The 72,089-nt window shown below is 36.9% G+C and overlaps 1 protein-coding gene and 1 long non-coding RNA gene across 3 annotated transcripts; both read right to left on the bottom strand.

The window, feature by feature from the left end:
• Positions 1-3,573: 3,573 nt before the first annotated feature.
• LOC148783192 (uncharacterized) lies at positions 3,574-8,530 on the bottom strand. Its single transcript, XR_016049408.1, has 2 exons — positions 6,558-8,530; positions 3,574-3,797 (listed from the first exon to the last, which is right to left on the bottom strand). It is a non-coding gene; the product is annotated as an uncharacterized LOC148783192 (long non-coding RNA).
• A 5,129-nt stretch (positions 8,531-13,659) lies between these two features.
• Positions 13,660-61,344, bottom strand: LOC18421658 (rab GTPase-activating protein 22). Of its 2 annotated transcripts, XM_006826397.4 has the most exons (11): positions 61,019-61,344; positions 58,410-58,505; positions 46,135-46,238; positions 35,834-36,168; positions 26,220-26,342; positions 25,935-26,023; positions 16,052-16,157; positions 14,774-14,871; positions 14,348-14,605; positions 14,164-14,247; positions 13,660-14,085 (listed from the first exon to the last, which is right to left on the bottom strand). In XM_006826397.4, the coding sequence occupies exons 1-11, from the start codon at positions 61,106-61,108 to the stop codon at positions 14,071-14,073; spliced, it is 1,398 nt and encodes a 465-aa protein (XP_006826460.2). In that variant the 5' UTR covers positions 61,109-61,344; the 3' UTR covers positions 13,660-14,070. The 2 variants fall into 2 exon arrangements, with proteins under 2 accessions (XP_006826460.2, XP_088714441.1); XM_088858315.1 differs by lacking the exon at positions 46,135-46,238.
• Between the last annotated feature and the right edge of the window lie 10,745 nt (positions 61,345-72,089).

Genomic DNA, 72,089 nt, shown 5'->3' with positions numbered 1-72,089 from the left:
TATATATATATATGGTGTGTTATCTATGTGCGTGGATGCTTTGATAGGCCTATGTTGCTAGCAAGTTGATATAGAGATGGTCTTGACAGATGCTGAATTCAAACTACATACACAGATATTTATTCCTCAATCTTTTTGTGGCCTCATAATCTATTGTGTATTATTTAGATTTTAGAATCCCTGTGATAAGCTCAATCGTTTGAGAATCTCATAATTGTTTGGTGGATACATTGAATTGTGGTCCTTGACCTGTCTGTCTTTAGGTTGCTAAATAGTTTTTTACTTGGGTGTAAGAAAACAAAAAAAAAAAGAAGGATTTTTGATGAAAATAGACCTTGGTGGTATCCATTTACCATATCATGTTTCACAAAATGTTCATTGTGGGGCATATAATTTGGTAAACAGGGATTATATATGTTGTCTTTAGAAAATATGCAAAACATTTCTTTATTATAATTGGCACATGGCCTTTGACTTATTTCATGTCGAATGGTCTTGATGTCACACAGTCCTCGTCTAAATGTCTACCCTTGCCCCTCTTGTATTGGAAAGAGCTTGGCGTAATGCTTTGAATTTCCCTCTAAATATCTTGTTATAAATATCTTGCATCAACTTGCCTGTAATGGGAGTTATAGGCTTCTCTGGTTTTCATGTCCTCTAGGATCTCCTTGGTTCATCTAAGTGTAGCCCTTGTGTAGAAATCCTTTCTCTTAATGTCAAACTTTTATTATTTGGAAATAAAATGCAATGGAGATAGGAAGGGCATGATCTGGACACATGCTATTCACAATATTACGGCTGACTGTTGTCTTTCTACTGGTGTTTTCACTTCTAAAAGAAAATCTGTGGTGTCAGTGGATGAAGGTGAGTAGGAGCAATTAAGCAGCAAACATCGAACATGAGACACTTATGTACTACGTGTGAGAGTGGTAATGCCACCACATAAGGAGATACCAACCTCTTATTATTTCCTCTCATTCTTTAGAGGGGGGAGTGCTAGGGGATTACTGTGAGGGACATGATTTGTGACCGACTGATTCCCTCGGTTTGGTCACATTAAGTACCATTAATATCAGGTAGTATATTTACTAAGAGATTGGAGGTTGGTGCCATCCGCAATAGCAGAGCTGATGAAGATGGGTCTAAGATGAGCCTCTCCTGCTAGTTATGTTAGTGAAGCTCTATTTTGATGGGAGCTTGAGGGCAACCTGAGGCTGAGCGGGAGTCCTTGCTTTTTGAGGGACTTTGAGGGAAGGACTCTTAATGTCTTACTCTCGAGCCATCTTTATATAAACCATTATTATTATTACTAATACTATAATTGCTATTACTTTATTATTTTGGTTGGTTGTTCTTCCAATGTGCAGTTAACAGCCCTTCAAGTAAGCCTTCAAATTTAGCATTGATGAGGTGGGGGGCGACATTATAATTGAAGCTGATAGATTTAATGTCATTTGGTGGGCTTCTGGGGCATGCCTCTGTCCTTATGGTTGGGGGTCATTTTTGGAGGAGGACATTAGTTCATCTTGAGCTCTTTCTTTTCATTACTTCCTCAAGTGCTGCAAATGTTGTTGCTAATGTATTGGTTAGTGAAGTAGATGTTATTTCTATCCAAGCGGATTTTGTGGTCATTGACAAGCCGTATTAATGGATTTCTTTTCCAATCAATTTTTAGTCATTAATTACTAACCAAGGAAAAATTTACAACTCTCAGCACTCTCCTTCCCTGCACAAAATATACTGTGTAATATGAGGAATATTTATGTTGAAGTTGAGCATTAGTGATAGTATTTCAAGCCGAGCAACTGTTGTTTTCCTTTTCTTCTTTTTTTTTTTTTTTGGTTTTCACTTTCTGTATTACCAGGAGCATGTCTTTTATTGATTAGCTTTTTTCCCTTGAGAATCTTGAGTTGATGTTCTACTGTTTGTAAAATAGTGACTCCATTAGCTCTTTATGGGTGATTGCTGCGTATTTACACTCACTATCATTCTTTGGGGAAATGCTTGTGTTTGGACTAACAAAACTTCAATGAAATAGTGATCTTTCTAAGGGTTCATTTATGGCCACCTTGTGCCAAGTTCAGCATACATCTATGCCACATTGTTGCTATTGAGGCAATTAGAAACATTTAGGCAAGAAACACTTGGATCCCAATGATGAATGAACACTTATCATTAGATTAGTGTTCAAATGTAGTCTATTCTTGTAGTATTTTTCTCTGTTTTTTTTTTTTTTTTTTGAACGTTAACGTACGACTTATTATTAATTCATATGTAAAATACAAGATGTTCAAGCAATGACACAATATTACATAAAAGAAGTAACCAACAGAGAGGGAGTATGGACTTCTCCTTTAGCAAGAACATTGACATCTTCATTCGCCTCTCTATAACAATGTTGGAGCGTTGCCATGGAGGTTGACAAAATATCCTAAATTTGATGAAAAATAGTCCTTAATCTCCAAGGGATTTTGGCCTTTCTCTTACTCCAGGCAATGATATTTGCTGAGTCTCCTTCGATAATCCTTTCCCCTTCCAAAGTGCATAGCAATTTCAAACCTTCTAATAAACCCTGTGCTTCCGCCTCATTTGCTGTTGTGATACCACAAGGAAACGAGCAAGAAAAAATAATGTGACCTAAAGTATTTTTGATGAAGACACCATAGCCGGCTAGCCCTGGATTTGCCAAGTGAACTTCCAACAAAATTAAGTTTAAAGGAATTCACTAGTGGTGGTATCCAAACAACCTCTCCACGAGTGTTGATGGTAACACCCATTGTCGTCACTGCCGAAGGACTGCTAATGATAAGACTTTTAGCAATGAAGCCACTGTCCTTATGTGTAAGGAACCAATCAGATGCAACTACCAAAATATTCGATTTTAATGTAGACAGATATGCACTTATACTATCAACGACTCTTCTATTTATTTCCTTCCACGCATTCCAAAGAAGGCTAACCCAAATAGATCTCCAAATGATAGTTTCCATCTTTGAAATATTGGGTGTGATCCATTGGTCAAGAAGAACTTTGACATTTTGGGGCAAAAGTAATGACAGATTGAGGCATTGGCGAGCCCAATCTCAAAGATAAGTAACAAAAGGGCATGAGAGGAAAAGATGTTACAAAGTTTCATCACTAGCTTTACACATGATACATATGTTGGTGATAATAAACCCCCTCTTTCTTAAGTTGTCAACAGTTGCTAATTTATCTTGAAATAGGATCCATAAGAATAATTGCACTTTAAGAGGTACATGCAATTTCTTAATCTTGAATAAACCAGCATTTAATTCTCTCAACGATCAGAAAATAATAGGTTGTAGGTTGACTTAACCGAAAAGTCTCCCGAAGGGGTAAAATTCCAAATAAAGCTATCATTCATATTTGGAGTCAAATATGTGAGTCACGACCTCGCCCCCTGACCCCAATCGTACTCATCGGAGGGTGACAGAGTGCGGGACTGTGATGTGAGGTAGCGAATGCCACTCAGGTGGGAGTGAGCTCAACGCATTTGAAAAGAAGGAAATCAGAGCAAACCATAAAAGAAAGCAGAAACTCCCACTAAAACCATAACAAAAACTAGATAAATTAAAACCAAACTTAATATATACAAATATTGCAAATTGTCCAAGGCATCAAAGGCCCAACAACAAAATACAAAACTTCACAAACAACAATTATACGGCCATGGCCATCTAACACCTACAATCTAAAGGGAGCTATCTCGTCAAGCTTGGGTCTTCAACCGCCAGTAACGAACACCACCTGTATAACCTCGACCTGCGGCTAGTAATCTACAAGAATGGAAGCAAACATAATGAGCTATAAAGCCCAGTAAATAGATCAAACATCATGCTTCCCAGCATATGAATATCAATTTACAACAATGTACAAGGTTTTATACCGTTCTTATAAAACATGAGTCATGTGCCATAATCATATTCATCAATGTGCCATACATGGTTCATACGGAAGCGATAACAAATCAGATCAATCATATATGATATGATACGAGGGCCAATCAAATCATGCAACTATACAAATCTTGGCAATCAACATATTAAGGTGAATAACGACCATTACCACTAACTCACTCCCTACTTTGCCTACTCCCGAAGTAGAGTCCCTATTCATCAGGTCAAGTCAATCCCATTGCTTAGGATCCTTACCATCACTCAGGAGGAAAAACAATGACAAGTGGGTGACCCACTTCGTAATGCTTTCACACACGCACACACACAGTCCTCAACACGCTTTGGGGTTTTTGATGGGCGATAGCCTTGCAAGACACTACTCCCTTCGCCACCTTGGCTAGGAGCATTACACTATCAAGGTGCTAATCACTATGAATGAGGGAGCGACCACCCAAGCATCATATACTCCGACTCCCGTCCTCTCATTGGGGGAGCCGAAAAGGTCACAAGTAGGCAACGCAATATGCTCGATGCACGCCAATAAATCTCATATCACCTCATGGTCATGCAATACGCTCAAAGCATGTCAATCATTCATATATCATATTATAGTCATGCAATACGCTCAAAGCATGTTAATCATTCACATATCATAATATGGTCATGCAATACGCTCAAAGCAGGCCAATCATTCACATATCATAGTATGGTCATGCAATACATCAAACCATGCCAATCATTTACATATCATAGTATGGTCCTGCAATATGCTCAAAGCATGCCAATCATTCTCATATCATACGTCACATAGCCGACTACACAGGTCTTATCACATAGCATTTGTCACAAACACATCACATTACTTAAATCACATCACACTATCAATGGATGACCCATTGCATAGTGCTTCACACATTACTTATCATAACACACTTTCATCATATCATAACGGGTTTTTGTTTCATAATAAGGCACGTATTCATTTCATAACAGCGCCAAATTCCTTTCATAACAAAGCAGGTGTTCATCTTGTAACAGGGTATGTATTCGTACATGTACTTACACCATAACAGAGCATATCACAGTTTTATAATATCAGGTCCCACGACCAATGGGTATCCCATTGCATTGTGGTCCATATCACAGTCACATCATAACAATATTCTACTACCAATGGGTGTCCCGTTGTGTAGTGATCCATATCACAGCCATATCACACCTAATTGCAACTGTGTACATGCATACTCAAACATTCATTCACTCATGCTTTGCTATTTTTCAGGAATTCAGGAGCATTCACAGTATCATAAACATGCACATTCAATGCCTCATGATAGATAATTTCAAGCTCTTTATGAAGGGTTTAAGCTTTATTCGGAAACATATAAATCAGTGTACCACTTTTCATGAATCATACAACAGTTTGGGATTCACTACCATTTCCATCGGTGATATACATATTCGAAAGGAGGCATGGTATCTAATTCATAAGAAATTTCAACATCAACTAGAAATAGACATATATATCTTTCAATCAAAGGAAATCTGAAGTTATTTGAGCATCATTTGATCAATCAAGAGCTCAGTGCAAAATGGACTACAGTTTCGAAATTTATGCAGTTCCTTACAGTAACATGTCCCCATAAACAGAGGTGTAACTTCCAATCTATATGGAATTTTGATATGGTTACAAAACTAATTTCATAGTAAAAACACATATCTTTCAAATGGAGGTGGTTTGAAAGCATTGGATCTCATTTAATCAGTCAAAAGCTCAGCACAACAAAAGTAACTGTTCTGGAATTTATTGAAATCTGATAACAGTGACATGCTCTCACAAATCGAAGCATAGCTTCCAAATTAGCAGTAATTTCAACTGCGCTTAAACACCAAAATCATAGTAGACATACATATCTTTCAAATGGATGCAGTTTGAAAGCATTTGGACCTCGTTTGTCCAACTAAAAGCTCAGCTCAACAAAAGTAATAGTTCTAGAATTTATTGAAATCTGATAACAATGACATGCCCTCACAAATCGAAGCATAGCTTCCAAATTAAGAGGAATTTCAACTGAGCTTAAACACTAAAATCATAGTATACACACATATCTTTCATTTAAAAGTGGTTTGGAGTCATTTGAACACCAATTGATCAGTGAACCGTTCAGTACAAAATGAGAATCAGTTCTAGAAACTACTGCAATTTGTCACAGTGACATGTTTATACAAACATAGGCATAGCTTCCAATTTATGAAAAATTTCAACATGGTTTTATAACCAAATTTGAAGTAAACACATCCATCTTTCAAAAACATGCAAGGTTCTTGGAAATTCATAGCAAAGCTTTTAGCACACCTTATAAAATAATCAATAACTTCCAAATTAAAATGGATATTAACACAAAACCGTTTTCATCTTAATTTAAACATACAAGGGTATTGTTACACAGATTTTCATGACCAACAAAGTTATTTTCAGTACTAACTACATCATGCCGAGGAGTACTAAAATTCTGTGAAAATGCACAAACACACAATTTCACTAGCATGCAGCGATATTCCATCCAAATCACACTTATACTTTGCTTAATTTCATGCTTTAATCAAAACTATAGAAACATAAATGTTAGATGCACTTACACTGTACCCAAAAGACTCCAAGTTCCCCACCAAGCTCTCCTCAAGGACCAAGCTCCTCAAGCTTGAGGTTCTAAGTGTTGGAAAGGGGAAAAACGTGGGTGAGAGAGAGAGAGTGTAAAACTCTTGAGAGGGGTGGGGTGGGGGTACTTTTAAGCAAAAGGGGAGGTAACATGCAAGTGGCAATTGTCATTCATGCAAAAGCCAAGTGGCATGCAAGTGCCATGTGGTTCCATGTAAGTGTCAGCATAGGAATCTTCACACACGGCGGTCAGAAGTCGCACACGACTGAAACACTCGCGGCAACATCTCTATACGCACGACGACTGATACCTTCACATAGGATGACTGATCCCCTCATTCACGGTGGCTGATCCCTTCATACATGGCGGCTGATCCCTTCACACACGGCAACTGATCCCTTCACTTATGACGGTTGATCGCTTCACTCACGGTGGTTGATCGCTTCACTCACGACGGCTGATCCCTTCACTCAGGACGGTTGATCGCTTCACGCACGGCGGCTAATCCCTTCACACATGGCGGCTGATCCCTTCTCTCATGGCAGTTGATCGCTTCACGCACCGTGGCTTCACTCTCTCACTGCCACGCACGACGGCCTCACTCTCTCACTGCCGCGCATGGCTGCCTAACTTTCTGTCGGTGACCTGCCGAACCACTACAACATGCCTAAAAATCTTTGGTCCTTACAATGTGTCATTCAATAATTCTAACAATGTCTGATACTCCTCAATGAATATGTCTGTACCTCTTCTGTACCTGTAAGGAATGGACCAAACAATATTAGTATAAACACAGCCACTAGCCTCCTTGACAGATGCTAGCGGGTTTAAAGCTTTTGAGAAAATCTCAAGGAAAAAGTATCTCAACGATTCATCTCCAATCCATTTTTCAAACCAAAAGAAAGTGGATTCTCCATCCCCCACTATTTTTTGAAATTGTCGTAGATACACAGATCTCTCATAGTCAATACCTCTCTAAACATGGGACAAACTTGTCTTGTTTCTTGGACTTTTAATTAGGCCAAAGTTCAAATCCATTTCATATTTTTCTTTCAGAACAAGCACCCAAAAAGACTTAGGTTGTGTATGGTTCCTCCACCACCATTTTACTAAAAGCATCGAGTTCATATGTTTCAGTCTCCTAACACCCAATCCCCCTCTTTCATTGGTCCACAAACATTTTCCCAACTCGCCAGATGAAATCTCCTCCTTATGTCATCTCCCCACAAGAAGTTTCTCATAATTCTCTCGAGTTGTTTTTCAACTTGTTTTGGCATCTTAAATAAAGACAAAATATAGTGGGAAGTTAGACAAAGTGGATTTAATCAACTTATATCTTCCCCGCATAGAACGAGTTTTAGCTTTTCAAGTGTCCAGTTTCTTCTCAAATCTCTCCACCACCAGATCCCAAATTGATCTTGAAGGTCTCGTATCCACTAGGGGAATTCCTAAATAAGTACAAGGTAAGGACTCAACACCACAACTTAATAAATTTGTTATTCTTGATACTACCATTTGAGAACAGCGAATACCAATGAGCTTGGTTTTACTCAATTTAACTTTAAGTCCAGTTGAGAGTTTTACATTTTTCAAGAAAATCCATAGGCAAGTGATTTCAGTAACCGTGGGATCACAAAATATAATGGTATCATCAGCTTACTATAATTGTGATACTCTAAGACCATTATTACCAATATTAACACTTGATATGATCTTTTGCACTGTCAATCCATTAAGCATGACATTAAAGCTCTCAGCTACCAAAGTATATAAAACAGGTGAAAGAAGGTCCCCTTGTCTCAATCCTCTTGACGCTTTGAAAAAACCAGTTGCTTTGCCATTAACAAAGACTGAAAAATGTGTAAAAGGCAAGCAATCATCAATCCACAATCTTCATCTTCAACGAAAACTCATTTTTAGCCATGATACTTTATAGTACCCCCCAATCAACCTTATCATATGCCTTCTCAAAGTCTAGCTTACAAATAAGGCTGAGTTTGTCATCCTTGATTTTTGAATAGATACATTCTTATGCAACCAAAATATTAACCATAATTTGCCTATCCTTCAAGAATGTTAATTGTGGTCCTGTAATAACCATGTGAATCACCTGGCGTAGTCTATTAGCTAAAATCTTTGCAATGATTTTATAAAGACTGCCAATAAGACTAATAGGCCGAATATCCTTGATATCTGCAATAACATATTTCTTTGAGATTAAAGCAATAAAAATAGAACTCATGGCAATATTAATTTTACCCCTCCAATAAAATTCTTCCAATAATTGAATAATATCATCTTTCAAAATATCCCAAAAATATTGAAAAAACACCATTGGGTATCTATCCGGGCCAGGAGCCTTATCTCTGCCTAAGCCAAAGACTGCATCTCTGATTTCTTGCTCTTCAAATTTTCTCTCCAACCACTGCGCTTGGTTTAACGGCAACCTATTGAAAGGTAGATCTTGAATGGATAGTTGAATCTCACTATCGGCCTCGTAAGACTTCTTGAAATGATCAACCAGGGCCCTTTCAATCTCTGACATGTTGTCACAACCTACTCCTTCAGTACGAAGGCTTTGAATTGAGTTATCCTTTTTTTTTGCATTAGCAATAGCATGGAAAAATCTTGTGTTTTTATCACCCTCCTTAAGTCATTTCACCCGAGATCTTTGTCTCCAATTAATTTCTTCCAAATTAAGCAATTGTTTATATGTAGCCACCTATAAGCTTTTGTCTTTTAATTAATCATATGTTAGAGCACCTCCCATAAATTGAACATTATCTAACTCCTCTATATGAGACTTTACTGCCCTGATTTTAGATTGTAAATTTCTCCAAACATTCATCTTCCATGTAATAATCCTTTGTTCTAATAGTTGGAGCTTTTTTGAAATTTGGAAACCTTTCCAACCATCAATGGTAGTATTTTTCCAAAAATCTTCAATCAAGCCGAGTAAAGATCTCTCTGATAGCCATGCTAATTCAAATCTAAATTGGGATGGTCCAAACAATAAACCATCAGTGTTAGGGAGAAGAGGGACATGATCAAAAGAGATTTTAGGTAGAGCTTTCACACTTATTTTTTGGAAAACGAGTAACAGACTCAGAAGAAACAAGATCCTGTCTAACCTTGTCAAAATAGGATCTTGTAAATTATGATTGGACCAGCTATAGTTAAGCCCAATAGAAAGAAGATCAATCAATTCATTGTGTTGTATAAAACTTTCAAATAATCTCATACAGGAAGACATAGAAGGAGAAGATGAAGATTCAATTGGCCATCTAATAATATTAAAGTCACCAGACACCAACCAAGGCACATTCAAATTTAACTGAATATTTGTTAGTTCGTAGAAAAACAAGCAGATCTATCAACAGTTCTGTTAGGTCCATATACCACAGATAAGCACCAAGAAAAACTATCTAGCCACTTAAAAATAATGGAAATGTGTCTACTTGAAAGAAAGTTTTGTGAAGCATTCAAAACTAAAGGACCCAAATACCTCCAAAAGAACCAGAAGCATCTACTCCCAAAAACTCCAGGGATCTATTTCCCCAAACCAATATGCCATTACGAAGAGTCGGGGCCTCCAATTTAGTTTCCTGGGGAAACAAGATATCATGCATTTCTTTTCTGCAAAAGGAAAGAACATCTATCTTGCGTTGAGCACTATTGAGGCCCTTGACATTCCAACATAGCACTTTCATAGAGACTGGTAACCATCTCTATGTTTGGTAACCCTTGAAGGACCACCAAGCATAGGCAGCGAAGGTTCAGAATGTGCACGTGCACGAGGACAAGCACTTACCTTACCGTGGTCATAGTTAATATGACATACCAAATTGTCAAGTTCTCTTTGAAACCTTCCTTTCTTCTTGAACTTTTGATTTTTGTTCCCAACAGGCTTTTCCTCTAGTTCCTTTCTATGCTTCTCTTTCAGGGTATATGTAATGGCGTCAAGAGAGTCACCATAACACACATTAATTGCATCCAAAACTGTACTAACTTCCAAAGGTCGGATCACTAAGGACATGTCATCATTGACATTATCATAATCATCATATCCTTCAAAATTATCTACTATAGGAATTTCATCATCAACATCATCACTCGGTGGTCTCATAGCAATAGGAGGAACTATAAGAGGTTCTTCCAACTCATGTTCTTTGAGGCCTCGACTATTCCCCTTCTTATGCGTCTTTAACTGCTTGGAAGCAACGCTCCCAAATAGGCTCTTCTACTGCATCTTTTCTTTTTCAGATTTCCTCTCTATACTCGCATCAAAGAAAGAGCCAGCTTGAAACTCAGCAATGGTGTTCTTTTAGGTTACTTATGGGATGAGAGCTTCTTTTGGAAGCTGCAGAATTTTCTTATATTTAATGGAAGTTTGTGGGAAGGAATTAATTGGGCACTCATCCGAACATCTAAAGGGAAACTTTCCAAAAGCTTCAAACCGATTATGACAAGTAATGTCATTGTTTTCCAATACAGACGCTTTTTGGCAAGGAATTTCCATAGAAGATTTTTTTGGAATGTTTCCATCAAATTTAACAACTCATTTTTTAATGATATGTTTCCCTTTGAGAGATGATGTGGCAACGTAAGAATGGCCTGAATTTGTCCTCCCATGAAATTTCCGGCGATGATATTGGTTGTCAATTTTTGAAACTCCATTGTTGCAGCTTGAGACCGACAATAATGGCTTTTGGGAACCATCATCCTTATTAACATTTTTCTCACCAGTCATAAGAGACTTCAAGGAATCCTCCCTTCTGAATTCGAATCTCTTTAAATACAAGTTTAAAATCAAAGCCTCATAAATTTAGGATACCCTATTTAAGATGATTTATACTTTTAGTTTCAACCAGGAAAACAAGAGCATGATAGCTGGTTAAATTCCAATCAATCTTGATCAGCCACCCACATAGATTTGCTACCTCTTTAAAAACTTCAGAGGACCAGGCAATGATTGGAATACTAGAAACCGCAAACCATGACGATTTTGGTTTGATCAATGAGGCTTTTAAGGCAGGGGCCCATCTTTCTGCGACCAAATCAGCCCCCCGGAAGCGCCAAATTCTTTGATTAATTACTTTAGTAGCTTCCTCACAAGAACCCAGAAAACAAATAACTTTACCTCCTGGAATCGAGCAACACAAACTTGGGGTCTTAGTCCAAGTTTTATCAACCCATTCATGGAACATCTGTACTTCCAAAAATCTCTCCTTGAAAGTCACGATCATTGCTGATTGAATTCTCTTTTCTCGTTTTTTAATGATATCATCTCGAACCAATATAGTAGGGTTCCTATGGAGATGAGAACTCGAAGGAGAACATAAATCCCCAACATAGGAAACGTCGCCTTTCTGCATCTTCTTCTCAGAATGCGCCTTACACAACTCTTCATCATTCTACCACCCAATTACTGCCGTCACCACACCACCACTTCGTAGCTACTATTACTGTATTACTGACTTGTCCTGTGTGAAGACATCAAGCCACAAACTTTTCTTAATTGATTGACCCTCGTTCTCACTCGCTCCAAAGGAGCGAGTCGGGGTCAATTAGCTTTCTTCTTTTTGAGCTTTGATCACTGAGCCTGCCCTAATCAATCTGCAATTCACTGAGCCTGAATCACCACATCAAGAATGGAGAAGCATGAACTCATCCAACGCTACAACCTTTATTCCTATGCGAGAGCATCCCCATCCCTCTGCCCTCTGCCCTCTGCGAGTTACCAATTCCTCTGCCCTCTGCAAGCCCTCGAACCCTCCCAAATTCCAAATCTCTTTCTTTGTCTCTCCTTGAACAAGATGGAACTAAGATCTCACGCCTTTGTCAATCCTCCCAAATTCCAAAACTCTTTTCTCTGTAAATCGGGATAGAGAGGAGTCCCGCTTGTAGAGGCCTTTGAAGTGGCTTTGCAGCCTGTAATTTTACCCCTTGAGAGAAAAACCCATTGCCAATATGCAAGCCAACCAAACCCCTGGCCTCCTGTCTCAGTCTTAGCCACAGCCTCTACTCTGCAACTCTCGGAGGTCCAGTCCTAGCCTCTGCACTGCAACCCACTGCAAACCCTCGCTGCCCTTCAAAATCCACAGCTTTGAAACCCACTCCAAACCCTCGCTGCCCTTCAAAACCCACAGCTTTTCAACCCACTCCAAACCCTCGCTGCACTGCAAACCCTCTCGTTGCCCTTCAAAACCCACAGCTCTACAACCCACTCCAAACCCTCGCTGCCCTGCAAACCCTCTGCAGCCCACGCTGCAACCCAGTCCAAACCCTCAGCAAACCACTGCAAACCCTCTCTCTCACACACACTCTCTCAAAAACACAACAAACGAAATTACAGAGCACCATTTCATCAGAAATAGAGAGCGAGAGAGAGCACTTACATGGGCGATGCAAAGACCAGAATCGAAATGGATGACAAAGGCAAATACATATACATCTCTCCCGAGGAAATGAAAGCAGTTGCAGATTACATAAAGAGGCAACACAGGGTTAGCATTTCTCATCTGGCTTCCAAATCAAATCAGTTCATTGATCTGGAACCAAAAGTGGACCACATCGAAAATGTACTTGTTCATGCAAATGGAACAATCATTGAATGTTCTTGATGTAAAAGCATGTGCATGCTACAGAAAAAGGAATGCTGTTATGACATAAAAGTAGCAGCACCACTTTTTTTATTACCATAATTACAGCCATGACAAATGATGTAATAGAAAAATGGAATGATTTTTATTGATATGAAAGTAACACACCACTTTGTTATTTTGATTACAACAGAGCATGACAAACAGTACAATATACCACACTTAAGCTTTCCTGGTCACAATGAATAAGAAAGTCTCATGCATCCACACATTTGTCTCATCCATAGGGATAGAAGGGAAATCTCTTTACGAGTAGCCCAATTACTCCACTGATCTATGATTTCACAAAATGTGTTAACACAAAAAATAAGTTACACCTAGATTGGCTTATTGGATTGCAGGATTCTAAACTCATGCTCCCCTGAATCTCAATGCTGATGGCAAACATTTATCTTTTACAGTGGACCATGACAAATGATGTAATAGAAAAATGGAATGATTTTTATTGGTATGAAAGCAACACCACTTTGTGTATCTTGATTACATCAGAGCATGACAAACAATACAATATACTACACTTAAGCTTTCCTGGTTACAATGAATGCGAAAGTCTCATGCATCCACATATTTCTTATTCATAGGGGTAGATGAGAAATATCTTCACCAGTAGCCCAATTACTCCACTGACCACTGATTTCGCAAAACATGTCACATAAAATAACATACACCTAGGTTGGCTTATTGGATTGCAGGATTCTAAACTCATGCTCCCCTGAATCTCAACATTGATGGCGAACATTTATACTTTACAATGTATATAGAGAGCGATCTGCCTCTATCATACATGGGAGCAGCAATAGCCATCTTAGTGGTGGAACTGTGCTTCCATAGCTACGTCTTCTTAGCCTGAAATATTGAGAAATAGAAAACCTTGGTTTTCGATTATGAGAAAATGAAAGTGAAGGAAAATACCGAGATATGCACCTTTTTAAGATATTTCTTATGAATCTTCATTGCTCCACTGCATGCTTTCTTGGCATCCAGATTTCCAGTAATGTCATTCAAAATCTGCTTGTTGATCAAAGCAAAAGATTGGGGAAGTTGGTGACTGGATCCCCACAACCCTACTACTACTACATTCAAAATAAAACAAAGTGAGTTTTGGTACCTTGACCACATCATCTATCCCCCTTGCCTCATGCAACAGTTTCGAGCTTTTGGCCTTGAGCACACTGGCAACCAGGAAAACTGATATGGGGAGGTTTTCTTGGTTCTTTGGCCCATTCCTCATGTTCTCTCGCTCAAATTTCCCACACTGACTTATCGACTTCAGTCTTGCGTGAACCTCATTATTCTTTTCATTACCCAAGACCGGCTCTTCGTACAAAAAGAAAATTTCTGGGTCATATTCCAATGCCCACATCATCTGAAACAAGGATAAAAAAACTTCAAGTAAAGACAAAGCCTTTAGGGAGTCCTTAATGCAAATCATAAGATCAACCATGTTGAATAAAAGCCCTTGAATGGGACAAAATAATGATGATGAAGGAATTGTAATTACAGGTTGAAAGGTCCTATGTCTGCTTTTACGTACCTCCCAAAGGTACAGGGAATCTCCAAATGAGAACTCTCTACGGAACAACACCATCAGCATACGGAAGGCAAATAAATAGTCACCACCACCCAGTGTCTCTGCACTCAACTAGTGTTAGCTCTGTTTTTGCACAACAAACTACAAGAAATAGATACGCTGGACTTTGTGAAGCTCTATTGTTTTCCTAAATGAGTGTTATAGAAGTTAGACTGGTGACCCATTGGTTCCGATCTAGCTTGGTTGATTTAGTGATCCAGATTGGACTCAGCCGATTCAGTGATCCAAATTGGTGACTCAGCCGATTCACGATCCAGAATGGTAAGTCTTGGGATGCATGTTTGCATCCCAAAAACACATAATAAAAAGAAAAATAATAATAACTTGAAAAAAAATGAAAATCTAAAGAACATATTACAATGAAATATTATTTAGAACATGCATTAACTATTGCAGATTTATAGATTGAACATAACACTCCACAAAAGCCTAATGAAATCTAGCAAAAAAGAAATGACTTGTATGATTATTTTTTAAAAATCGAAAAGGGTTTTTTTCAGGAAAATAACATGCGATCAGCAATTGAAAATCTAGAAAAATATTGTTTTAAATCATGCAGCACTTTTGTAGATTGAAGTTCTATGTACAACACGAAACCTAATGAATTCTGGGATTAAAAAATGAAATATATGATTTTTGTTTTTCAAAATCTGAAGGCTTTTTCAAAGTCCGCTAAAACTTTTGATGCTAATCTCTTCGATCACAGGTTTTGATCGGATAAAGAAGTGCTATAGATCTGTTAGAGAGCTCCAAATTGGAGTTTTTGACACAATTCGTCATTTTGTTGAGACAATCCAGAATAATCAAAGAAATGATGGAGCAGGGGTTTTGAGCTCAAAATGGCAAGTGTCTCGATTTCTTGCCAAAAATCTATTCTGATTCTAAAATATTTTTTACGTATTGTAAATCGATGAGAGATGAACGATTTGTGATAAATTTGAGAGGATTTGATGAAGAACAAATAGAGAAATTGAATTTCTAATTTTTTATTTTGTAAAGCAAATAAAATAAAAGGTGAACCACCCATCTGTTCGAGTCTAGTATTTGACATTCTAATATTTCATAAGCTCAAAGAATGATATGTGTGTTTTAAACACCTGAACCTCTTATTTAAAGGTTTAATCACTTACGCTATCCATGGAAATTATTTGAGATTCTAATATTGTGAGGAGAAGGTATAACTATGATGCAAGCTCAAACATGAGGAGGTCAAAATGTTACCCAAGTGTTGATGAAGTTTTGGATCAATAACTTGGGTAATTGATGCTAGATTGTGAAGTTGAGTCTCGACTCCAACTGAGCTCTCTGTGCATCTGAAATTCCCTCGCTTTAAATTTTCAGATAAACAATGCAAAATTATAAGCAACTTCAGATTAACAAGACTGATAAATGATAATGCATACAAAGAATGAAGCATCCTATCAAATGGAAACATTCCAAATGGTAGCTTTCAGTGAATCCGTAAGTCTCATAAACATAGAAACATAAGAAATCAGATTTAATCCAATGCAAATTACATTAAAATCTTCCAACAACAAACCAAAATAGATCAACAGAAGAATGAAAAAAGATAGTTACACAACATTCATATCGACTTCAAATATTTTGTTCATATTCATCCAAAGTTCCACAGCTCGTGGAAGTATCCGGTGTTAAAGTTCTGAAGGATAATAATATTGAAGTGGAATAACCATGCTAACCAATTCAAGTATGAGTGGTGCTTCAAAAATTATATTTTACTTAATATAAAACAATAGGTGCTAATAAGTACCCTAGGCATCTAGCTACCATTTTTTATCGTGTTCTTCATATGTGAAGGCCGCTTCGAGTCGGCTTCCATCATACTTGTTGGGAGGCTAAAACGAAGGCGAAATTTTTAGTTAAGGAGGGTGCCTCCTCTTTGGGAAGCCCCTTTTACATTGACCTCTCCCACGCTATTTTTTGACAAATATGGATTGTCTCTCTTTTGCTGTCTTTTCTCTCGCCCTTCCCCCCGAACCCCCTTTTTTCTTTTTCCTTCTGCTGCTCATCTTTTTTGCAGGTGAACCGGGACTACTACACTTTAAGCACCCAATCTGTGGGTAGCCTCTCTATTCTCTCTTTCTTATTGCTAAGCACCCGATCTGGGGGTCGCACCCCCTCCCCCCTCTTTCTAATTATTTTTTGGTATAGCGTGCATTCTCTCCAGGTGTTTCCGCCGCCCCATTCTTGCCATTGTATACTTTTGTACAGTGCACCTGCACCTGTTTCGGTGTTCTGCCCTTGTAGGGGAAACTACTCTCTGTCCTCTCACCTTTCCTCTCCACACTCCTGCTCTTTTCCTCTCTCCTCCCTCCCTTCTACTACTACTCTTCCCTCAACTCTCTCTATCCTCGAGCCTTTCTATTTCTCCTCTTTCTTGGTATTCTTTTGTGTCATTTTTTGGTAAATTTTTTGTAATCAAGCATCCAGTTTGTGGGTGCCATCCCACTTCTTGTGAACATTTTTTTAGTACCTAAAATTCATTTCAGTAACATACTGCCAATATCATCAAATAAATAGGTGCTTGGGTTAAAGACAATAAAACTCATGACCAAGTGCAAGTCAAAAAAAGCATATAAAGTAGTCTACATATGGACAATGAAAAGCTATACATTCCAGCAGACATCAAAATTTGACTTCTAACAGAGAACTATGCTTCAATTACATTACTAAATTACTGGAAATAGATGTTATGCAAAAAAGAGAGCTCTTTTTGCATCAGTTCTCGCTCATAAAATGATTATTCTTTATCCTAGCATTTATTCCCCTTTCCACAACTCATAACCATAGATGCATATTCAAATTGAAAAATCAAAACCTTTTAGCACTAATTGATGAAGTAGATCCTTTCTACAACACGCACTTGTCGTGATTTGCAGTTTTAGGTACCGCTTGATCCAATCTCAAATGAAAAGTACTAAGGAAAAAGTCCTTATTGAGAAATAGAAACAGAACAAAAAACAATGCCAGTAACATGGCTAAACTTCCTTAAATTTTATATACTTGCGGTGAAAGATGATACCTAGAGGATCCAATGGGCTCCCCAGGAAATTCTCGGCAGTCTATGGCCCTAATTCCGACTCCACAAGGAGTTTGTTTTGGCAAGAACTCGACTCTATTGCAGCGCACCACCCAGTGGTGCCCTGGCAAAGACTTCAATGTCCATAGATGGTCCTACGAGACAAGTAACTCCTCCAGAGTCACTCTGGCAATGATGCAATTTGCCGATTTCAAAGCCTGCCAGGAACTCCTAGACATCCCTCTTCAGGGGGCATTGTTCACATGGTCGAACCACTCTAGCTCCTCCCCTGCCTTTTCGAAACTTGATCAGTTTCTTTGTAGCCCCGATTGGGACTCTACCTTCCCCAACACGCACTCTCGAGCTCTTCCCAAGACTACCACAGACCATAAACCTCTCTTGCTTGACGCTTTGCCTATCTCTGGGGGGCCTAGACCATTCGGTTTCAAATTGGAGTGGCTCGAAGAGCCTGGGCTCTCGTCTCTCCTTCTTGCCTGGTGGTCATCCTTCTCCCCCATGGCCTGGGGTTGTGCAGGTTATAGACTCCAGAAAAGCTCCTCCTAAAAACTTCAATTATAAATGGGAGCGCCTTCTTCTAGGCAATTTCCAAACCCAAAAACAGTCCCTCAATTATATTCATAACCTCGACTCATCGAAGAGTCCCGCCCTCTCACTGAAAATGAATCCCTTCTTCGATTCCAATCCAAGACCAACTACCACAACACGCTTCAGAAAGAAGAGTTCGTTTTGGGTTTAGAGGTCCAAGGTCAAATGGCTCAAAAGGGAGGACCTCAATACCGCCTTTTTCCATAGAATCGCCAATTGTAGGAGGGACAATACTATATCCCATAGTTACTCCCAAGGGGTCTCCATTAACCAACCTCCACTGATAGAGAGGACCAACATTGACTATTTTCAGAACCTCTTTCAGACACCTGCTAGACCCACCCCTCAGATGTCCGATCTCACCTTTCTTTCCATTATCCCTAAACAAGCTTCATGGCTCAAGCGTCCTTTTACTAAGGCCGAAATTCTCTCGGCTGTTAACAATCTCGGCCAAGACCGTGCCCCAAGCCCAGACGATTTCCCCATGGCCCTTTTCAAGTGCTTCTGGGACGGCATCTGCCCAGACTTCCTCTCTTTCTTTGCCGAGTTCCATGACTGAGGCATCATCCACAAAGGAATGAATGCCAACTTTTTAGCCCTGATACCAAAGGTGGATGGTGCCGAGGACCTCAAAGATTTTAAACCCATTAACTTAATCAACAGTTCCTACAAAATCCTAGCCAAGGTCCTCGCCGCCAAGCTCAAAACAGTCTTGACTTCGGTTATTTCCCCTTATGAAAGTGCCTTTGTCAAGGATTGCCAGATTCTTGATGAGCTTTAATAGCCCATGAAGGCATCCACTCCAGGACTAACTCCAAATCCCCAGGTCTAGTCATCAAGTTGGATTGGAAAAAGGTGTATGACCATGTCGACTGGCCAATCTTAGATGAGACCAAGCGCAGGATGGTATTCGGCTCTCAATGGAGAAAGTGGATCCAAGGGTGCATACACCATCCTCATTTTTTCATTCTCATTAATGGCTCCCCTAAGGGTTTTTCCCTTCTTCTAAGGGTCTCAAACAAGGAGACCTCTATCCCCCTCTCCCTTAGCGATCGCAGTTGAAGTGTTTAGCAGATCCATCTTCAGACTATACCAACATGGCTTAGTGGAAGGCTTCAAAATCAGTGGCAATGATCCCATTATCTCCCACCTTTAGAATGCTGACGACACATTTCTATTATATGATGCCTCGGCAAATCAACTGGATACCTTTCTCCTGTTCCTTAATTGTTTTCACTTCACTACAAGCTTTAATGTCACCATGGCAAAATCCAAATGATAGGGATTGCCTTAGACCCCCTTTCTACCCAAGACATTACCAACAGGTGGGGTTGTGGGATTGACTCTTTTCCTTCCACATATCTAGGCCTTCCCCTATGCCACATTAAACCCAAGAAAGCTCAATGGAGCCACATCATTGACAATTGGAAAGAAAATTGGCCACTTGGAAGGGTCGATTCCTCTCTCCGGTGGGAGAAACACCCTCATCAAGTCCACCCTCTCTAACATCCTCATCTACCAAATGTCACTCTTCCACATTCCCGCCTCAGTGGTCCAACGCCTTGAACTCCTCATGCGCAACTTCCTTTGGTCGAGGAACAAAGAAGCTAAGAAATTTCACCTCATTTTGTGAAAGTCAGCCAACCCAGAGCGTCCGGGGGCTTGGGGATCCGTAACCTTCACAAGCATAACCCTGTTGGGCAAATGGTGGTGGAGGCTTGCGATCTTTGGCACCACGTCTTAAGTCACTAGTATTGCCTTCTCTCCTCTCCCTGGTCTCTCCCTGATAGGCCATCCCATGCCTCTTCTGGTGTTTGGAAATCCCTGCATCATGGCCTCCACCTCTTTAAACTTTCATTTGCTTCCACCCCAGGGAAGGGACGAGGGTCATGTAATGACCCCAAAACACTTTTTGAAACTGAAAAATAATAATAATAATAATAATAATAATAATAATAATAATAATAATAATAATAATAATAATAATAATAATAATAATAATAATAATAATAATAATAATAATAATAATAATAATAACAATAATAATAATAATAATAATAATAATAATAATAATAAAACAATAAATAAAAATAATATAAAACACTTAAATAGTGATAGTTCATTGTAATATGAATGCACCATGGGACCACCCTAAATTTCCTTTTCACGTTTATTTTAATTAAATTAAGATAATTAAATACAAAGTGATGTATAATTATGAGGTGATAATGTGTCATTATAAAGTGATAATGTGTCACAAGGTGGCATGATAGGGTGGTGATGTGTCATGAGGTGGCACATATATATGAGGAAAAAGGACACATGTTTGACATGTGTCAAATGAAAATTGACCCTCTCACTTATAAATACCCCTCATTGACCCATAATTAATACATCATAAATGGGTCTTCTCTCTCCTCTCAAATGTAAGCTTGTCTTCTCTCTCGTAAACGATTTTTTTACAATTATTTTTCTCTCTTCCATGATTATTCTCATAATATGTTCATAATGATAGCCTCATTAGCCTTTCATTCTCTCTCTCTTTCTCTCTCATAATACTAGTAAAATGATTTCTTCATAATGATAGCCTCATTAGCTTTTCATTCTCTCTCTTTCTCTCCCATAATATTAGTAAAATGATATCTTCATGATGATAGCCTCATTAGGTTTTCATTCTCTCTCTCTTCTCTCTCATAATATTAGTAAAATGATATCTTCATAATGATAGCCTCATTTTTTTCTTATTCTCATAAGAATAATACTCTTATAAAATTTAATATTTTCTCTCTTCAATGAATTTCATACTCTCTCTCTCATAATATCAGTATGATAGTAAAATAATATGTTCATTATTAGTATGACAGTAAAATAACATTAGTATGATAGTATAATATGTTCATTATTTTCTCTCTCATAACATTTGTATGATAGTAAAATAATATGTTCATTATGAGTATGACAGTAAAATAATATTAGTATGATAGTAAAATATGTTCATTATTTTCTCTCTCTCATAATATTAGTATGATAGTAAAATAATATGTTCATTATTAGTATGATAGTACAATTATATTAGTATGATAATAAAATATGTTCCTCTCTCTCTCTCATAATATTAGTTTGATAGCAAAATAATACTCGTATGATAGTAAAATGTGTTCATTATTTTCTCTCTTTCTTTCTTCAACAAATTTCATACTCTCTCTCTCATAATATTAGTATGATAGTAAAATAATATGTTCATGATAGTATAATAATATTAGTATAATAGTAGAATATGTTCATTATTTTCTCTCTCTCTTCAACGAATTTCATTCTCTCTCTCATAAGCATAGAATATTTTCTCTTTCCCTTATAATATAAACATTTTTTTTATACTCTCTTTCTCTATATAACTCATTTGGTCTCTCTTCCCATACCTTTAACTGAACGTCAATAATCCCAGTCTTACTCTAGCAGCAATAACAACATATCCATCTTAGAGTAACGTATAGGTAAGTGACCATCTATCATTATGAATTTTACACATTATAAGTTATAGGAAAAATTACATATATATCCGTTATAGTTTCCGTTATTACGGTTCTACCGAATAGTTTCCATTATTACCACCGTGTCCGTCTTTTTCATATCAAAACAGAACTTTAAAAAAAGACGACTTTACCCTTTTTTGATGGTTGAACAACCGAATTCAAAGTATTTTCAGTGGTTCAACAACCGAAAATACACCAATTTCGGTTCTTGAAGAACCGAAAATTTAAAATTTTCGGTTGTTGAAGAACAAAAAATTTTAAATTTTCTGTTCTTCAAGAACCGAAAAATGTTTTCTCTCTCTTGTGGTGTATTTTCTCTACCTCTTTGAAGTCATAGTTATCCAATAAAATCAAAGGAGAACAACTAGTTTGAGCCCCGAAATTTAGGAGAAATCTTAAGGATTATGAGACTAGAAGATTAGGAGAAATCTCGTGGCGTATTCTCTCTCTACCTCTTTGAAGTCATGGTTATCCAATAAAATCAGGGGGAACAGCTAGTTTGAGCCCCTAAATTTAGGAGAAATCTCAAGGATTATGAACTTACCCAAAAAAAAAAAAGACGATGGGTGAAGGGGAGAGAGAGAGTTAAAAAAAAAAAAAACAATTTTTACCCATAGAGAGAGAGGTAGAGAGACGATACGCAGCCCACGAGAAAAAAAAATTTGGTTCTTGAAGAACCGAAATTTTTAAATTTTTGGTTATTCAAAAACCGAAAGTGGCCCCATTTTCGGTTGTTCAACAACCGAAAAAGGGTAGAGTTATCTTTTTTTAAAATATCTGTTTTGACATGAAAAAAAGAGACACAATTGTAATAACAGAAACTATTTGGTATAGCCGTAATAACAGAAACTATAGCAGATATGTATGTAATTTTCCCTAAGTTTTATGTGTAAGTGATCTCATTTTTCTGTAAAATAGTTATATGAAAATTGGTATTTTCGATTTTAATAAAATCGTGATATTCACGCCTATTGTTATGAATTTTAGATACTGTAAGTTTTATATGCAAGTGACATGATTTTCCTGAAAAAGGGTTATTTTAAAATTGGTAATTCGACATTTAATAGTAATATTTATGTCTATTATTGAGGATTGCAGATAGTTGAAAATTTATTATTCAACTCTGGATTTCCATAAGATTCTTCTACTGTTCATAAATTGTTTATTAATTAAGATTTCAATTTTTAAAAACTGACTCCCATAACTGTTACCTTTCTGAAACTGTACTTAAGAAATTGAGCCCAAAATGTTTAAAGAAATATCAGTGAAAGTGTTTTCATGTGAATTCATGCTATGATTTCAAGGATATTTTTAATATATTATATTATTGTTTGTTAATATTTTAGAGTTTTAGAGATATTTTAAGTACACAAGTTGACTCATCCAGTATGCCGGTGAAGTATAAGTGGACCTATTCGAGACGCCGGTAAGGATTAAGTGGACCTATCCGAAATGCTGGTAGGAATTAAGTGGACCTATTCGGTACGTTGGTAAGGATTGAGTGGACTCATCCGGTACGCCAGTGAGGTATAAGTGGACCTATCCGGTACGCAGGCATGGATTAAGTGGACCCATCTAAGACGCTGGTAGGGTATATAGGTGACCTACTTGTGACATTGGTAGGGTATTTGTGAAATCTTTTCAATTATGATAAACTGTGTATTTCTGCTTTTCCTCATTGTTCAAAATCTTTTGAATTATGTTAAAACTGTGTATTTCTGTTTAAGAATTTGAACAGTTCTCCATTTGTTTAAATATACACTCATTTAGAAAAACCATGATTCTTAATGATTATAATGGTTACTTACTGAGAAGCCAAACTCATCAAACTATTGTGGATTCTTTTCAGAATAATTGTAACCTTATTGTTCGTATGTACAGCAGGAGTAGCTTGGAAGAAGTTTATAGTCAGGTTAAATTCACCTTTGTAACTTTTGTTCAAGTTCACCTTAGTAACTTTTGTCCTATCAAAAGATGTATATATCTAGGACTTTCATGTTACTATAAGTTATGAGTAGACTTTGTAAAAATTTGAAAATTTTAAGAAAAGGAAAAATCAGTTTTCGTGCAATATATAGTAGAAATTCTGAATTTGTTCTATAGTTTAAGAATAGACAGTCACATCTTAGAAATATCATAGAACTTGGGGTGTGACAGGTCAAGTTTTGGACAGACCTCTAGTTAGGTCATCTTCCACTCTCGCAATGTTCCCCCAATCTCTTCGACTTAGCTAGGGACCCCAGTGCCTTCATCGCTGATCTACTCAAGCCAGTTGGGAACACCTGGAATCCTGAATTTCGCAAGGCTCTACACGGCGAAGAGATCCCTACCTTCCTCAAACTCTCCTCCCTTCTCCATTCCGCTTCTTTCTCTTCTCTTGATGAGGATAAAATAATATGGATCCCAGTTTCTTCTGGGATCTTTTTAGTATCCTCCTCCTTTCACTACCTTATCTCCCCCTTTACTATACAGCCCTCGCGATAGTCGATTATTGCTCAAGCTTGGATTAAATTTATTCCTCCTAGACTACAGGTCTTTAATTGGGTCGGGCCCAGGGAAAGAGTCCTTACCATGGACCAACTCCAATGAAAAGTCCTGCAAATCCCTAACAGATGCGCTATGTGCCTATTGGAGGAGGAAACAAACTCCCACTTATTCATCCACTGCACATTTGCAAGCCAGCTTGGGGGCACTTGCTTCAACTATTTGGCTGGTCGTGGGTCACCCCGGAATCAATTCCACACCTTTTCCAACAAATACTATTCCTACCATGGTCCAAATCACTTGCTATGCTTTGGACTACAGCAGTGATGGCCACACTCTAGTCGATGGAAGAACACTCACCGTCAAAAAGTGTTGGAATCTCTCAAGTCCATGGTGATCTTCTGGGCCACCAACCACAACCACTTCAAGCTTCTCTCAGCCTCTGACTTTCACCTCAATTGGACCACCATCCTCCCTCACAGGCCTAGGTCGTTCTTCCCATTGGAGACCCCCGGACGAGGGCCGTACCAAAATTAATTTCAACGGATGCTCCCTTGGTAACTTTGACCCGGCAGGCATCGGGGGCATCTTTAGAAACCGCATGGGTCTCTTCCTGCTTACCTTCACCTCACCCATCGGCATTGCGGATTCCACCTTGGTGGAAGCTCGCACCCTTCTAGAAGGCCTCAAACGCTTCAACCCTTCATGGAGTGTTGTTTTGGTTGTAGAGGGTGACTCAAGAAATGTAATCTCCTTGGCCTCTCGAGAGGCTGCCCCACCTTGGAGGCTTTTAACCATCTTTGATGAGATTTACGACATTTACAAGAATATACCGGTCTCATGGATGCATACCTGGAGGGAGGCCAACCAAGCGGCCAACACTCTGGCTAAGCAAGGCGCTTCAATGGCATTGACCTAATCTATGATGTTACGCATCTTACACTTTGTACTACAATCTCTCTTTTCTGTATTTAATGTATTCGTTTAGTGCCACATCCTCGGTGGCTGTTTTGTGGCTCAGAAGTGGGCAGTTTTTGTATACTGTGAACTCTTATACTTAATAAAATGTTTAACAGTTCAAAAAAAAAAAAACAGATTTATCATTCAACATGGATGCATACTGCATGATGAATCTGCAGTACAGCTTTACTGAAATTTCTCAATTCTTGAATCTGCAACCTTCATGTGCATTCCAAACTAATTCTACTCATGAAATGTAAAGAGAATCAAAGTCTCTTTCTTTTCTCTTCCATTGAAAGGAGAACCATGGGCATTATAAGTTATCCCAAATATACAAGAGCCAGAAATTCCCTTATTCATAGGGTTGTATTAAATGTAATAAACAAGATAACAAAGGAGTAATATACGATTCAAGTACCTAGGTATTACAACAAAGGCTCCAAACACTAACCATTACATAGAGCTAGATATAAGAACATACCAGTCTGCGCATCAAACGTTCAAAGCACCAGAATGCATCTGCTTCATCATCAAGAAGAATAATCATTGGAGAGCAAAGATCACTCATTCCTACATGCCAACATGATCATATGTATTAGCATTAAGACATTTAAAAACATTAGTATATAGATATGAAACACATTACAACCACCAGTTCAAAGACATCAGTCATCCCCTCCCAATGAGGGAAAGTGAAGAAAGTAATGGTCTTGATTAAAAATTCCAAAGGGACTTGAAACACAGAAACAGTATGTTGATCACTCACCTTGACAATAACCAACATCCTTATCTATCCAAGCATAAACTGCCAGAATATCCCAAAGCTTTGACAAATTTTCCTGTTTCTCGTAAAATACTAATGTCCTGTCTGTGCGAACCACATCCAGACCTACATAATCATGGAAGGAAAGGATGTCAAGAATATAGCTAGAAGATGAAATCACTGATCAAAACAGCTCTAAAAGAATCCAGTTGACCAATTTTTATGAGCATTTGCAAAGTGACTGCCATGAAGATAAAATATTCATCATTTTTTTTTGACACGCACAGATTTCTGTGAGCTCAAAAGCATATATAGTATTGCACTAAGAGACAATATAAGAAACCCAAGTGAACATGTTATCAATGCCACGAAATTTTATTATCCTACTGAAATTTTAATAGTGTGCTTCCATAAATGTTCCACATGAGACCTTCTTAGCCATACCATATTTATTTCTTTTCTTGATTGATAGCAGTGAGTGTAGTGCTTAATTGTATGCATATAGGTGTACTGAACATGCACAATTCGCATTATAATACCAAGAAGAATAGTTTCACATCCATTGCTACATCAGTTGTTTATTGCTGATGGAACAATTTTTTATCCTCATTACTTGGTTCCATGGTTGTCTTTTTACCAATAAAAGCTGCTACCTGAAGTAAATGATAAACTTAAAAATCAATGATGTACTACTTGATCTGGGTGTGATTTCTGTTAAGAACTCAAAACTCTGGTTAGAACTCTGTAATAGTTAACATTATCAATTTTAAGGGGCTCTTCTATGTTTACAGCCAGATAGCAAATGCTTAACATTCACCATGTACAAGTGGAACTGAGCCACAATGTTTACCAATAAATGTTCCACAAATTCTGAGGCTTTACAACGAGAATCAAATCTCATGCTAATAGGTTTGATCATTTAGATCAAATAGTTCACAAGATGTACAATGAAACAAGAATAGCTTTCATAAACCTTTCTCAGGACCTATATGGTCTGAAGTGTGAAGGATGGATTCAGCCACTATTTGAGGGACAAACACTTTCTTCATTGATCATCTGAAGCTTTCCACGCCTTACCCTGCTCGAACATAAGATATATTTTCACGAGACTAATATTTTATGATCACATTTCCTTGTTATGGAAAGACAAAACCATGGTTCAGAAGTCCGTAGTATGTGGGCCCCTGTGCAAAGTTATCATGCGCTGCATCAAGAAACTCCTCATTTCCAGGCTGCCCTGCATTAGTTTCGGAGGCGACAGCAACTGTAAAACAATTGAGACATAGGCCTCTCCATTTGTTCATCTCTGAAGAAATACACGGGCATAGTGGGCAAATCCATCTCAATTTTTACAAGTTTCTAATGCACGGGAACATGTGATGTTCACATGTTTTATGAATATATAGTTTTATTCTCCAGGAAAAGCACTGGTCATTTCTCTTTTCTTATTTCAACTACCAAAGCTTCAAGAAAGAACGAAACTTAATTGTCTTTCTCTTCTTTTTTTGCATAGGAAAGCATTAAAATGAAATAAAAAGAGAAAGTTACATGATGTGAAGGAACCTTCCCTGTAGGAAATGGCACAAATAATATACATGCAAAAATATATGAACTTCAATCAAAATCCAATAAGGACATAGTATACCTTCTCTTTAACATTAACAGGTTGTAGAATCATGGCAAGCTGATCACAAAGCCCTTTAAATATTGTAAAATTTGACGATTGTCATCTTTGCTTGCTTGCATTGCTGAAGTGTAATCTTCAAGTGCATCACACATGCCTCAGACTCCAGTGAGGATTCATGTAACATCTTCCACAACTCTGTAACTATGGGCATTCGAACAACATCTATCAGTATTTATTCTATGAGAGTTGGCACTGGTCCATCTGATGAGTTACTGATCGATAGCAACCCATTATCCATATGCGAGGTTTGTGAAGGAGACTTCCTTCGCTTTCCCAACCAATCTCATTATTGATAAAGATGTCTAGAACCCTGTAGACACTGGGCATATGGTGCAACCATGGAGCGTTTGCAGGGGTTATCCCCTGATGAGCTTAGGGAGATGCCAAGGGTGATTGGCCAGGGGACTGTTTGAATCCCTTGATGAGGTTGGAGATATGCCAAGGGTCGTTGGTCAGGGGATTATGTGACCCCTACGTGCGGATGGCAAGCCTAAGGGGCATGGGCCAAATCCTCATCAAACCATCGCACAATTTGGACATACGATAGCTGTCTTGGGAAGCAACCAGTGGGGGTATGACATGCGTATATGTTGAAAGATGATGCCTAGACCATTGCAACAATGTGCATAAGTCCTATGGGACTTGGCTTGACCTAAGGGGGGGGGCTGTAATCCATGGACTAGAACTGTGTTCTCTTCACTTAATAGCTGGCATTGATGGATCAATTATGAACCCTTACGATAGGCTGTGGATCATGGTTCCATTGGGCCAGTTTGAGAAGATGACAGCAGTTCATGGTTGTTGATATAGATGGAGTGCCTCAGTGAACTCGCACGTTCTTTGACCCAATGGATCCAATTCCCATTAAATTTTATTTAAATATATTTATTTGAGTTATAGAACATTTCAATGAACTTTTAAAATGCTCTGTATAGTTTTTTTCCTCAAAACAAATTTTTAGATAGCTAAAAATTGGTTTTTCAGAATTTTATAAATACAAAACTATTTTCAAACTATTAAATAGATTCTAAAAATCATTTTATTTATTCTAAAATTGTTTTGAAGATGTGGGGGGCCATTTGGGATAGGAGCCTACACTTGGAAGCCCACTTTGTTGGGGGGCGTGGGGCCCACATGGTTCCCACATAGGGATCCACGCCCCACCTCTCTTGTCTCTTTCTCTCATTTTTGTGTATTGACTTGATGACCACGTCTTCTAGAAGGGAATCAAAATATTTAGTGAATATTGTGATTGAGAGAAAATAACTTGATTGAATTGATTTTAGATAGTTCTTCCATATCTCCAAGTTGCCAATGTATTGCATATTTTGTTTGGATGCTGAGCGCTTTTGGGTAACCATCCATGTTTTTGGGTCTTACTTTATTTTGGATAAATTATAGATGCTTTTATGACTCTGGCTGGGAACAACTTGGTGAAATTAAAATGGACGTGGTAAAATTATTTTCAAAGATTAAATCCTTGTTTTAGAATTTGAATTGGTAAATTAAGGAGCATTTGTATTCAAAAGACTAGATAGATATGTTATGTTATAGAAAGACCCCACAATCTTGCAAGGTCCACCTAGTTTGTGAGAATCAAATCAATCCACCTAGTTTGTGAGAATCATATCAAACCGCTGAGTTATTTTAAAACTTTTCCTTGTGAACTTGTACAAACTCGACAGTTTTTTATAAGAAGGGAAAAATATTGAGTCTTGAAATTGTTTTAATAAAATGCGATATGTATCATTTGTAAGCGCATCGTGGTTGCACCTGTTTTAGGTACCCATATGTCTTACTCATGTTATTCAATACCCTTTTGTGAAAGGTTACAACCAAGGTTACAACCAAGGGGCAAGATCACTTAGTTGTGTGGGTAAGATCATTGAGTTTGTAAAAGGTTACAACCAAGGGGCAAGTTTAGTTGAACCTTTGTGGTTCGAAAAAGGTTTGCATATTGCAAAACCAAGCTAAGAGTTATTTTGGCATGAGGCTTGCTAAACAAGCTCATGGTATGACCATGAGGGCATTGAGATAGTAATTGGTATATGCGAATTTATGTTTAAGGGGGACTTACTGCATATCCCACAGTTACTTTTGGATGCTCGGATATTCAGACATAGAGATATTTAGTTATGAACCGCCAAAGGGATTCAGATGACTTAATACCCCAGTTGGAGTGCTCGTTTATGATTGGTGGAGAAACCAAAAAGTCATTGTGGTACTGTTCACCATGGAGCCTGAAAATGTGGTCATGTTGTCTAGTTGTGACAGAAGAGCGATGGTTGAAGAACTTCTTCAAGCTGCTAAGATGCGACCCATGAGATGCGGGTATGTGAGGATCTTCTGCAACAACAGGTTGGTGATTTGCATTACCAAAAAGGTTACAATTATATAAGAAGATCAAGGACATCAAGACAAACTACTGCCATGTTCGGGATGAGATCCAAGTAGCAGAGATAGAGGCTTTATATCTCTCCCGCAAGGGCTATGATAGTGGATCCTTCATGAAAAAATTGGTGGCGTAAAAATTGTGAATATTGTAAGAATAAGTGACATGGGCTTGAGAGAGACTGTAATGGGGGGATGAGAGGTTCTACGAGAGACAGATTGTAAGGCCTTCAAACGCTAAGTGGGAGATGTTGGGGTTATGTGGTCATTTAAAAGCCTTAGAAGAGCATGTAAAAAACTTGTGATGTAATGATGGGAGTAGGGTCCGATGGGACCAAAGGAGGCATTTTGATGTCGTAACTCATCACTTGGGCATGACGACTTACGCATGGGTTGATGGAAAAAACCTTGTAGTCCTGTGCATGTGTCACAATCGTGGATGGTTTGTAGGATTATCCCTTGATGAGGTCAGAGAGATGCCCCTGGGTGGTTAGACAGTGATTGTGTGACCCCTGTGTGCGGATGGCAGGCTTGAGGGGGCCCAAATCCTTATCAAATCGTCACACAGCATGCATAGATGATAGTCGTCTTGGGAAGTGACCCGTTCAGGTATGATATGACATGTACATGTGTTAAAGAGACGACCCCCCACACAATTGCGATAGTATGCGCAAGTCTTATATGTTGGGTTTTGTGCCCAGTAAAGGACTAGAGAGCTTGTAACAATGATAATTTATGGTTGTATGGCCCTAGTTATATCTAAAACCCATACCCCTGGGCATGTGGTACTACTGAGAAGTGTGTACAGTTCATCATCCCTTGTGAGGTTGGAGAGATACCCAAGGATGATGTTTTGTAGGCCAGGAGAACTGTGTAGCCTCCTGTATTTGGTTATAGGCTTATGATAGCAAGGGTCAAAGCCTCAACAAACTTTTGCACGGGATGTACACATGATAGCCACATTACCAGGAAGCAGCCTATGAAGAGATACGTGTACATGTGCATAGAGAGAGTCCCTTTTGGACTGTGGTGATAAGTGCTTGACTTATTTTGAAAGGAAAAAAAGTAATCCACATTCCAGGATCATGGTTCCACTGCTGATTACCCAACTTTGACAAGCCAATCATGGGTCCGTGCATTGAGATGTGGGTCATGGGTCTTCGTCGGGTTGGACAAGAAAACAATAGTAAATCATAGTTCTTGGGTCAAGTGGAGTGCCCTTATTGTCGCTAATGTTTTACCCATTGGTACCAGTCCACTTATAAAATATTTTATTTTGGTATTAGAAATGTTTTTATGATTTTTACCAATTTTATAATTTTTATGGATTCGATGCAATATTTATTATAGCCCACTACAAAACCCAAGGTTAAGTTTTCCTCCAACCAAGGGAGTTTGATGCAAGACAATAAGGTCATTATTTCTATCGATTGCCTATTAAATTTCAAGGAATGTATTTTTTAGATTTTTAGGGTTCACTTTTAAGTTAGGATTAATTAGCTTTTATTTGAGTATAGCTGAGATGAGGATGTTGAGATGGATGAGTGGCAAAACAAGAAAAGATAGAATTCGAAATGAACATATAAGAGGGAACTTAGAGGTGGCTCCAATAGACGATAAGATGAGGCGATAAGTAGACTTAGGTGGGCTGCCCATGTGCAATGTTGATCTAGAATAGCACAATTAGGAGGTGTGATTTGGTTCAAGTTGAAGGCTCTAAAAGGGCAAGGGGAAGACCCAAAAGATACGGATGGACGTAGTGAGAAGATATATGGTGAGTTGTGGTCCGACTGACAATATGGCCTTTAATAGTGCAGAATGGCATAATAGGATTCATGTAGTCAGCCCCAAATAGTTGGAATAAGGCTCGAATGACGACGATGATGATGATTTATTGCAAGATGCAACAATAATCTGGTAGGACAAGAAATTCATGAAAGGAGAGAGTAACAACCATTAATCAAGCCCCATAGCTCTAGAACTCAAACATCTCACTAAAATTTCAATAAAATTTCCATCCCACTTAAAATGGACAGAAAATAATCTATTTGTAATCATATAGAACCCTAATGTTCCAATGAAATCCTAGGAATCTATTCCTAAGCTTGTAAATTTCACCACAAAGGGTCCATACCAACAAGGAAACTCAACTCAATCCTAATTACCCATAATTTAAGTATTCCAACAGAAATACCAACTTCAAATGATATATAAAAGTTGTCAAATCATAAATCCACCCCCAAACAATTAAGTAAAATAAGAAATGCAATTAGTCCCATTAAGCCATGATTTGAGGACCAAAACAGCCGAATTATGAAAAGAATTCAGAAATAACATTCGTAGATAAATAAGAGATCTTTGAAATGCAACTTGAAACACCACGATCAGACAGACAAGTGAAAGGTTGTGCTCCTTGGATAATGGCTGCATAATTAACCCCTTTTCATAAAGAACTCAACCTCAAGTCAACATGAGATCCTTCCTTTTTAAAATTGATGTTCTACATGCTTTGCATACTCTTTTGTACGTTTGACTTCACTTTTGGTAGTTGGTGATGCAGAAAACATTCACCTTGGTTTCCTTCATTGGATCTCCATATTATAATATCTTTTGCATCTTTAAGTGGTTGAACAAAATCCTTCATGAGCATGCAACCACATAGAGATGAAGAAGAGGTGATCAAAGAGATCTGTGCGATTCAAACTTGCAATCTGAAAAGACACCCGCAAATGGATTCTCTTTTGAAAGTTTATAGAAAAAATATCCTTGAGGCATCGGGTAGTCGGCAGCAATCTCATGCATCTCATACTTACCAAACATGCCTCCAGAATTTGCAGATTCAAGAATCACCAAATCCATCAGTTGATCCAATTTTTGAGTTAAGTCTACCATCGATTAGCAACTCGGGTCTTGAGGAACTCGTGCAGCTATCGGAAATTTAATCTGGCACCATCGAGCATGCTCGGACACCACTTTAATATAGTAATACTCAGGTAAGGCAAGAAACTCTCGGAGGAGGGACCATTAATCGAGCTCCATAGCTCTAGAACTCACAAGATCCATTACAGTTTCAGTAAAATTTTCATTCTCCTTACAACAGACATATAACAATCTATTTATAAGAATACAAACCCTAAAGTTCCCACAAAATCCTAGAAATTCATTCCTAAACTTGTAAACTTCCCCACAAAGATATCCTAAGGAAACTCAACCCAATCCTAATTACCCACAATTCTAGGACTCCCATGTGAATCTAGTTAAGGTGGGGATCACATAAAATACTAATGATGCATAGATCTATGTCTTAGCATTTCTTGTCAAACTCCTCCATAAGGAGATATGCTACTAGCTTCTTGCCTTCTGCGATGGTTTGATGAAGCTGAATCCCTGAGAACAATCCTAAAGGATAATTACTGATGATGGAGGAGGATCTGTTGATGCTCCACATGGAAGGGGGGAGGGAACCTGGTTTGTTGGGCGGTCACTCTTCCCTCACATCTTTTATCTCTGTCCAGAATGGTCACTCTTCTCTCCCGCAAACCACAAAAATTAGAGACAAGATTTTATAGAAAGAGAGGAAAAAAGGTCAATGGTATTCCAAACAAGCATCCTAATTCACATTTTCTTTTCACACGTCCAAATTCTCTGTCTTCCATTCATTTTGTTTTACAAAGAATGACACTATTCATTGCGTATTACTTTTGGTTATTGATCTCCAGGGAACACCCCCATCCTTGTCCATTGGACATACAGGGAATCTCCTGCACATATGGCCAGTGAGACTTCTGACCTTGATAGACACCTTCAGCAGTTTAGCAAGCACTTCACTTATAGGCCTGCTAGCCAAATTTGTTGTACGCTATCTGGTCAGAGCGATGTGGTATTGAGTTCTTCAGATGAAGTTTATATATGATGTTGTTCAATCCTGTCTTCCTATATCAAGGAATCTCTAGATAACAATACGAGTAATAGGGGCTTAGAAGAACTCAGTTTTATCTAATATTTACATAAAATAAATTTAATTAACACATTCATTAGTTCATGTTCCATTGGTGATGTGAGTCAATCAATTCTATCCAATCTAGAAGCCCAAATTGGCATTTAAGGGAAAGAAACAATAGCAAGTTATCAGAGTAGAATGCTATCACTATATAAATTTTAACCAGTATTTTTATGAAATGCTGGGACGAACAGGAATTATTCAACTTGACCATGGGATTGGTAGCTCAGCGATCCAGTTTTGGGATGGCCTGGAATCGCCTGCCACCATGTTTCATTCATTGTTGCTATTTTTCCCAATTCCTTACCAATTTATCAATCCATATATATTCATTCCAGAATTATCTTGATCGATCATGGATAAAGATATTGGGGTACAAATATTTTGCAATGTTGCAGTCGTACTAGATATCCTACATACAAGAAAACAATGGGCAATTTAAGATATGGTACTCGAAAGAATACGCATTATGCACCTAGTCAGATAGACTTGAGAGAACTATGCTTCTATTGATACCGTAGGCATTCAATTCATGGAAATATATAAATAGATTCAATGTGTCCGAAGATTTCAAGTTGGAAGGAATAGTACTTGCATCGTTTTTTTTAATTTATTCTATGAATGTTGACCAATGGCCCTTAGGTAAGACTTCTATTATTTGCCCTTAGGTAAGGCTTTTAATATTTGCCTCTAGCTAATGAGGAGTGCACTAATATTTTTGTTACATGCTATTATGTATCTGCTTTTCTGTGACAAATCAGATGCTATTTTGGATCTATCTGCAGAACTGATAAATGGAATTGAATTGAGGAGATAAAATGTAAACCAGGAAAAAGGTAGAAATCTAACAAAACCTACAAGCTTCATAGATTAGATTCTTGGGGTCGGTGAACATTACCCTCAAAAACTTCCAATGGAGTTATTACTGAGAAAACAATATTCTCAACAGTCATCAATATGACTTAGTGATATTGTTCCCCCATTAGGAAATGTGGATAAAGATGCCATACGGCAAATTTATAACTCAGCCACATATAAGCACTCTTTGTTCATGCTGTACTTAGGTCATTGGAATGGTTATGCATGTTCCACATTCACCTGTATATTCCAAATAAAAGATGCCACGCTTAATCAGAAATTTCAGCAACCATATGTGACCGCGAGCATTGATGGAAGATGCTACTCATGCATCATGTCATTGGAACCACAGTCCAACTTCAGCCAGCAGGTACTATAATGATATTTCTCCAAACCCTCTTAAGTAAACATCTAAAGAAGATGCCACATAAGAACACAATCGGCATTATATGGTCCCTAACTTCAATGAATGGATACTGTAACATTGCATCCCCAGACAGCTAGGAAGAGCACATATAGACTAAAAGCAGGGATATTGAAATAACACATGCATGTTATTAAACACATAAGTTATACAAGAATGAATTCTGAATTGACGGATTAGCAAGAATCAGAAAAGTAACATATATTGCAACTACAATGTCCCTATAGATTGTTGTAGTACATTCTAGTAAGTAATACCTATTTGATGTAGTGTAAGCTTCCACTGAATCACTTTCTTGTCCAAAGGAACAGTACTTGCGGATCCTTTCCTCTGGTCCAACACACTTGTTGGGGGATTTTTGCTCAAATAATCAAATAATGTATTTGCACGTGTTTTATTATCCTCAGCATCAGAGTTTGGACTGTCATTTTCTTGGAAAGGCAAGTCTTTACCCACATTAGCTTCCAAAAGTACTAAGGGATCTTGAATGGGATCGCCATCTTCTGTAATTATAGGTGCTGTAATGATCCTCCCACTACCAATTAGTGAGTCCATCTCTTGGCATTCCGCTTTCCATCTTGCATATTGTGCCCTGGAGGATCAAATATAAGAAAAAAGGAATTAAATTGCCATATACCTATAGATCGTTAACGTTGAACACTTAAGCTATCTAACAACATGAATTTTTCATACACATTAGTAACCATCAATAATTAATTGAGATAAACATAGAAGCAAGTCCAAGAAATATTTACATTGATTTGGTTGGAGGTAGGCAATGAAAGGTTTTAAATATAAAATATGCTTTAAAAATAGGAAATTGTGAACATAAGGACAAGGCCTTTGGTTCCTTTAAAAATTAAATGTGAAAGAGCACCAGCACTATGTATACGAGCCGTAGGGTGTGATCTATAATAAGTGAAAAATTTTCATTAGAACAAAATAGCACAACACTAAAGTATGGTATGAACATGGAATTGCTGTCTTTATGGAATGAGTCATGTCTATAACCCAACCATTCTTAAACAGGCAGGTGAAAAACTGTCTTGTTATATTAATCACGTCAGAAAAATAGCTAATTTCTCGTCTAGATCTCATTTCAGATTTATCCTAATCCCCAATAGTTCTTTGGATAAAATAGTTACTGCACACTTGAAATTTGATGAAATGGAAAAACACAGTCCACATGGAAATAAATTATGCTGGAACCAAGATAAGGGAGAGTTGGTGTAAGCTGTGGGGCTGTTTAGGAGACAAGGGTGAGGGCAGATGATATAGAAAAAAAGCAGAGAATTTCATGCCCACAAAGAACTTTAATAAGAAAGAACCCAAATTCAGGGTTTTGGAAACTATAAAGAGTGTCCAATAATAAGAACAGGAAAGCACAAGAAGCCTACTACCTTTCCCACTACCAATGGTCAGAGGAGAAATACTATTATACTTGAGGAATATTTGTCTTCGCTCAGTACTTCAAAATAATACAGAATCAACCACACATGTTGATATGGGAGCCAGCTTATCTACATGGGAATAAAATCTGAAGTTCACCCTGTAGGGATCGACTATTCAACTTTTTCTTCCTTTTTTCTGTTTTCTTTTTTTTTTTTTTTTTTTTCTTTTTTTTGGGGGGGGGATGGGGGAGAAACCACACATGGCAAAACAATAGGACCATCTTCATTGGACGAGCTAGCATCATTGACTTATACCATTGGGATGGCCATAGCTTTATCATATGAATTTGTGGCTCATTGAGGTACTTGTTGAATTGAGAGCACATTTCAAGAGATCATACATTTGGAGAAGTACAAAGTGGTGGATATTCCTCACTTGCACAATCCCTCACTTGCACAATGCCCAGTTCTGCATGCGGTGGATGGCCAGATGATTTGCCATTTTTAGTTGTTTTCAGATTGGACTGAGCACCTATTATTGGCAAGGTTTAGGGGACGTTCACTTGTAACCCCTCATCTTGGGGAAACATATCATGATCACAATTAAGAAGACTTATTCCTGCTTGCAGATGGATCTGATGGACAATCGTTTCCAAGCCAGTGAAAAGTGTTTTGCAAAAGCCAAATAGGAGTTTCTAAGATCTTAATCATATGTACCTCGTAGATAAAAGCAGCCAATGAAACTAATGATATTTTTCATTTGCCTCAATAGGTATTAAACCCATTACTCATTGTATGAAATATCTTCTCTAAACCAAGAAATATATAGAATCACATTCCTAGAAGCAGAACGCAATCGTATCTTCGATTATCTGAGAAGTCACTTAACACTATATTAACTAAGGGGATTGATTTTATGCATGTATGTTGACTTTAAAAATTAGTAGTGGATTTATGTCCATTGCACGTAGATATGCAAGGATAAATAGAAGAGCCAAATATTCAAGGCCAAAAAGATCTGCTCGGCGGAGCTTTACGTACATGAAGCACCTATTAGAGAATAAGAAATATTTTAATACAATAAAAGGTAGGCAGAATTATAATAAAAAAGTAAAACTGGGAGAAATTGATTACTCTTCATAAAAAAATTTAAAGCTAGTCATAAACAATTTCTTAAAAATAATGCTAAAAAGTACTTTAATATTTATACCTCAAAAAAAATTTAATAAATAGCAAATAAATAAGCAATGAAATTTAAAAATTTGACATTGGAAAATATAAAAGAGTGAAAGACTAGTTTTATATTCAAATATAGTAAATAGAAAAGAGCACATAAAATATGAATAACACAAATAGAATGGAAAATATAAAATTATTTTCTTTAAAATTCATAATAAAAATGATAATTAGACAAATTATTTCTTGAAAATTAAAATTAAATAAATCTGATATCTGTAGTCAAGACAACATTATTATTTTCAAGGGAAATTTTCATCAATAACCTATGTATTTTGAGGTACTCAATAATTATAATCATATATTAAGTAACCATAATAATTTTTTTGATAAGAATATTTACTATCAAAAATATTATTATGATACTTTATAATTATAACAAATTATTATTATATTTAATTATTATATACTTATATCTACAGTTGTCATATAGAATACTATCTCTATTATAATAAAACTTATATTTTAATGATCATTAAGTTATATTTACAATTCTATTACATTAATAAGCCACAATTAAGGGCTGGACTCTTTTTGCAAGAATAAAGGAGGGCCACAACCCTAGGGAGAATGTAGGGAAGGTGCTCCAGAAATAGTAATGACTTTGGGTAAACATTGTTAGGTGCATTTATATGTTTTAAACGAAGAATCTCATATTCTTAGAACAGAGAAAGTAGTGGTTATTTTTCTTGTTGATTTTAATTTTTTTCGTCTTGCATGGTTTTTTAAATGTAGGGTAGAGAGTTTTTTTCTTTTTTTTTTTTTTGGTGGGGAGGGGGGCGGGGGGGGCTGTTAAGAATAATAGGAGAAATATCACATGCAAATTTTAAGAGGCCCTTAAATAAAACTTTGAGAAGTTCTCTCTTTCAATGTTGCAATGTTGCTCTTGGTAGGCCGTAACTCAAACAAATTTTTTTCCTAAAATTTACGAGAATCCATCTAGGGCCTCCTTAAAATTTTTAATTTAAAAACATATGTTTTGAAAAATAGTCTAAGAAGGCCAATGACCTTAAACTTTACCTCAACCCGTCCCATGTCCGAGTAAAGGGGCTAGGTTGTGTTAGGTAGGCAGCCAAGGTAAAATTTTGCAAAAACTTATCATGAATCCTGAACATACAGTTTCTGCTTATGCAAGAGCGTTCCCCAGAAGCAACGCGCTGTAACGGAACTCGGATATAGTGAGAAATGAGTAAGGGGTAACTAGGGCATTCCTCAGAAGCGACACAATGTACCAGACCCCAGGTACAGTGAGAAATGAGCAAGGTTTAGCTAGGGTTTTCCCCAGAAGCGACGCGTCGCAGCACCGCCCGGTTGCGGTAAAAAATAAGCAAGGGTTCTCGCAACATCCTAGACAAGTGCAAGAAAAGAAGCAAGTCCAAGAAAATAGAATTCGTTTAGCCACATGGAATGTAAAAAATCTTACAGGTAAGAGTATGGAGTTAGTGGATACAATGAGACGAAGGAGAGTAAACATAGCCTGTCTACGGGAAACTAAATAGAAAGGAGAAAAAGCTAAAGAAATAGATGGTTATAAACTTTGATATACAAGAAAGGATAATAATAGAAATGACGTAGAAATAATAATAGACAAATATTTAAACGATAAAGTAGTAAATGTCAAAAGAATAGGTGATAGGCTCTTATTAATTAAACTTGTATTAGGGGAAGAGATAATAATCGTAATTAATGCTTAATGCTTATGCACCACCAGTAAGATTAGATGATAGACTTAAGAGACAATTTTGAGAGGGGACATAGATGGAATAGTCCAAGACATAGCACATGGAGAGAGGAACTTTTTAGGAAGGAACTTAAATGGTCATGTAAGAAAGGACAGTAGAGGATATGAAGGAGTACATGGGGGTATGGGTTTCGGGAAGAAATGAGATGGGTGAGACTATTCTAGATCAATGTTTCAAAAAGCACTAGGCGGCACCTAGGCGGTCGGGGGGGTCTAGGCCGCCCAACGCCTAGGCGACCCAGTAAAAAAAAAAAAAATTGGGGTTTTTCTCTCTCTAAAATAGCTTCTAATGGGTTTTAGGTTCATTTGAAAACTAAAACCCGCAATTTTACACCTTTAGTATTAAAACAAAATGACCCAAAATGACCCAAAAATGGCCTCAACGACTGGCATTTCCGACCCTGGGCAAGGCGTAAGCCCGGGGCAGCCGCCCAGGTCCCCCGAGAATACCAGCCTAATTTGGCCACCTAGGCCTGGGCGATGCACCCAGGCTTTCTAGACCGCCTGGGCGAGCCGCCCAGGTGCTAGGCGATCCGCTTTTTGAAACACTGTTCTAGATTTTGCTATGGCCTACGACCTAGCAATAGCAAACACTTACTTTAAAAAGGTATTGAGAATAAAGAAAATGTCCGACGAATGGAGGAAAAATATTGTGGTAACTATTTACAAGAACAAAGGAGACATACAAAATTGTGCAAACTATCAAGAAATCAAGCTTGTGAGTCATACTATGAAGCTCTGAGAGAGAGTTATTGAGCAACGACTAAGGAATGAAATGAGTGTATCAGAAAACAAATTTGGTTTTATGCCAGGAAGGTCAACAACTGAGGCTATTTTCCTATTTAAGCAACTGATTCAGAAGTTTAAGGCGAAAGGAAAAGACCTCTATATGGTCTTTATTGATCTAGAGAAAGCTTATGATAGAGTACTTTGATATCTAATTTGACGGGTGTTGGAAAAGAAAAGAGTTTCCAGACACTACATCAACTTGATGAGAGATATGTCTGATGGAGCGCTAACTAGTATATATACGAACAACTAGTGGAGAGACGAGTGAGTTTTCAATGACAAGATCTACATTAGAAATCAGCATTGAGCCCGTTACCTCTTTGTCCTAGTTATGGACAACTTAATTAGGCACCTACAGGATGAGGTACCGTGTTGCATGTTGTTCACAGATGACATAGTTTTGATCAATGAGACCCGAAACGGCATCAACACAAAGAACTTTAGAGGGATGCTCTAGAATCCAAAGGTTTTAAAATTAGCCGGACTAAGTCAGAATATATGGAAAGCAAGTTTAATAATAATAGGTGTAGAGACGAGGAAGTAGTTAAGATTGACGGCCAGGAAGTACAAAAAAGACCGCATTTTTTATATGTTGGGTTGATAATCCAAGAAAATGGAGAGAGTAAGGAAGATGTCGCACACAAAAATAGAGCTGGGTGGGCAAAGTGGAGATGTACAACTGGAATTTTATGTAATCATCGCATACTAATGAAGCTGAAGGGTAAGTTCTATAAGACAGTTGTGAGACAAGCTTTGCTCTATGGGGTTGAATGTTGGGCAGATAAAAAAACAATATACCCATAGAATGAATGTAGCGGAGATGAGGATTTGAGATGGATGAGTAGGCAAGACAAGAAGGGATAGAATTCAAAATGAATCCATTCAGGAGAATTTAGGTGTGGTACCAATAGGAGACAAGATGAGAGAGAGTAGACTTAGGTGGGCTGGCCATGTGTGTCAGCGACCACGTACAGCACCTGTCAGGAGGTGCGAGTTGGTTCAAGTGGAAGGACTTAAAAGGGTAAGGAGTAGACGCAAAAGGACATGATTGGAAGTAATTCAAAAAGATATAGGAACTTATGGCCTCACTGAGGATGTGGTCTTCAGTAGAGCAGAATGGCGGGCTAGGATTCTTGTAGCTGACCACAATTAATTGCGAAAAGGCTATGATGATGATGATGATGTTTTTCAAAAGAGAGAGACCGACTAGGACATTTTAATAAAAGTAAGAAAAATCTAAAAAATATTTAGGAGATATAGTTGAAAGAATTCATTATAAGTGAGAGGCACCTACCATGCTATAACATTAGAGAAAGAGATCATTTTGAAACCATTTAGGGATGAAAAAATGTATTTTAAGTAGAGAATGAGAAATCCTTTATTTCCTTCACAGACCAATTTTAGGAGAAAGGGAAGAGTTTCCATAAAGCTACAAGTAGAGAGAATTTAAAAAATGAGGGAAGGGAAATCCATAAAAATAGAATGTAGAGAGATATCAAGAGTAGAATCACGTGGGGATCCAAAACTGACCTATATGTTTATTCTTCAAGGTATATTCTATATTTACTATTAAATATTATCTATTAAGGAAATATTTTGCACGTTTACAATTATAATTATAATTTACAATTCTAAACTATAATGCAATTATAGTTAGAAAATTATAACTATCAAAATGTATGTTATGTAACAATCATAATGTAATTATAGTCAGAGCGGAATGGTAGAACATCAGTTGTGTAGCTGACCCCAAATAATTGGGATAACGCTTGGATGATGTTGATGATAATGTATGTTATACTAAAAATATTTTCAATATTAAAACTATAACTATTTGTAATAATATTAAAATTCGCCCAATTATATTTTAGTAATTATAATTAAGAAAATTATAAATATAGTTAACAACTATAATTACAACAATGTATTTTAATTACAACATAATTTATTATCACCATCATCTTCAGAGCCTTTTCCCAATTATTTGGGCTCGACTACATGAATCTTGATCTGCCATTTTGCTCTATCAAGGGCCATACCTTAGTGAGGTCATAAGACCTCATATCTTTTCTCGCTACTTCCAACCGTGTTCTTTTGGGCCTACCCCTTGCCCTTTTTTAGCGTTCCACTTGAACTAACTCGTACCTCCTAACAGGTGTTGTACTGGATTTACAGTGCACATAGCCAACCCACCTATGTCTACTTTCTCCCATCTTATCGCCTATTGGAGCCACAACTAAATTCTCATGTGTATTCATTTCGAATTCTATCCCTCTTGTCTTGCCACTCATTAATCTCAATATCCTCATCTCAACTACACTCATCCTATGGTTATGTTGTTTCTTGACCGCCCAATATTCTAACCTCTAAAGAAAAGTTGGTCACACAGTTGTCTTATATAACTTGACCTTCAGCTTCATTGATATGCGGCGATCACATAAAACTCCAGTTGCACATCTCCATTTCGCCCACTCATCTCTAATTCTATGTGCAATATCTTCCTTCTTAGATTATTAACCCAAGCTATCGAAAGTGTGCTCTTTTTGGTATTTCTTGACCGTTAATATTAACTACTTCCTCACCTCTACTCCTATTATTACTAAACTTGAATTCCATGTACTCTGTCTTAGTCTGGCTAATTTTAAAACCTTTAGATTCTAAAGCATCCCTCCAAAGTTCTAATTTTGTGTTGACACCTCTTCGGGTCTCATCGATCAAAAAGAACATCCTTCCAATCCGGGTTCGGACAATCCAGATCGGGTATCGTCGGAGCTGTTTCAGATCCGTTAGTAAAACGAGATCCAACCGTGTCGCTACAGTGAATCACTTATATGGCATCACGAATCAGACACGTTACTAGTCTGTACCGGTACTGACGTCATGAAACCGATCTTAACATCAGCGAACAGGTTCTAACAATAACCCTTTTTTAAAAAAAATTGAGTTAAACTTTTTTTTTTAAAAGCTACATTATTTTTTTTTCAAAATTTGAGGCGGCCCACCTTTTTTTGAAAAGTACAAATATCAACCACAGGCCCCGTGGTGGTCATATCAAAGCATTTTGCAATTTTCCCAAGCACACGTGGATGAAGCTATCCTACTTTGCACGCACATGGCTTTTATAAAGCCTTTGTCTTCCTAGCTTTCCCGATGTGGGACTTTTTCCTTCCCTTGCACTAAGTTCAATAAAATTGTCATTGGAGCAACATAGTAAGAAATGCTTATTTGTTGCTCGCGCTAAGTGCAAAATCAATTCCAGGTGTTTTCAAAATAAAATGTATTTTACACTAAGTGCAAACCACAACCCATAGTTATAGTTATATAGTTATAAATATTAATAATACTATTGATAAATATGATTATAAATTTAAAATCAATCAAAATGATTTCACATGTAATACGGTTGGCCTTCTTTTATGAAATTTTAATTATGTGAATATGATCACATTAAAATTAGATTAATACTATTATGTCGAACGAATATAATTATGTAAAAATTGTTAACTTATTTCTTATAATTATGTTAAAATTGTTATTACTATATTGAAATTTTTTTTCCTATAAATAAATTAAAACATCACATAATTTAATATATTATATTGCTATGTTAATTAATAAATTATTATTGTTATACAGATTAGGATGTGGTTTCTATAAGGTTGCAACCTTAAACAATCCAATTAAGGCGCACCTCTAAATTTTATCATGATATGTAATTTTGGAGTAAAAACTTCTTAAGATTATTTTAAAATCTACTTTCATATCTAATTATAAAATTTTAAACTCTAAAAATAGTTAAAACCAAGTAGATCTATAAACATATGAAAATCTTGAAAATAGACGGTCTAGATGATGTGTTGCAAGATGCACTATTTTTAAGACTCAAAATCTTTTTTTTTAATATTCATAGATCTCTATGCCAAGATGATCAATTAGAGAGTTTTCAACATTAAAACAACTTTTTCTAACAGATTTTTGAGGTGCATCTTTAATTCTACATTTTAAGGATGCAACCTTATATAAACTTTTTCCTATAGATTATGTTGTTTTCATATTTAGTATAGACTGTAATTTTAAATAAATATATCTATAACTTTTACAAATATTAACAAATAACTTATTGTTAACCCTCTAATAGTAAGCATGGTAGGCTCCCCCTCACTTAGAATCTTTTCAACTCTCTTTCCTCTTGAAAGAAATCTATTTTTCCCAAAAATATTGGAAGGCCTTTCTCGCTCTTAATAATATGACATAGTAGGCGCTCTCTCTTTCTCAAAACATATGTTTTCAACCTAAAATGTTAAAAAATTTCTCCTTGTTTCAAGGTCATGACTGGTGGACAGTAGCTCATCTTTATCAAAACTCTCTTGAATATCTAATATATTTTTTCCTAAAAGTTATGTGAATCTATGTAGGACATCCTAAAAATTTATGTGCGATCTCTCTCTCTCTCTCTCCTTTTATTGGTAACCTCTCTCTCTCTCTTTGCCCTACATTGAAAAAATTCATGTGAGACAAAAATAAAAAAAATAAAAAACATTCTAGTAGAAGATAACTCATATCTCTCACTATCCTAAAATATGAGATTTTCTCTGTTTAAATTACACATGACAACGTTCAACCTAAACTCCTTATATTTCTAGAGCACATGTCCTACGTTCTCTTTAGAGATAGGTCCCCCTTTTATTCTTGCAACACATTGAGGCTTAACAATATAGTATAGATCATAGTTGTCAGGATCTCCCAACGATCCTGCTCCAGAATCTCACTCTAGCACTCCGGAAAGGTATCGTTATGGGATCTTGATTTTTAAATCTTTGAATCTCGATCTCCATTGTTATGGATCCCCGATCCCACTATTAGGGAACTTGATCACAATCTTAAAGATCAAGATAACAATTAGATTGATGATTTTCTTACTTTATAGCTAGCTAACAACACCATTATTCTTTTAATGCATTGCATTGCTTGCTAGCTATAAATAAAGAGATCTCTACTTTAAAGAATATATATAGTCCTAGATTATACACAGGTTAAAATTTGGAGCAAGATCCCAAAAGGTTTGGATCAAGATCGTAAAAGGTCAAAATCAAGATCCCAAAGAGGTTGAGATCTCAATCCCTAACATTTGGGGGATCTAGACCTCTAAAATAAGCACTGTATGAACAGCACTCCGAATCATACGGATCTTTTGCCATTTCACTGTCCTCCGCTCCCGGTCATGTTCCCGATCCCAAAAACTACGGTTTAAATACCCCTGGTTCTAAAATAAAGTTGTCAAAAGGGAGGAACTTCACCACAATCAATTCAAGGCAAAGGATCGTAGCTGTTAATGAAACAGCAGGAATAAATATTAAAGCCAACGGCAAATTGAATTAATATTAAACACAAAGACAAATACCTTCGATGTTGTCTCAGATGGTCACGTTCCTCAAAGGTACTCTTAGGATCAAAACATCCAAGCAAAAACTCCCAAACTTCGCCTCTGATTGATGGGTGTATACCCTGATTGCATCAAAATTTCAAATACAGCCTCCTTGGTCAGGAAAATTTAATGTAGACAGCAAAACTAACTGTGTGATTCAGAATTGGGGAATTAACCAATATGATCACTTGTCTGAGGTAAATTTAATAAGATTGAAACAATGCAGTCATTAAATTTCAAGATTTTAGGTTCTAGAATAAATCTCATTTCAATCAAGTATATTATGCTGGAGTATATTATGCTGGACTAACTGGCAAGGAAAAGCAGGACTGTTCTGCAAAGATTGACTTTTAAGTTCTTTTGCATACATTTAGGTGCAATGATAAATGCTAAGAAACTACAAATTGGGACCAAAAAGAAAAAAAACTTAATGCAGTCCTAATATGCAATTCAATGCATAGTTTCCACATTTAGAGATGGAAGCTTCTAACACCAAAAGCAAAGATGCAAATTCCTGATCTTTCGCATAAAAGAAGCAAAATTCCTAATCTTTTAACAAATTCTCAATCATGAAATCCCCTAGTCTTCTCCTTTCAAATTTAACTTTTCTTGTAGCTTACATATAACTTGTGATCTTCTTATAGTTGCAAGAAACAAGAGGTCGATGTAAAAATAGATAAACAAAACAAAACAAAAAAGAAAAAGATTTATTAAATTAAGCGGAAATTAAAAAGAAGCTGCCAAGCCAAGCTTCTGCAGCTCTCTGGTCTACCACAAGGCAAACAATATCCAAAACTCTTTTCCAATCTCTCTCTACAAACCCCTATTTATAACAAAACTGTAACTTAAACCACAAGAAAACCTTATTTGAATTAAATTGAAACTCTGAAAAAAAAATTATCCAAAACTCTTTTCCAATCTCTCTCTACATACCCCTATTTATAACAAAACTTTAACTTAAACCACAAGAAAACCTTATTTGAATTAAATTGAACTTCTGATAAAAAAAAATGGGAAAATTACAAAAAAAACCCCAAGACCACACTTTATATGCAACTTACCCCAAACCGAACTTTTTCTCTCACTTTTTCCCCAAACAAACTTTCTATGCAAATACCCCCCAAGGGAAGAAGTTCATTTTTTTTAGACGGAAATGCCGTTCCCGTGCACAAAAATCATTTTCGACATTTGACGTTGACTTTTGGACCCCAGTAGCACATTGCCGGAGCACACCATCACATTGTCGGAGCGCACAAGTGCCGAACAGCTCTTTGCAACTGCCAGACCGCCTTTTGCAACTGCCGGACCACCCTTTGCAACTGCCGGACCGCCCTTTGCAACTGCCGGATTGCCCTTTTCAAATGCCGGACCGCCCTTTTCGATTGTCAGACCGCACTTTACACAGTGCCGTAGCCCTACTGCTGGCTAGCACTTTACACAGTGTCGGAGCCTTACTGTCGGACCGAACTTTACACAATGTCGGAGCACTACTGCCAGACCGCACTTACATGGTGCCGAAGCCCCCTATTTTGGTGGGATAGAGGAGAGAGAGGCGTGGGTAAGGTAAAAGTAAGGGAAGGTAGTTTAGGCATTTTTTTGTTTTTTATTTGGTTGAGGGGGTTTTGCATAGAAAGTATAGTTTGGGGGAAAAAGTGAGAAAAAAGTTAAGTTGGGGGTAAGTTACATAAAAAGTGTAGTTTTGGGGGTTTTGTAATTTTCCCTAAAAACATATAGTGCAAAATGACATTTTTACCCTTGAATAAATAAATATTTCCACCATTGAGAGAATAAAATAACAACCCTAACTACTTTCCTAAACTATCCCTACAAGACTACTGAAACCAAAGAACTAGCTTAGAAATACAAAAAATAAATTTCTTAATCCCAACAACTAAAACTCAAAGAGAAACCCAAATTTGTCCAATGTGCCAACATCATAATCCCCTTGCTGGAAAACAAACTTGTCCTCGAGTGTTGAAGAAGGCTAAAATAATTTTGCACCTAATCTAAAATCTCCTTCAACTTTCTAAGAGTATAGGTGGTAGGGAGAAACCCTTAAGAAACAGATCATGATATGTATGTTAAGGAATTGATACAAAAAATATCAAATTAAATTTCCTCTAAATTTTACACTAAAATTTCAAATGCTACTTTCTAGCACTTAAAGGAACATTTTAGCAAAATAGACAAGCAAACTGCCAAAGTAGGTTTAGTCATCGTATTGCTCTGCAATAGCTTAAAAAAGAGTGGTCGTAATAGATTTTGATTTAAAAGCAAAAGTTAGCCTATGGAAGGAGCAAAGTTCAAATCCATGACCCCCTCTCCCTCTACCCACAGATGATGTCAATTGCTTGATGCCCTTCAAGACACCCAGTTTTGTGGGTCTCCGAGGGATTTACCACTTTGAATGTGGTTTCCATGCTAATGCCACCAGAATCAGCCCTAGAATGAACCGAGGAACATCCTAGCAATAAGCACTTCTAGCACTTAACTCGTTGTCCAAACTAGCAACCTATTGATTCTTCTTGGAGCCCTAAGTCTCGTTCTTCATCGAGGATAGGATCCTCATCAAAAATAGGCTGACCGTCAAAGATAGGATCTCCCACGAGATCAAAGAGTGGTGTGTCCACTTGAAAATCAAAACCAACTTGTTCTTCACTTGCTACTAGTTCTACATCAAAGATCGATTTAATCAACATCAAAACCAACAAAAAAGCGATCCTCAAGGGGAAGATATTTGTTGGGTTTTGTGGCCTTTATAGGCCTAGAGAGTTTATAAAGATGATAATTTATAGTGGAATATGGACTTTATGGGAGTGCGTGTTGACTAACTATGGGATGGGTGATTTATGGCCTTGGTCAGTCCAAAACCTTTATCCCTGGACATGTGGCTCTACTGAAAAGGGTTTACAGTGGGTCAACCCTTGTTGAGGTCAGAGAGATGCCCAAGGATGACGTTTGTAGGCCAGGAGAACTGTGTGGTCGGTTGTGTGTGGTTGTAGGCCTGTGAGAGCAAGGGCCAAAGCCTTAATAAATTTCCGCACCGTATGTACACATGACAACCGCATTACTGGGAAGCAGCAATATAGAGCGATACATGTACAGGTAGGTACATAGAGAGAGCCCCATTTACACTGTGATGACAAGTGCTAGATTTTTTCTTAAAGGGAGGAACTGAAATCCACATTCCAAGATTATGATCCTGCTGTTTATTGTCTAACTTTGATAAGCCAATCATGAGCTCCTGAAATGAGAGTATGGTCATAGGTGTTCATTGGGTTGGATAAGAAAATAGAAGTGGATCATGGTTTTCTAGGGCGAGTGGAGTGCCATTTATTGTCATTGTTTTTTACCCATTGGTACCAGTCCACCCCTAGTGTATTTTATTTTGGTATTATAAATGTTTGTATAATTTTTAAATATTTTAAAAATTTTAAAATATTATTTTGATTGTAATTTTCATCAAAAGAGTATTTATGAAAATTTCAGAACTTGAAATAACACATGTAGGACCAAGGATCCAATCCCACATGTGTGTGTATATGTTTTATGTGTGGGCCCACGTGCCCCTAAGGGGGCCACGCCACTTTTTTTAACAAAAAAGGGGCACGCCACCTTTTTAGCAAAAAAAGGGCCACGCCACCTTGTTTTTAGCAAAAGAGGGGAATGCCACCTTTTTAGCAAAATGGGGGGCACGCCACAAATTTAGCATAAAGGATCATGCCCCACTTCTTTTTAATTTTGTTTGAATTTTAAATTAGTTAAAGTTAAGAAATCTTTCTAATTTCAAATAAGATTTGATTTCCTATTCTATGGGTGTTTTTAAAATTCAGATTATCCTTGATTATAGGTGACCTAATTATGAAAAAAAACGATTATATTTCAATTTTAAATAGGTGCTCGACATGGGTCAAAATCGAACAGAAAAAGTTTTTTATCTTTCCACCTAAACTCAGGATGACTAATTTGTAGGATGGATGGCTCTGATTAAATCTCTTTCACCCCACAGATTTCCTAAATTATCCGAAAGATCTATTTGGAAATTAGACATACCTATGGAAATCCTATTCAAATTGAGAGATATATTTCCTTCTATTTAAACACCTAGTTTGAACCTCTTTCAAACACAACAAGATCTCTCTCTCTCACGCCCCAATGCAGCAAGGCCTCTCACTCCCTCACACCATCTTTCTCTCTTTCGTATCAAAAAAGGTCACGTCCCTCACTTGCCTAAGAGAGAGTCACGCTACTCTCATTCTCTTCTCTCTCCTTTTATTTGAGTAACTTCTATTAAATGGAAAGAAAAGGAGGAACTTTAAAAAAAAAAAAATGGTTTATTGTATTTTGGAGAAATGAAGGGAGACAACCAACCTAGAGAGAGATCAACTCACTAGCCTTACCCTAGTTTGTTTCTATAAGGTTACTATAAACCCTAGTTGATTTTTTAGCCCTCTAAAAACCCTAGAAAAAGAAGTATTGCCTGAAAAGCTTCTCATCTCAAAATTCCCATCAATACTTAAAAGAGTAAAAGTGCACCATCGGTCAGGGAATCGAGTGTGGGGTGTACCAAGACCTGTGAGGGTAACTCCAGACAGTAAGTACTTCCAGTATTTTTAATTAATTTTTCAATATTATTTCATATTTTCGGTGAATTTTTTAGAACTATAGTGGAAGTTTGTTTCAAGCTCCTGGATAGTTTCTATTTCTTTTGGCAGTAAAAATAAAGATCATAGGTCGTATCTAGAGTATTATTTTAATTTACACCAACATATAGTGGCCCATACAAGTGGAATTCAAGTATTTGGAATAAAAGTAAAAGTAATTTTTTTGAATTTAATACCTTGAGTTCCACACACACCTTTCAATATTCACCCCTCCACTAGTTATGAAGTAAAGCTTCACGTTTTCTCTAGATATGGAGAGATTTCTCATTAGTCGACACAAATCTTTAGAATTCAAATCCGACACTATTTTGAGCAATCAATACTCGATTAGAATAAGTTGGGTGCACCTGGCCACACCAGTTCCTCGCCTTCAATTAGAACGGCTTTGATGCAACTCTCACCTCAATTCCTTGAATCACCTCATTTGATCATAAATATCTACCTATCTACATCTTGCATCCATGGCCATGGCCTCCCCATGCTCCTCTAGCAACATTGCACAAAGTTGCAATGTTTTGGGGGCCTTGGGGAGGAGTCTGCTTTGATCCCAGATGATGTAGAAAAGCGAGCGATGGAAAGGAAAAAAATACAAAGATCTATTAAATTCACTAAAATTAAAGAGAAGCTTACAAGCTTTTATAGCTCCCAGAGTTGAACTGCAGCTTATACATCAAATAATATCCAAAACTATTGTCTAAACTCTCCCTACTGACCCTTATTTATAATAAGACTCGTACTTAAACAACCCTAAGAAAACATAAATTGGAAAAAAATGGGACTCTTAACCAAATAATATGAAATGAAATCTAACCCTTGACAAAATTAATATTCCGCATTTGACCAAATAAAATAATGACCCTAACTAGTTTTTCAAAACTGCCCCTAAAATCCTATGGAAATAGATGCCTGAAAATAAGCACTAAAGTCGAAACAATAAAAACCTTAATCCAAATGATTAAATCCAAAGAGAAACCCAAATGTGCTCATCTCGTGCCTGAATTGGATGTTCAGTACAAGAAGAAAAATATAATTACCTGAACTGCTGAGGCGGGTCATTCTTTTTATGGATAAACAACAAAAAACTACCAAACATGCTATACAAATATCAATGCCCCTATGATGTGTACAAATTACAAAGTAAATAGCACCCACCTTCATTATATTTAGAATAAGAAATGGATTTGCTCAAATTTAATTTGAACTGGGCTTATGGGATCTTTATCATCAACTAAAAGGCACTGGCATGGGCAACTTAATCCAACTTTCCTGTGTCGTATTCAAAGTGTGTCTTCTGATGAAGTAATCTCACATGCATGTCGAATCGATGGTACACAGGAGCTGAATGCCCTACAGAAAAGAAGGCATGGACATATTTCCTAGGTCCAAAAGGAAAGACAAAGCTGTAAGCAATAAGAAACAAAAGTGCATAGCTCAATAGAAAGGTATTGACAAGGTTACCAGCAACGGAACACCAGAGTAGACAATGAAGAAACCTTTGTGCCAGATTGTAAGATTATTTCTATTTGTACTCTATTGGCAGCAGCAGTGGCGAACCACAATGCGGATAATCTCACTAAAGCTGGAGCATGTTCTGGACCCGTAGTAATTATTCCAACAGGAACCTCCTTGGCAACATTTTGTGCTTTGGTCCCATTTTTTGTTTGTTGGACAACAATTTCCTCCCTGTATACTGTGATGTACGGGGTTTACCATTCATTTTTTAATAGGTTCACTTAGAAGTGCATTTTTTGGGAGCTGTAATGAGCTGAATGTCCGATTCGTTTTTGTAACTCATTTACATTCAATACAACAAGTTAACCACCCACTCACAAAAAGAAATAAAAAAGGTGGCAAAAAAGAAAGAAACATTTGCATCAAGTGCCAAGAATATGTAACTTATCATCATACCAGTAATAGTGGCTATGAAATGGCTAACTGATGTTAAGATTGTATTTCTACAAGAAGTCAACATGGATATTCCCTCTGGAACTTAACAACCTAGGATTCAAATTAAACTTGTATGCAAACTCGTTTGTCAGCCAAGAGAAAATTTATCTAGAAAGAACTTGATGGAAGAAATTAGGGAGTGTATTTGGAGTACAAAGATTGAAACTGTGCCGGGACCACATGGTTTTGGGGTTGAGTTCTATAAGTTTAGTTGGGATATTATTTGCCATGATTGTTTTGCAGTGCCCAGGGATTTCTTTAACAAAGGCAAGCTCTAAAGGGACGTTAACTCTACTTTTATTTGTTTAATCCGAAAGAATAAGTCACCTTGTACCATGAAGGACTTTGGGCCCATTGATTTATGCGATGTTCTTCACAAAATCATGAGCAAGTTTTTTGTTTTTTTTTTTTTTTTTTTTTTTTTTGGAGGTTCAATCATGAGCAAGATTGTGGCTAATAGACTGCATACAGTCTTGGATGCTCTTATTATGCCCAATCAATTGACATTTGTGAAGGGTAGACTCATCACTCATAATGTGTGAATGGCTAATGAAATTGTTTCAATGTGACACAAACCAGCTAGCAGACCCAAAATGTACCTCCAATTAGATCTTAGTAGTGCCTACAACAGGGTGTACTAGGACTTCATGCTGAAGCAGTCGAAAGCTTAGGGGTTTCTTGATAAGTTCATAACCTGGGCGATGCATTGTGTTAGTACGCCTAGCTTTTCCATATTGGTTAACGGCTCGCCTACAAGGTTACTTTAGAAGCAAGCAGGGGTTGCGACAAGGAGATCCTTTATCTCCATACTTATTCGTAATTGAATGTATTTTCTTAGTTGGTGGCTGGAAGAGGGCTTTAAAAATGGCTCATTGCCAACAGCTTTCCCTTACTCAAGCTATGGGGTTTCGCAACTACTATATGCATATGACGTCCTGAATTTTTGTGAGGTATCTCCTAGGGCTGAAATTGTGGTTAATAACATCCAGGATTCTTTATGTGGGGCCACGGGGCAAAAACTCACTGCCATGAAAAGCAAAATTCTATTCTTTGGTGGTGGTGATGGACTCAAATCAGAAATTAAGCATATTCTCCATTTTGAGGAAGGGGGTTTGCTAGAGAAATATCTAGGCCTACCCCTTTTTCATAGCTCCCTAAGAAACTCCCACTGTTAGGCTCTAGTGGGGAAGATATTTGCTAAAATTGGGTCCTAGCAAGATTTAATGCTATCTTTTGCAGGCAGAAATCAAGTCAATCTTAAGTGCTTCTTCGATCTACTCTCACTCTATCCTTCCTCCTGCCGGTTCGCACATCTCAATGTTTTAGAGAGATGTCAGTGGAACTTTCTTTAGGAAAGTACTTTAGATATGTGTAAAGGAATTAAATCTTCTAAATTGGGAGACTATCTGCCTTCCGTTTGAGGATGGTGGTCTTGGTATTAGGCATGTACATGATGTGAACCTAGCTGGCATGATGAAGAATGCTTGAAGGCTGGTTGCAAACCCCTCCTCGCTTATCTCTAGATTTTTCCAACACAAGAATTTCAAAAACTCCTCCATTGGGCTATCTAAAACCAAGAATTCATCTCATGCTTGGAGGGGCATCTCTTCAAGTTTAAATAGACTTAGGCATAATGTTAAGTGGGTTCCATCCATTTTTGGGTAGATCCATGGCCATTGCAGGTCTCTATGTTGGACGCATTTGGCCATAACAAATACTAAGACTTGAGTCTACATCAATGTTCGCAAAACTGGCCAGTCTAACCGCTAACCGGCTGGTTAGATCGCAACCAGCCAACGACTGGTTCCGGTTTTGGCCAGTTTTGGTGGTCACCCAGTATTTTAAACTTTAAATATAATACTACTTCAAATTTATATCAAATACATTAGAATGGTTTATTGGCTAGCTTTGATGATTGGTTCTTATATGAATCAAGGTTCAAATCCCACCGCCGAAGTTTTCTTTTAAGAATAAATTCTCGTTTCGTTCATAAATTCTCGTTTCGTTCATAAATTCATTTTGTGGGTGTTGTTTTCTTTTAAGAATTCGTTTCGTTCATAAATTCACTTCGTGGGTTCCTAGAATCCTCTTTGAATGAAGTCCTCTTTTACACCACTAACGTCCTTTATTACACCACTAACCATATGCCATTTACCACTTAGTTGATAGAAATAAAGGCTTATATTATATATAACATAATTTTTTTCTTCATTTTCTTTTAAAAAAAAAATCCCTAATTTTTTTCTTCATTTTCTTTAAAAAAACAAAGATCATTTACCTAAAACAAGGGATTATTTTCTTTAAAAAAAAAAGATCATTTTCTTTAAAAAAAGAGTTGGTTAAGTCGATTTCTTTAACACTATTTTAATATTCTTTACATTATGGTAAAGATTAAAAAATATTTTGGTCATTGATACTCATTTTTATATTTTCCTATCTTTTCAGAAAAATTTTAAAAAACCTCTAGGCACAAATCGACTCATTATAATTTTTGTTCTTCATTTTCTTAAAAAAAAAAAAAGATCATTTTCTTAAAAAAATAGATCATTTTCTTTAAAAAAAAAAAGATCATTTTCTTTAAAAAAAGAGTTGGTTAAGTCGATTTTTTTAACACTATTTTAATATTCTTTACGTTATGGTAAAGATTAAAAAATATTTTGGTCATTGATACTCATTTTTATATTTTCCTATCCTTTCAGAAAATTTAAAAAACAACCTCTAGGCACAAATCGACTCGTTAAAATCCATTTTTTCATTAATTTTCAACTTCATTTGAGTGTGTTTTGTTTTAATCACATTCTTTATATGCTTTTCATATTTTAGTAGATTTTTTTTGTATTTTTTTATTTTTTAATATTTTTTTAATCGTTTGGGACTTGCCCGGTTAAAGCGGTTGAATCAACCGGTTTACCAGTTAAGCCGGTTAAATCGCTTCCAGGCCCATGTCCGATAAACCGTTCCGGTTCGATTTTGCGAGCACAGGTCTACATGCAAAGTCTCATCTGGTTGACTTTCTCTCTATTAATCCCCAACAATGGTGTCTGCCTAACCCCACCACTAGGCCATATTCTTTGCGAAGAACTACAACTGGGCCTTTGATTAAGCCTAACAAACGGTGAAGTCTTTCACAGTCCCTCTTCAGCCTTTTGATGATTTCCTTTTATGTACTCACTCCTCGGATAGATTTTTTTTTTCCATTAAGAGCTACATTAGACATAGGAGCCCCACCATAGAGATCTTCAAATCTTTATGGGCTTCCCATTCCCACCCTTGGGCCAAATGGTTCACTCCAAAATGGGTGTTGTGTCCATTTTCTTTTTAACATCCAGAACGTGATTCTGCGATTTCACTCCAAAATGGGTGCTGGTTCACCCAAAACACAATTCCGTGATTTCGATTCATCACACAGCAAGGTGTGTAGCAGACAGCATAACTTCAAAAAGTGATTGGTGTAATAGAAGGATTAATTATTGACTCCACTCTTGGCCAATTATGATGCAAAGTCACCAGGAGTGTAATTGCTGCCACTGTACTATTCGAATAGACTTCCGAAGTTGTCTCTAAAGAATGGCATGGAAATATGGAGATTTAAATAATTCAATTTTTGCTTTCCTTTGCTTATCAACTATGTCCAAGTCATTCTGGAATAACCATGAATCGATGTAACAACAGTTTAATTTAACACCATACAGTATTTCCAAATGTTTATTATTTTAATGGCCATTAGTTTATAACGATAACGTCCATCTGGAAGGGAATTTCCTTAATAATTCGAATCCAAATATGTAGTTGTGAATTCATATCTGCGTTACAACATTGAAATTGCATCAACAAAGATTAGGGGAGTAAGTCATGGATTAGTCAGGTGGAAACTGAGTTTGAGTATTTAACAGTAAAAATTCTAAATCTCAATTATCATTCGAGAAAGTTCCCTAATTGTCCAAGAGGAATCTTAACAAAGACTCATGAATGGGCCAATCTCAGTTTTCAGGAGATCACACCGCTCATGCCACCCAAAAACTTTAATTTTCCAAATTAAAGAGAGTTGGAGCAAGTCTTTCATAGATTAGTCACATGGAAACTGAGTTTCAGTTTCTTGACAATAAATATCGAGTGCAAAAACTCAATTAACAGCAGGGAAAGTTCTCTATTTGTCCAAGAAGAATCTTGCACAAGAGTCATGAATGTGACCACCACAGATATTGGAGGAGTTCACACTGCTGCCAGCCAAAAATTATCTTTTCCCAAATCATAGAAATCTTCCTTTCGTGATCTAAATCACAGTCACCCAAATCATACTAAAGAAATGGAAGAGGTTGGAATTTCAAGGAAGAACTGGATGGATTGCGAAGGTATTGTACTTTCAAAGAGAGTTCCTCTGCATATCTGATCTTCCAAAAACTTAGATTTCTCGAAGATCCCTCAGACTTGGAATAATTGACGTTATATGATGAGATTTCAGAAAAGCTTTAGACGACTTGCCAAAAGCTGGTGGTAGTAACTTATCATGGAGGGAAAATATGCTTTTCCATGATCCCCCTAACTTGAGCAAGTTCCGAACGGCCCAGGGAAGGTTTAGAACTCTATAGAGGCCCTTTTTGGGTCCAGCTTTAGAGACATTTGGCATAAGCATAACTTAAAGTATAAAGTGTGCAATCTTCGAACAGACATGAAATGAATTTAAGGACATTAGGGCTCCTTAATGGGGGACAACTTTTCACTACTACAACTTTTCCAAGTGATGTTGCACCAAAACAAGTTGGTTTTATTGCTTCGACTGTGTTTATAGGGTTTGGTTTTATTGCTTCAGCTGTGTTATGAGGCATGTTTTTGCCAGATATATCATCTCACTTCAGGGTTTGAAAACATTGGAAATAAATCCGAAGATGATCTTTTAAGAGAAAAATAATAAAAAACTCACAAACAGAAACTCTTAGGTTTCAGTGAGACCCAATGGATGTCTAAAGCTCGTATTGACTCATACAACTATGGGTGCAAGTATTGTACATATGAAAATTAAAATTGCTTTGCTGGAACAGGCATCGCTAGTACATTGTGCTTTTCTCAGTTATATTTTTACAAAGAGAAGAGTTTGTACTTGAGTATTGGACCATAGTATTGAACTCTTATTCCAAACATAGAAAACCTGCAGTAGAGAGGGCAGGCAAGATAGGGGGTGTAGTGACCTCCTCTCCTTGTACTTGGAGATTAAAGTTTTTCTTGGCGAGTGAGTTTTCTTCTTTTTTTTTTTTTTGGGGGGGGGATGGTTGGGGGAGTGCGGCAGGGGGGAGATTTTGCTTCTAGCATAATTTTTCGATTCATGATACTTGCATTCTTTTTGTCTTCATATGCTGCATATACTAGAGGTTCAATTGCTACAAAATTGGTGTATCCTTATGGCCTGGATTTGTTACTTTCTTTGGCTTAGCTGGCATTTCTTGATCAATATTCTATCGAACAATCCTCAGCAATCATTTTCTTATGTCTAGCATTGAGCTAAGAAAAAGATTACAAATAAAACAAATGGTTCGACTTCAATATGCAATGTGATCACTTATGCACGAGTTTGAAACACAAATGTACCCTATCGACATTAAAATTTTGAAAGAATGTTTAAAGCTTAAGATGTTTTCTGCTTACCCCACGCTGAATACGGTTAAGCATCTTGGCCATATCCAAGTAACCTTCTTGAGTAAATGCAGCATTCCATCTTCGTGCACTGAGAGTTTTTCCAGCCTATGTGAACAATGGACTTAGCTCAGGAACTTACTTGACGGAAACAAAATCGAAATAATTACATGCACATATATGAAATGATTGAGAACCAACAACTCAAAAATGGCAAAGATAAGTTCCAAAGACAGAGAGCTTTAGGCATCCAAGACTCAAGATTTTGTATGGTTCATTTACAAGACCCTCATCCATATTGCTTATATCATCAAGACCACCTGTGACTATGATCCTTGTGAGACAATCGAATAAATAGGTGATTTGTCCATCACTAAATTTAAGAACAAAAGTATCTTATCACCTAAGAAGAGACTAAAATCTACCATGAAAATCCATACACTAATTAGAGATACCTTCCTTTAGATCTTTTTTTCTTTTGATAAAACCCAAGGTGAGGAGACCTATGCAAAAGAGAGTTACCATGAGAGGTTTTTATCATCTTTAAGACGGAATTGAGCATATAAATAATGCTAGTGCCTAGTGGCATTTGTTGGATACAGAACTCTATAGATACACAATAAAAAATGGCTGACAACAGCTGAGTTATTACAAACCAAATGCAAATGGTGTATAATAAAGGGCACAACAGACTGCTTTAGAACTGAACTTCTTTTATAATTTGTTACTCTAGAATAAGTACAACAGGATCCAGTGACTAGTAAAAAAATTCAGCTTCTGTAATTGAAAACAAGTAAACTTTAAAATGTCTAACCACGTCAACATGTTTCATATTCCATTCCAAAACTTAACGTGTCAAGGTATCTCATTTTCCCACATGCTGCTATAAGGACTTGATCAAGAAAAGAAAATACGACGATAAAAAGAAGAGGGGTAGTTTTGTTGTAAAACCATGTAGCAAAAAAAATGACACAAAACAGAAGCCTCAACCTAAGTTTGCCATTATTTTTCCCATATCAGGCTTAATATGGTCTATTCTTTCTTATGCATAGAAAGAAAAATAACACAAAGTTAGAATACACAAAGAGGTATTCTATGTCTGTGATTCAAAAACATAAGAGGCATTCTATCTCAAGTAAAATTAACTCAAAGTCTACTTCATATTTGTTTTTCACTAAATTCACGTGTACGAGTGGGTCCCTAGCCGTTGTATTATAGATGAAAAAGAGTATATGATAGGTGAGAATTAACTGGTTTCACTATGTACTCTCTCACTCCTCTATGTATTTAATATCTTTGCTATATGAGCCCTATGTCACTTAAGAGAACTTCAGACCCTTACAATCTAAGTTGCCATTATGCCAGTCTTTAACTGAATAGAAACCCTACAGAAGAGAGGAGCCATATCATAACCGAGATTGATTCATCAATAATTGGTTCACCCAAAAACATTGCCCTTGCAAACTTTGGCACTGGAATACACATATTAATTCCCAAAATGCTGCAACCATCTAAGTGTAGAAGTTCATGTGACCTATACGTATTGCAAGGATGAACAAATAATAATAGAAAGTATATATTAGAAAGATCCAGAGTTCAATTGTAATAGATAAATTATTTATCATACATATTAACTGTTTCCACTTACCATAAAAATTTCACAGCAGAAAAAGTACATTTTATAGCATCGGACAACAAAAAGCATGACCAAGATATTCAAAACAAAAAATCTGTTTGCATAGCAGAAAAAATAACAGAGAAAAAGCTAAAAATGAATAGGCTCTTCATTTCTGTAAGACCGTGATAAATTTTTCTTGGAAAATTTATCAAAATGACCATAAAAATTGTCCTAATCAACATTTTACCCATTTTTTTACTCATTTGGAACTATTCCACCTCGTGATCATGGATCTTGTGATGGTTATTTTGAAATTAAATCAAATAACATGGGTAGATTGTTAAATAGTTGATCTCTCATAGGTATTTGGATAGATTTCCCTTTTTAATGTGAATGTATAAGAGATAAAAGCCATAACGCAAATATGATTATTGTCTCCAAAAATATCATACTGAAATTTATGAAAAGACTTCTCCCAATCTGAAATGGAAAAAGTAAAGGATATTCGATAGCTACTGAAGCCCAAACTAGATGTAAAAGGATTTTTAACAAATTCGAAGATCCTCACTTTTTTTATACTTAAAAATCACATATTTTCCAATATTAAGCATGAATGGGAATTAAAATAGCTTTAAATCATATTTAATCATGAACTCCACTGAAAATAGCTAAAAATCATTCCTTTTTTCCATGATTAATCACAAAATGGCCAAAAATAACTTTCCTCCATTGTTAATCGAGAAGTTCGAATAAAAAATAGCTATAAAGCATGATTAATCATGAACTCCAATGAAAATGGCTAAACATTATTCCTTTTTTTCATGATTAATCACAAAACCATGAAAATGGCCAAAAATAACTTTCCTCCATTGTTAATCGAGAAGTTTCAATCGAATTGATCAAGAACAGCTTTCCTCGTTGCTTCATCACGAATTCAAGCGACAATGACCCAAAAATTGAGAAGAAAATATGCGAAACAAATCAAGAAGAAAACGAGTCTTACCCTGATCTTGAAGCGAGTCTTTGGAACATCGGTGCATTCAGACCGAATAGCATAGAAAGAATCTGTAACGCCGTTATCCCTCCACATCATGAACCAAAACTCCAAAAATTCACCAAAGAAATCAAAAGAAACAAGAAAAAAGGCCTTTGCTTCACAGTTATTCACTCAAAGTCCAAAGAAATACACAGAAAATTGGGGAATAAATACCATAAAATACCAAAAATTGGCAAGAAAAACCACACCAACACGCTCGAGCTGGATCCCAAGGAGATTTATAGATTGAAATTCGGGGGATCCAGAACGGGTGCAGGTGGGTTGAAATATTCAGAGAGGGTGAGAATTTGCTCAAGATTTAAAAATGATTCGCAAAAATAATAATAATAATTAAAGAAACATGAAGGGGAAAAGTTAAAAATTGTTTTCCTTTTCAACTGAAGGGGAGAGAGAAAATGCAGTCGCCGGTAAAGAGAGCGAGGGGTTGGGACCCACTGATTGTCCGTCAAACAGGTCGCGTGAAAAAGGGCCGATGTCGCCGTTAGTCTGAGTCTGTCCATCTTTGGACATAGCAAACGAAGTGGACTGCCGTTAAAAACGCTTAACGTCCTCCGTTAACAAATCATTAGTTTATTATCTATTTGCCTTTTTAATTACTGAAAATATGACTGAAAATACATATTCCCATTACTAATAAAAGGACCCAAATGTCATTGACTCATTAATTTTGCGTAAGCATCGCAATAAACGTCATCAAAACCTGATGGAGTCGTTGGATTTGTGGTGCTGCCAATTTGTGACTCGGCCAAACTCAATGTCGGACTGAGTTGGCTGGTTGAGGAGGCGGCCAGTTTTAACTAGTTTGATCAGCAAGACAAAATCCGATAATTTTTCATAGGATGGATATTGTAGAAATGTGGGCATGATAATAAATATATTTTGTTAATATAATTTGATCTTAATTTTTAAAGTATTTATAATCTTTAACATAGAGATCATGAATATAAAAAAAAAATATTGAAAACTAAAAATAATAATTATATAAAAAAACATTTGGACCGTTAGTTACAATTATTTTTAAATGGACCACCTGTTTGCATCCACTGTAAGACGAATGCCTTATATCTCTAACCACATATTATAGAAATGTGGTCAAGCCAGATTGAAACAATTGTTCTTTTTAATATATTGTTTAGACATTTTTATTTTTTATTTGTTGAAAATATAATAAAATTGATGCGACTCAGGGTGAGACTCAATTTTACTAGACCAAACTTCTAACCGATCTGGAGGTTTAGCTAATTGTACAAATTGTTTGACTAGTGTTTTAAAAAATACAATTGATAATTTGTTTGACTAGTGTTTTAAAAAATATGATTGATAAGATAAATTGACCTTCCAAAAATCCGGTCTAGAACAGCAAATGCCACTCATGCCAGTTTTGATTGACAATTCAATTGACTCTCTTTCTTCTTCTTTTTTAACATTACCAAATAATTTCCATTAAAAGAAAACCAAGTTACAAGATACAGACAAATTCACTGGAAGGAAATAATCACCAATGAAGATTGGTGTACTCTTTTTGCAAGACAATCAGCCTCGGCATTAGACTCCCTGTAGCAATGGTGGATTTTAGCAGTTATAGTTTTGCGAATATCCTATACCTCATGAAAAATTACAGCCTACCTCCATGGTATATTAGCTTTGCCTTTACTATAAGCTATAGTGTTTGCTGAATCCCCTTCTATGATCGTCTCTCACTCAAATCTTGACAAGAGTTTAATGCATTCCAAAAGGCCTCTAGCTTCAGTTTCATTAACTATAGTGACAACGCAAGGGCCAGAATATGAACAAATAATATGCCTTATATGGTCTCTTATCAATTCACCTGCACTTAGGTTTCCAAAAGAGCTTCCAGCAAAATTCAGTTTGTGTGCATTAGCAGGTGGTGGTATCCAAATTGCGCCCATTCAACTTGATCTAGGAGAAGATAAACTAGCCACTGCCCTAGGATTAGAAATGATCTAGGTTTTTAGGATGAATTTAATATCTTTATGTGTAGAAAACCAGTCTGCTGTCAGTGCCAAAATATTGGATTTCAACATCGAAGTATCAGTGCTCAGCCCTTCAAATATTTTTTTATTTCTTTCCTTCCATATATCCCTAAGAATACTCACCCAAATTGATGTCCACAATATTACACCCATCTTTGAGATACCAAGAGTAAGCCATTGGTGAAGAAGCTGACTTATATTTTTAGGAGTATGTATTGAAAGGTTTAGACACTGACGAGCCCAATCCCATAAATTCATTACAAAGGGACAATCAAGAAAAAGATGTTGGGCCATCTCATTATCAGCTTTACAAAAAATACAGACATTAGTTAAAATGAAACCCTTTTTTCTCAAGTTATCAATAGTAGCTAGTTTATCTTGGCACAAAATCCATAAGAATAATTGTACTTTTAAAGGCACATGAAGCTTTTTTATCTTAAAAATTCCAGCATTTAACTATCTACTATGATCACAAAAAAGGAGATCATAGGCTGACTTAACTAAAAAGGCTCCAGAGTGATGAAGATCCCAAATAATAAAGTCTTTTGTATTTGGTGAACATTTTGAAGCATTTCCATAAGCTTTTGATATTCATCAATAAATTTATCAGAAACTCTTCTATACCTGCAAGGTAAAGACCAAACAATGTTAGTAGAAAAACCCCCACTAGCCTATTTAACATAAGCTAATGTGTTACTAACTTTGACAAACACCTCCGAGAATAAATATCTCAGTAGGAAGTCACAAAGTCATTTGTCAAATCAGAATAAAGTCTTTTCCCCATTGCCAGTCACTTTTCGAAAATATCTCAGATATATAGATCTATCATAATCAATAGCTCCAAACATGAGCCAAAGATGACTTATTTTTCAAACTTTTGATTAAGCTGTATAAAACATCCACCCTATACTTTTCTTTAAGAGCCTCTACCCAAAAAGAATTCTGTTGATTAATGAATTCTCCACCACCATTTGATAAACAATCCAGAATTCATATTTTTCAACCATCGAACTCCCAAACATCCTTTTCTCATTGGTGCACATACTTTCTCCCAACTTACCAGATGTAATTTCTTCTTCTTTTCATCATTCCCCCAAAGGAAATTTCTCATTAAACCTTCTAGACGCTTAACAATCTGTTTCGGTATCCTGAATAAAGACATATAATAAATTGGTAAATTTGACAAAGTTGATTTGATAAGAGTATTCCTTCCTCCCAGAGAGAGAGTCTTAGATTTCCACAAATCTAACTTTTTGAGAAATCTTTCAATGATGGATCCCATTTAGACCTCAGAGGATTTGAATTCACAAGAGGAATCCACAAATACTTGCAAGGTAAACTTTCCACTCCTCACCCCAACAAACCAGCCAACCTTTCCAGTGTATTTTCTGGACAACTTACTCCAATCAATTTGGTCTTGCCGAGGACAACCTTTAGTACTTTTACCTATTCTCTATACTTAAGAAAAATCCATAGACTTGTAACCTCTTTTTTACATGGATCACCAAATATGATACTATCATTTGCATACTGAAAATGTGGAACTATCAATCCATTATTTCCAACCTTCACACCAGAGATAATACATTTTGAAACCACTCCTCTAAACATAGCATTGAAGCTTTCAGCCACCAAACTATACAAGAAAGGTGATAAAGGGTCACCTTGTCTCAAATCTCTAGAAGCTTTAAAGAATCTAGCAGGTTTCCCATTAATTAAGAGTGAAAATGAATAGAAATTAAACACTCTTGAATCCGTAGTCTCAATTTTAATCTAAAGCCCATCATTCCCATTTGTGCAATGTAAAACATTTCAATCAACTTTATCATGTGCATTCTCAAAATCTAATTTGCAAATTAACCCATGTCTATTCTCTGTAATTCTGGAATGGATCCATTTTTGGGATACCAAAATACTATCTATAATCTGTCTGTCTTTCAAGAATGCTAATTGAGAACCTTTGATCACTAAATGAATAACATGTCATAACCTATTAGCACGGACTTTGGCAGTGACTTTGTAAAGACTTCCCAACAAACTAATGGGATGGATATCATTTACCTCCTCTATGCCACTTTTCTTGGGGATTAAAGCAATGAAAGTGGAATTCCTATATATATTAATCTTGTCTCTCCAGCAAAACTTCTTCAATAATTGAAGCAAGTCATCCTTCAATAAGTCCCAGAATGATTGGAAAAATGCTAAAGGACACCCATCTGGCCCATGAGCCTTGTTTCTACCTAGCCCAAAGACTACATCAATGATTTCATATATTTCAAACTTTCTTTCCATCCATATAGCTTCATTCATTGGCATTTTTTAGAAAGAAATACTTTGTAAAGATTGGTTTCCAAGATTTCCAGCAATAAAAGCATCCTTAAAATGGTTGATCAATGCACCTTGTAGCTTTGACATATTATCGCAGTCTAACCCTTGGATCTTTAAATTTTGGATCGAATTAATTCTTCGTTTAGCATTTGCTATGAAATGGAAGAATTTTGTATTTTTGTTACCTTCTTTCAGCCATTTAATCATCTATATTTGTCTCCAATGAATCGTTTCTAGCCTTAGCAAACTTTTATAGGTTGCTACCCAATTGTTTCTTTCACCAATTTGTTCTTGAGACAAGTAACCTCCCATAAACTAAATATCGTCCAACTCTTCAACATGTCCCCTGGCTTCAACGATCTTTGTCTGCAAATCACCCTAATTATTTCTTTCCAACTAATAATTTTGCTTTTGAGCAATTTGAGTTTTTATATAGCCGATAGCCTTTCCACCCTTCTATTTGAATATTATTCCAAAACTCTTCAATTAACTAAATTAGTGGCCTTTCCCACAACCAAGTAAGCTCAAACCTAAAAGGCAAAAGGGCAAATGTGAATTCATCCATGTTCAATTAATTGAATTAGCGACCTTTCCGACAATCAAACTGACTCTCTATTAGAAAATAGGATTGATAGGATAAATTGACCTTCCAAAAATCCAATCTAGAACGGAAAATGCTAGTTTGGATTGACAATCAGACTGACTCTCTAATGTGAGAATAGATCCTCAAAAAACATAATATAAATTTCAATTTTGAAAATAAAAATAATAATAAAATAAAATGGATAGGAACTAAGGTATTTGGGCGATCTGATTTCTAACAGAACTAGACAAAATCAGGCCGATGCATAAACTTAATTGGTGATTCCCTAATCCACATTGGTGAATTTTGCAATACTAGCATGAACTTTGGACCAATTGAAACATTAAAACTAGGAGGTGCATTTATCGCATGATTCATTAAGACGAACCCACTTGGAATAAATTCCAAGTAAAATGAAGAAATGGCAAATGAAATCCTTTGTTTTCTCCACCCATATTTTCGTTATCCAGCCAAAACCGGTCGCAAGTCGAAAATAAGTTTCTTATGGAAACTATCGTAACTGTGTTTCGTACGTGTATATGGGGTTCCACCTAGATATAAACCCCTATTTCCAGCCATTAGATCTGATGGAATGACTAAAATGGTTTTGATCATAATGTCAATGCGTTAAACTATTTTATTTTATTTTTACATTCTCACAAATATGTTATTACGTAAAGGGTGTAGTTTCTATAAGCTTGCAACTTTATACAAACCAATTAAGGCGCACATCCAAATTTTATCATAATATGTAATTGTAGTGTAAAAATATCTTAGGATTGTTTGAAAATCTGTTTTGATATTTAATTATAAAATATTAAACTCCAAAAATAGTTAAAATCAAGTAGGTCTATAAACATATGAAAATCTTGAGGATTGACAGTTTAAATAATGTGTTGCAAGAAGCACTATATCCGAGACTCAAATTCTTTTTTTTTTATTAACATATTTTATACATCTCAATGTTGAGATGATCAAGTAGAGGGCTTTTCAACATTAAAAGAACCTTTTCTGATAGAGTTTTTAGGTGCATCTTTAAAGGTTGCAACATTAGATAAACTTTTTCCTTACATAAACTTTTGGGCAGTCCTAATAGAAAGATAAATATTATTTATAGCAAAGACAAAAATACCCTATAATCTTGGGGTATTTTGGTTATTTTTTAGGAAAAGGTTTCTATATTTCCTCTAATGCATAGAAGATATCTCCCCTATTGAGCCATCCAATTTAGATCAAGTGGGCCACTGACCGTTTGATCTAGTTCAGACATCTCAAAGTATTTTATTTTTAATTTTTTCCACAAATTATATAAATATGAAATTTGGTATGTGCCAACGTCTCAATGGGGCACACCTAAAAATATTAAAAATGAATTTTTAATAAAATAAAATGACTAAAATACCCCTTGAACTTTCAAAGGTATTTTGATCATTTTATTTTATTGGGCATATTATTTTTATATTTTTTTTACAAGTGCAAGTTTAAGAGAAGAGGGGATGCCCAAAATTTGGTGTAAAAATAAACATTAAAAATAAAATAGTATAGAAACATGACATTGTGATTGGAGCCATATCAGTCGTCCATGGGGAAGTATATAAGCTTTATGTAGTAGGGAAAGTATAGAAAGCTTGCCCTGTTTTTTTAAGAAATATTTTTTGTTGTTTTTTTAGGTGCACCTCTTTGAGAGATACGGTGCCCCCAAATTTTACTAAAAAATAATTTTATAAAATAGAAAATAAAATTAAAATATTCTAAGCCTTCTAATCAACTGTCCATTCAAATCTACGACTGGGTCAAATATGTTTGGGTGATTCCATGAAGGTGTCCGAATAAATACAAACGGTTGGATTATTACATCAACCCAACTTGCCCCTACAAAAAGAAAGTTGTTAGCATTTAAAATCATTTTTCCGGAACCGTTGATGTAGTTGGACTTAGACTGGTGACTTCTTCTTTAAGTGATTTAATTTTTTTCTATGCATTTTTTTTGTTGTTTAAAAAATGGATCGGAACTCGAATTGGTCGCATCTATACCCGTGTCGGATCGAAGGATCGATGGATCAGATTGGAGAATTGGTTGAATCGGCAATTTTTGCCCCAATTTTATTTTTCAAAAGGTCATTATGAATCTCTAAAAATAGTTTTTTTTGTTTCTAAAAGAAATTAGGAGGAGTATATTATGTACTTTCATTATTTTGTAAAAATAAGTGAATACTAAGATGCTATTTTCCTGTTTGGATGTATAATTAATAAATAAAATACAAGATTTGGTTATTACTGTAGAATCGGGATAACCCAATTACCCCTTTGAGCAAAACATGATATCTCAAATCCCTTGTAGATGTGGTGAGCACTCCACATCAATGATTTCAACACTTTAATAATATGTCCAAGATGCAGTTACAATGGCAATATAATTGAGAAAAAATAAATAAACAAGAAAGCAAGTAATATGGAAAATCTTCAAAGCACAACACAAATGAAAATACAAAGGGACACACACATTTACATGGTGCACTCAAGATGGGCTACATCCATGGGCAAGACGGTAAATATGTATTCACTATCAAAAATAAAAACTTACAAGATTGGGGTTATGTAGAGTTACCTCATACAATCTCAAGGAAAGCTCAAACAAAAGAACTTCCTACGATAAAACTACCTACAATCAACTTCTTTATTCGATTCACCAATGCCGTGAAGAAATGCCAACAAATCCCAACAATCTCCACCTTGATGCAAAATCACATCCTTGCTTTGCCAGCCCTCACTTTTTTCCTTTCTTGAAACCTAGAGAAGTTAGACGTGTAGACACCCCATTTTAAAATTGGTAAATTTTGTTGTTTTCCTGAACCCATAGGACCACACAATTCTAGCAAACCCCAGATCTTAAATCACCATAGTCCATATTGCCCACCATGTGATCCAGAACATATTGCCTTGATCCAGAACCATACTGCCTACCCAATGATCTAGAATCCTGCAGATACCCTGTTTTACCAAAAAAATCACTAAAAGTAGACAATTACCTTGTTTTGACCCAAATTTTTGCCGGAAGCATCACAAGAGCCCATATATAAGACTTAATCAGAAATTTGATGATATTGGGCATATTTGGTTTGGGTGTCACTTTTGGTGTCGCCCAACCAGACTAGGTGTCGCTCCTGGTGCTGCCTAGCCAAACTGGGTGTTGCTCCCACCGTTGTTCACCGACTGGGTGACGCTCCGAGTGTCGCCCAGCTCAGACTGACCTGTATTCATTGATTTTGGGCAGGCAGCATCCTGACATCCCCGAGATTAGCCTTGAACTGAAAACTGCATGTTTTGAGCAAATTTGGTCTGAGCGACGCTCCTAGTGTCCCCTAGCCCAGACTGACCCAAATCGGCTGATTTTTGGCAGGCAGCATCCTGATAGCCCTGAGATCGGTCCTGAATAGGAATTTGCTATTTTGGACAGATCTGGTCTAGGTGACACAACCCAAACTGACCCGAAACAGACGATCCTTGGCAGGTAGCATCCTTACAGCCCTGAGATCGGTCTTGAACAAGAATATGCCATTTTGGGCAGATCTGGTCTAGGTAACATCGCCCAACCTAGATTGACCCGAAACAGATGATTTTTGGCCGGCAATATGTTGATAGCCCCAAAATCTGCTCTGCATTGAAAAATACCAATATTGAGCAGTCCTGGCTTGGGCGAGACTATTAGTGCCACTCAGCTCTAACTGCCTCGAAATGGCAGTTTCTGCATGGCATGAGTTTCCCAGCCATTTTGGGATAGGTTCCATGAACTCAGGACCACCAGAATGGCAGTCCAGGCTAGGGGACTTGCTAGTTAGGGCATGTTTCCTTTCCCAGCTGATCATCAGTCCATAAAAGGGGTATTTTCATGGCTGTTTGGGGCTGATTGACCTTTTGAAACCCTAAAAGTTGAGAAATTGAGATTATGAAATCCTAGTCCTGAGACCTGAACTAGACTTAGGAAACTCTAGTCTTAAGCTACCCTTAGACAAAGACAACCATTCAACCAAGCCAAGGCTTGGTCAACAGTTGGAGAAAGTGAGACAAAGAGGACGCATGACATAAAATCCAGCCCGTTCTGATATGGGCGAGGCCTCGAAGCCTCAAGTGTCCCGAGCCATCTGGCATGTTTAGTACCTTTTTATCCCTTCTTATACTTCTTTTCTACTTTTATTTCATTTTAATTAGAATTAGATCAGTTTTATTAAATTTATTCATATTTTGTATTTCAGATCTATGGTGGCTCTGTCAGTGATATGAGAGCAGATCTCCGCATTTCTGAGTCGATCTGACTTCCGATCAGAATTCGATTGTCCCTACTATCTCTGTCATCTTTTTAAAATCAGTTTGTGGTGTTCGGATATGAGGGATCTTCATCTGAAGATCGTTCCAATGTGCATTGTAAATAGTTTGACGCCCATCGTAAAGCAGTTCGAGCTTGATTCGAACTTCGAAGTACACATTTTATTCACTGTTTTCTTACTGTTTTTTGTCCAAAGCAATCCCAAGTTCGGTTGTGACTAGGACCCAGGGTTTCTACGGCCACGAAACCTTGTCTGTCTTGGGCGACACTACAAGTGCCACCCAGGTCCAAGATGACAAAACCTCGTGACGCTTAAAGCCAAAGGCCCAAGAAAATTTCTGGGACCCTACAGTCTTTTTTCAGGGCCTTCGTTCTTGCTAGTAACCAAATTTTAAGTGAAAATAAAATTTTTAAAAATATAAAAAAAATATTTTTCTTAAAACTTTTGATTAGTGTTGTCTGCCTTGGGCGACACCACCAGTGCTGCCTAGATCCAGGCGACACCATCTGTGCTGCCCGAGCGACACTACCTGTGTTGCCCAGCCTCGGAGGTCCCGAAAAAATCTCGAGATCCCACAGGTCTGTTCCAGGTACTTTTTTCTTGCTGCTCACCAATTTCTGGGTAAAAATAAATTGTTTAAAAAATACAAAAAAAAATAATTTTCTTGAAACAAGTCTTCTTTGTTTATGCTTTCCGATGTTATTTTATTTTAATTTATATTGTTAGAAATCATGATTTCCCTATTTTATCATGCTTAATTTAACCCCGCTTCATCAAAATTAAAAAATAAAAATTGATTTTGAAGGTTGCTTGCACCCTCTTTGTACCGTGTCCCGTTCGAGCCACCCTCGACCCAGGCTACGCTTGACTTGGCACGGACTGTGCTTGGTTTCACTGATTTTACTAAATACCTTCTCAGGGGTTTCTTACCCCTCCATCGTTATTGTGGTATCGAGCGAGCTCTGTCTCGAAGTACGCATCGCCTGACATGATTGGTGTCGAGCGCTTGCTTTATTTCTTTCTTGCATTGTGTGCCTGTTTGCGTGCCACTTTATTTTTGCTTGCGTGCTTCTTTACACACTCTTTCACACACTAGACCGGGAATACCTTGGAAACCAACAAATATTTTCAAAAACCCAAAAAATCTGCAATAACAACTTGAGGGGAACCTAGCATTGAGAGACGAGACGGTTAGGATTCGCGTAACTTTAACTGTGAGCGCCCCTCCGTAATTTTCCTCAATGCAACTCCACACATAGTAGGACCTGGTGAAAATCCTATAACAAGAAGCCAGGACCTACATGGGGACCTACTCAGCCTAGCCGCATTTCAATAGTTAGGAACCCACTCAGATCGAGCCTACTCATAATTTAGGGCAAAAGTTTTTGAGTGCTGTGTTGCTTATCTCAGTTGTTTAATCTTAGCTCTCAGTCCAAATCTGCTTCTGGTCCAAGTTGAAACTCTCTTGGTCCAAGCCCAGGCTTGTACTCAGCCTAGCCCAGGTCCGAACCAGGTTCACACCTAGGTCCGAACCTAGGCCTCCTTTTGGTTTGAGCCAAGGGCTCATGCCTAGCTCAACCTTGATCCAGTTTTGGTCCACACCTGATCTGATCTTCAAATCCCTCTTGGTCGAAGCCCAGGCTTGCACCCAGCTCTGTCCAGGTCCGAACCAGGCTCACCCCCAGGTCTGAACCTAAACCCACTTTGGGTCCGAATTGAGACTCATACCTATCTAGTCTAGATCTCAGTCTAGGTTCTAGCATAGGTCTAACCTTAGAGTTGCCTCT

The sequence above is a fragment of the Amborella trichopoda genome, chromosome 2 (assembly GCF_054954075.1).
Source record: "Amborella trichopoda isolate Santa Cruz 75 chromosome 2, AtrichopodaSantaCruz75HAP2 v2.0, whole genome shotgun sequence".
Taxonomy (NCBI): domain Eukaryota; kingdom Viridiplantae; phylum Streptophyta; class Magnoliopsida; order Amborellales; family Amborellaceae; genus Amborella; species Amborella trichopoda.
Note: the sequence above shows the minus strand (reverse complement) of the source record. Positions and strands in the feature narration are given on the sequence as shown.

Excerpts from the sequence above, each read along its gene's own strand:
- LOC18421658 (XM_006826397.4), bottom strand. The coding sequence starts at position 61,108 with ATGATGTGGAGGGATAACGGCGTTACAGATTCTTTCTATGCTATTCGG. Across the intron at positions 46,239-58,409 it reads TTAACCGTATTCAGCGTGGG|GGTATACACCCATCAATCAG; the intron begins GTAAGCAGAAAA and ends TGATGCAATCAG. Across the intron at positions 14,872-16,051 it reads AAAACTTCATCAACACTTGG|AGACACTGGGTGGTGGTGAC; the intron begins GTAACATTTTGA and ends AGTTGAGTGCAG.